At 44.5% G+C, this 72089-nt stretch overlaps 3 protein-coding genes and 1 non-coding gene across 9 annotated transcripts; 1 reads left to right on the top strand and 3 right to left on the bottom strand.

The window, feature by feature from the left end:
* Positions 1 to 28515: 28515 nt before the first annotated feature.
* LOC123079301 (wax ester synthase/diacylglycerol acyltransferase 11) lies at positions 28516 to 32983 on the top strand. The gene is made up of 7 exons (XM_044502044.1): positions 28516 to 28823; positions 28968 to 29561; positions 30952 to 31018; positions 31108 to 31184; positions 31527 to 31742; positions 31942 to 32079; positions 32637 to 32983. The coding sequence occupies exons 1-7, from the start codon at positions 28590 to 28592 to the stop codon at positions 32802 to 32804; spliced, it is 1494 nt and encodes a 497-aa protein (XP_044357979.1). The 5' UTR covers positions 28516 to 28589; the 3' UTR covers positions 32805 to 32983.
* LOC123079300 (protein PLASTID TRANSCRIPTIONALLY ACTIVE 12, chloroplastic) lies at positions 31705 to 39057 on the bottom strand. Of its 6 annotated transcripts, none has more exons than XR_006437918.1 (13): positions 38754 to 39057; positions 38580 to 38644; positions 37821 to 38486; positions 37077 to 37189; positions 36336 to 36598; positions 34631 to 34752; positions 34320 to 34397; positions 34164 to 34220; positions 33937 to 34002; positions 33587 to 33685; positions 33209 to 33343; positions 32710 to 32890; positions 31705 to 32102 (listed from the first exon to the last, which is right to left on the bottom strand). XR_006437918.1 is itself a non-coding variant. In XM_044502040.1 (12 exons), the coding sequence occupies exons 1-11, from the start codon at positions 38785 to 38787 to the stop codon at positions 33248 to 33250; spliced, it is 1659 nt and encodes a 552-aa protein (XP_044357975.1). In that variant the 5' UTR covers positions 38788 to 39057; the 3' UTR covers positions 31705 to 32890; positions 33209 to 33247. The 6 variants fall into 6 exon arrangements, 4 of the variants coding, with proteins under 4 accessions (XP_044357975.1, XP_044357976.1, XP_044357977.1 ...); XR_006437917.1 differs by having other exon boundaries at positions 32710 to 32800; XM_044502040.1 differs by having other exon boundaries at positions 31705 to 32890.
* A 5446-nt stretch (positions 39058 to 44503) lies between these two features.
* On the bottom strand, positions 44504 to 44591 carry TRNAM-CAU (transfer RNA methionine (anticodon CAU)). Its single transcript is given in 2 exon segments — positions 44504 to 44539; positions 44554 to 44591. It is a non-coding gene; the product is annotated as a tRNA-Met (tRNA).
* Positions 44592 to 44686: 95 nt separating this feature from the next.
* LOC123079299 (subtilisin-like protease SBT2.2) lies at positions 44687 to 51511 on the bottom strand. The gene is made up of 10 exons (XM_044502039.1): positions 50980 to 51511; positions 49925 to 50078; positions 49201 to 49598; positions 48432 to 48527; positions 48284 to 48356; positions 47541 to 47823; positions 47122 to 47453; positions 46452 to 46722; positions 45722 to 46003; positions 44687 to 45413 (listed from the first exon to the last, which is right to left on the bottom strand). Exons 1-10 carry the CDS (start codon positions 51222 to 51224, stop codon positions 45010 to 45012), a joined length of 2538 nt encoding a protein of 845 aa, XP_044357974.1. The 5' UTR covers positions 51225 to 51511; the 3' UTR covers positions 44687 to 45009.
* Between the last annotated feature and the right edge of the window lie 20578 nt (positions 51512 to 72089).

Raw genomic sequence — 72089 nt, 5'->3', positions numbered from 1 at the left:
CGTCACCGAGTTCCACTTCCAAAAATCTCAGATGACTGCCCAGAGGTTGAGTACACCGGTATTCTACATGAGTTCAAATACAATCATGGTGACTGTCGTCTACGGAAGATAGCAATTTGTCGAGTTCCCAATAGCTGTCGAGTTCCCAACCGCTATTGGGATTACTCGAACTATGAAGTTGTTGCTATCTTCGACAACTGTGTTGCCTTCCTTACTTCCACGCCTCGATGGACATTGCTCAAAAATCAATTTCTGTACACGGATGAGTACTGTGATGCAATTCAATACGAGGGTCTTGTGTTTGCTGCCACCACTCGTGGCACTGTTTTTGCATGGAATCATCATGCTTTCGGTACGTTTGTCTTCCACCGTAATTATAATTGTTTCATCCACATGCATGCGGGTTAGCTAGTTTTCGTTTACTAATTAAGTAACCTTCTTGTGTTTCCAAGGTCCTGTGAACATTCCACCACCTATACTTGAAAAAATTTATAACCAAGGGGGAGATGACGATGCTGATGATCACGAGCATGAGGACGAGCTGGACCCATATACTCAGTGGCGCCTGGCAACTTATTCTGATGGATCACCTCTTCTTGTCTGTATACAGGGCACTGCTGATCTTACTAAGGAAGTAGGTGTTGTCTCGCATGGTCGCACTCTCCGGACCTATTCCAACATCCATTGCAGGGTATTCGGGATGGATACTAGTGTGCTAGCGCCAACACCTTCTCCCTGGTTCAGTATTGAAAGTCTTGGAGGAAACTCCCTCTTCCTTGGACAAAACTATCCAATGATGGTGGAAGGTGATCCAGATGCTGTTAACACAATGTTACTACCATTTATGAGAAGAAATTGTATCTATACCTCGGACATTGCTATGCTTCCCTACCGTCCCAATATGGGTCCTGACATAGGCCGCTTCAGCCTGGATGATCAGTCCTGCGTTGGTCTCGAGATTGACACTAGCTGGCCCTTCCCAGAGAATCACTTCTGGTTCAAAGCAAGCGTTTCCAACACCGACGAGTAGTTGAGCTGAAGTTCATTTCATCACTTTGTTATTTGTTGTGTGAGAAAAACTTTACTAGAATGTTTTGTTGGAAATGATTTATAATCCAACGTGTATCATCGTTGTCATTGTGGGCTGATGACTTGTTGTATGTAATCAATGGTACATTTGCATATGCGTCCATCAACTCACGCCTGCTAGTGGTGTCCATATGAACAGTGCTAGTGATTTTAGTTGCAAAAATTAGATAGTGCTAGTGATTTTTAGCTGCATATTTTGACAAATCGCAGTGTTATAAGGTTGACAAATGGCAATGTTACTAGATAAACAAATGTCAATCTTTCCGGTTTGACAAATGGCAACATACCCAAAATGACAGATATGCAAATCTTACCCAATTGTTTGTACGTAGTTGCACACGAGTCATGCAAAACAACCGATTGCGTTGAAGGGATGCAGAAATCCTGCTCGGCACATTTTCCCTTGGCTTCCTGGGGAAGCTGTCGGTTTGCATCCGGGTGTTCTAACTAAAACATTTGCGATGAGTGTTTTATATTTAAAAACCATTGACGTTTTTTTCAAAAGAAAATCGTTTGATAAGTCTGTACATTAAGAGAGAAAACGCAAGTTTGTTCAAACCATATCTTTCATTCAGTCACACTGCGAATTTGTATTCATATGATCGAGAATTCGAGGTACAGTATTAAACCCCAAAAAAACTATTTCCGGCAGCGGCGGAGGCGGCGTGCCGCGCCGTCGTTGTCGTTGTCGTCCTCCGGGACGCCATTGTTGAAGTCTTCAAGGCAGCACAAAATGTTCTTCACTTGTAAATCAAACATCATGTCATCGCGCGATCGACGGGCGGGGCGTGGGAGGACGGCAACTGGTGCCGCTAAGAGGTAGCGGTCGACGGCAGCGTCCCATGCCGCTGAGGGGGGCGCGCGCACGGGCACGGACACGGGCCCGGCGGGTGCAGCCAAATGCACGGGGGCCGGCGCCACGGTGGGTGGAGGGGCGCGAACAGGCATGGGAACGGGCGCTGGTGCTGGCATATACACGAGCTTGCGGGGGTCCGCGGAGACCTCGCTGACGCCCGCGGCTTCCAACTCTGCGATATTGCTCGGCGACCAGCCCGTCAATGCTACGGGGATGGTCGCTGGCGCGGGCGAGGGGATGGGAGCTGGGACGGGAGCGGGGACAGCAACCGGCGCGGCCAGCTCGTTCTGGGCCATGTCCATGAGGCCCCATTCCTCCTTATTTTCTATCTCCTCCGGCTCGGAGTCGACTTCACCAAACTTGAAGACTAGTGGCAGATGATCGTTCTGCACCATGGCGTTGGTTGAGGTCTGCGGGAGGGAGGGGAATGGGAGGCGAATAGTAAGGCCGCCCGTATTAAACAGCGGCTCCGGCGCCATTAATGGAGAGGAAGGCGGGCAGCCATGGAAGTCAAAGGGCTCGCTTCCCAGTGAGCATGCGCAGCGTACAGCTCGCACGCTTCCCGGTGAGCCTGCGCATTGGAGGACAGCTTGCACGCCTCTCGGTCAGCCTACACACCGTACTACGCTCGCACGCCTCCCGTTCAGTCAAGGTCAAGCAGTTGCCCGCACGGCACCTCCTACGGCCATTAAAACCAAGACACGTGGCGTCACGTGAATGGTTAAAAGAACGCACACGGTTTGAATTCTACAAACGTTTGAGATATTAAAGTGGCAGCTATTTTTATATGCACTGGAGCATGTGCATGTAGTTCAAATTTGAGTTATGCACATAAAATGCCTAGAAAACTCAGTTAATGCATAAAATGTCCAAACGAACCCCGAAAAATCCCAAAAATTGACACAACACTCCTGTTGTTCTATGTTGACACGAGAATTTTTTTGAAAGCAATAAGAGGCAATGGATATCGTTTTGTCCCCAAAGGTGGGACGTACGTTCCCTACCGAAACCATCAGGCTTGTTGTGAGAAGCTCTGGTTTGTGAGAAGCATATACCCAAACCTGCCCCAAATGGGACAATTTTTTTACCATGACATGTTTATGCCACTCCACGATAGCATGCCAAGTTTCATGAATTTCAGACGAGTTTTGGATTTACTAGAATTTAAAAACCAGGCATCTCAATGTTTTGCCGGCAATCAACGGTGCCCTGGTGTTTGAAATTCATTCCCATTTCTTGCATGGGACCTAAGCATGCACCCAAGGACACAGATTTGATTTTTCAACCAATTTATATGCACTGAAGCATGTGCATGTAGTTCAAATTTGAATTATGCACATAAATGCATTGAAAACTCAGTTAATGCATAAAAATGTCCAAACGAACCCCGAAAAATCCCAAAAATTGACACAACACCCTTGTTGTTCTCTGTTGACACGAGAAAAAATTTGAAAGCAATAAGAGGCAATGGATATCGTTTCGTCCCCAAAGGTGGGATGTTCCCTATCGAAACCATCATGCTTGTTGTGAGAAGCTCTAGTTTGTGAGAAGCTTATACCCGAACCTGCCCCAAATGGGACAAATTTTTACCACGGCACGTTGATGCCGCTCCATGATAGCATGCGAAGTTTCATGAATTTCAGACGAGTTTTGGATTTAATAGAATTAAAAAACCAGGCATCTCAACGTTTTGCCAGCAATCAACAGTGCCCTGGTGTTTGAATTTCATTCCAATCTCTTGCATGGGACCTAGAAATTCACCCTAGGACACACATGTGATTTTTCAACCAACTTTGGTGCATTGGAGCATGTGCTTGTAGTTCAAATTTGAAATATGCACATAAAATGCCTACAAAACCCAGATAATGTATAAAAAAGGCCAAACGAACCCCGAAAAATTCCAAGATTAAACACAACACTCCTGTTGTTCTATGTTGACACTAGAAATTTTTTGAAAGCAATAAGAGGCAACGGATATCATCCCGTCCCCAAAGGTGGTACGTTCCCTATCGAAACCATCATGCTTGTTGTGAGAAGCTCTGGTTTGTGACAAGCTTATAACCAAACCTGCCCCAAATGGGACAAAATTTTCACCACGGCATGTTGATGCCGCTCCATGATAGCATGCCAAGTTTCATGAATTTCAAACGAGTTTTGGATTTGCCAGAATTTAAAAACCAGGTATCTCAATGTTTTGCCAGCAATCAACACTGCCCTGGTGTTTGAAATTCATTCCCGTCTCTTGCATGGGACCTAAGCATGCACCCAAGGACATGTGACGCCCCCGATTCAATCGTACACTAATCATACACGCAAATGTGTACGATCAAGATCAGGGACTCACGGGAAGATATCACAACACAACTCTAGACACAAAATAAAAAATAATACAAGCTTTATATTACAAGCCAGGGGCCTCGAGGGCTCGAATACATAGCTCCATACACAAGAGTCAGTGGAAGCAACAATATCTGAGTATGGACATAAGTTAGACAAGTCTGCCTTAAGAAGGCTAGCACAAAAGCAGCAATGATCGAAAAGGCAAGGCCTCCTGCCTCGGAGCCTCCTAACTACTCCTAGTCGTTGTCGGCCTCCACGTAGTAGTAAGCACCCTCGTGGTAGTAGCAGTCGTCGTCCAAGGTGGTGCCTGGCTCCTGGGCTCCACCATCTGGTTGCAACATCCGAAAAGAAAGGAAAAGGGGGGAAAGAGGGAGCAAAGCAACCGTGAGTACTAATCTGAAGAACTCAGCAAGCAAGGATCTACACTACATATGTGATACGGCTCCAACGTATCTATAATTTTTTTATTGTTCTATGCTATTATATTATCAACCTTGGATGTTTTATATGTATTTATATGCTATTTTATATGTTTTTTGGGACTAACCTATTAACCTAGAGCCCAGTGCCAGTTTCTGTTTTTTCCTTGTTTTTAAGTATCGCAGAAAAGGAAAATCAAACGGAGTCCAATTGACCTAAAATTTGACGGAGATCATTTTTGGACCAGAAGAAGCCCACGGAGTACCGGAGGTGGGCCAGAAGAGTCCCGAGGCAACCACAAGGGTGGGGGCGCGCCCTACCCCCCTGGGCGCGCCCCCTGCCTCGTGGCCGCCTCGGTGACCCCCCTGACTTGTTCCCGACTCCAACACCTCTTATATAACCCAAAACTTCCAGAAAGAAACCTAGATCGGGAGTTTCGCCGCCGCAACCCTCTGTAGCCACCAAAAACCAATCTAGACCCGTTCCGGCACCCTGCCGGAGGGGGGAATCCCTCTTCGGTGGCCATCTTCATCATCTCAGCGCTCTCCATGACGAGGAGGGAGTAGTTCACCCTCGGAGCTGAGGGTATGTACCAGTAGCTATGTGTTTGATCTCTTTCTCGTGTTCTTGAGGTGGTACAATCTTGATGTATCGCGAGCTTTGCTATTATAGTTGGATCTTATGATGTTTCTCCCCCTCTACTCTCTTGTAATGGATTGAGTTTTCCCTTTGAAGTTATCTTATCAGATTGAGTCTTTAAGGATTTGAGAACACTTGATGTATGTCTTACATGTGCTTATCTGTGGTGACAATGGGATATCACGTGATCTACTTGATGTATGTTTTGGTGATCAACTTGCGGGTTCCATAACATTGTGAACTTATGCATAGGGGTTGGCACACGTTTTCGTCTTGACTCTCCGGTAGAAACTTTGGGGCACTCTTTGAAGTTCTTTGTGTTGGTTGAATAGATGAATCTGAGATTGTGTGATGCATATCGTATAATCATACCCACGGATACTCGAGGTGACATTGGAGTATCAAGGTGACATTAGGGTTTTGGTTGATTTGTGTCTTAAGGTGTTATTCTAGTACAAACTCTATGATAGATCGAACGGAAATAATAGCTTCATGTTATTTTACTACGGACTCTTGAATAGATCGATCAGAAAGGATAACTTTGAGGTGGTTTCGTACCCTACAATAATCTCTTCGTTTGTTCTCCGCTATTAGTGACTTTGGAGTGACTCTTTGTTGCATGTTGAGGGATTGTTATATGATCTAATGTGCTATTATTGTTGAGAGAACTTGCACTAGTGAAAGTATGAACCCTAGGCCTTGTTTCCTAGCATTGCAATACCGTTTACGCTCACTTTTACCACTTGCTACCTTGCTGTTTTATATTTTCAGATTACAAAAACCTATATCTACCATCCATATTGCACTTGTATCACCATCTCTTTGCCGAACTAGTGCACCTATACAATTTACCATTGTATTGGGTGTGTTGGGGACACAAGAGACTCTTTGTTATTTGGTTGCAGGGTTGCTTGAGAGAGACCATCTTCATCCTACACCTCCCACGGATTGATAAACCTTAGGTCATCCACTTGAGGGAAATTTGCTACTGTCTTACAAACCTCTGCACTTGGAGGCCCAATAACGTCTACAAGAAGAAGGTTGTGTAGTAGACATCAATATGCAACATTATCGAAGGGAGGCTGTATATGTGGACTGGGCTGCAGAAATGCTAGAATAGAGAGAAGGTCTAGTCCTATCGAAGACTAGCATCTTCAGCATCTTGCAGCATTTAGAAGAGATAAGAGCAGCATATCATAATATTAGTAAGTATGTTGTAACATCGCCCAGAGATCACTTCCTCGACTCCCTGCGAGAAAACAATCCCGGAGCCATCATTTCCATTACATGCCTCAGCATCAAGTTCTAGTTGTATCGATCGGGATACAATTCCGATTGTCCGTTACCATAGGACAGGCTATCGATAGATGTTTTCTTCCCTGCAGGGGTGCACCAACTTACCCACCACGCTCGATTAACTCCGGCCGGACACACTTTCCTGGGTCATGCCCGGCCTCGGCCAAACGATACGCCGCAACCCGACCTAGGCTTAATAGAAAGGTCAGCATGCCGGACTAAACCTATGCCCCCAGGGGTCTTGGGCCATCGCCCCGGGAACTCCTGGACGTTGCGTGGGCGGCCGGTGAGCAAACCTAGCTACCTCCTTAAAAAGGCAGGTGCTTACCAGTCCAACCCAGCGCGCGCCGCTCAGTCGCATGACGTCTATTAAGCTTCGGCTGATGCATACGACGCAGAGAGCCCATACTATGCCCACGTGATGGTTAGTGCTATCAGGCCAGAGGCCTTCTCGGATCAAATATCCAAACCGTTAGTGTGTTGGTAGTGCGGTCACGAGCAGAGACTCACGAAAGATGTGACCCCGTCGCCCCATCTCGAGGACTTGCGGCAAGGGCTAAGAATGCCCAGCCATGCCTCGTATTCGACTCTCGGGTACCCTCCAGGTCAACCCGTCTCCACATCACTCGCGGGTACCCCTCAGGGTCGACCCGCCTTTCCAAGTAACAGTTGTAAAGTCCAAGTATCCATGTGTCCAAGCACCAGGGGGAAAACCCGAGGAATCACCCTCGGTGACTTCCACTCGATGTAATCATCGAGGTGAACGTAAGAGGAACCACCCTCGAGGTTCACACTTGAGGGGTTGCATGAAAGAGTCGTATCGGGAGTGGTCAAGGAGGAATCACCCTTGATGACCACGACCGGATAGCTACACTATAGAGATCTCATCAGGAGTGATGTATGAGGTATCACCCTCGGCACTCGATGGTAACTCTACAGAGTCAAGCAGCAAAAGGGGCGTGATGTGATGTGAGGTGTCGGGCTCTGGTCGTCGATCACGTTGCTCGAGTCATCGATGATGAAGCAGGGGCAACAAGGACAAGGTGGGGATCACTGATGGATCACTAACCAACCTATACTAAGCAATTTAGGATAAGCAGGTAAGGTAACAATAAGTAGGTTACAAAAGCAGGCTATGCATCATAATAGGAGAAAACAATAACAGTAGCAAAATCTAATGCAAGCATGAGAGAATGGAATGGGCGATATCGGGATGATCAAAGGGGGGCTTGCCTGGAAGCTCTGCTGAAAAGGGAGAAGTGTCGTCAATGATGTAGTCGATCACAGGGGCATCATCGGTCTCGGGGTCTACCGGAGAGAAGAGGGGGAAGAAACAGTAAATACAGAGCAAACAGAGGTACCACTAAGCATGACATGACGAAAAGCAGAACTAGGGTCGACCTAACGTAGTACTGCACGATATAGGTGAAGGGGGAATTCAACCGGGAATGTTTTCCCGGTTCCAGACCTGTGTCAAACACATGACCGGAGGGGGAATGCTCCATGTTCAGATAGTTAGAGGCATCTGGCAGGTAAACGGACCGTGTATCCGGATTTGTCTCGTTTTTCTTAGCAACTTTCATATAGAAAACATTTTCAACGGAGTTACGGTCATTTTTCTATGATTTTTCGAAGTTTTAATAATATTCTAAAATTAAATATTAATTCGAAATTAATTGGAAAAAAGCTATGGGTACACAAAAGTGTACCCAGCATTATGTACATGTGGCTTACAGGTGGGTCTAGAGGGCTTAATAAGCAGTGAGTCAACAGTTGACCAGTCAACTATTGACTAGCCAACTGTGTCCACGGACCCACATGTCATAGGCTCGGTTATTTAACAAATTTAAAATCCAGTTTAATTAGTTAGTGGGGTCAGACTATCATCGCCACAGTGGGTTAGTTGAATGTTTCATCGGTTAATTAATCTAGTAGGGCCCATAGGTCAGAGGGGGGTTATCACTAATTGGGGGTTATCCCCTAAGCTAACCAAAGGGTTGGCTGGGCACGCACGGGCACAAGGCGTCGGCGGCCAGGCAGCGGCCGGCGCGGCCACGGCGGTGGCCCGAACTGCGGCGAACAGGGTCGCGGGATGGAGCGGAGCCGGTGGGGTTAGGCGCGGCGACAGCGGCAGGGTTGCACGGGCGGCGGCGTGGGCGGAGCAAAGCCGCGGCGCTGGGCTGAGCAGAGCAGCACGGGGGAACGGGGCGAGAGCGGCGACGGCGCGGCCACTTGTGGGCAGGCGCGCGTGCATGGGAGAGCGCGCGTGGGCAGGGCCAACGGCCGGAGGGGATGCGGCGGCGGGCATGATAACCCTCAAGTATAGGGGATCGCAACAGTTTTCGAGGGTAGAGTATTCAACCCAAATTTATTGATTCAACACAAGGGGAGCCAAAGAATATTCTCAAGTATTAGCAACTGAGTTGTCAATTCAGCCACACCTGGATAACTTAATATCTGCAGCAAAGTATTTAGTAGCAAAGTAGTATGATAGTAGTGGTAACGGTAACAGAAGTAACGGTAGCAAAAGTAATATTTTTGGTGTTTTGTAGTGATTGTAACAGTAGCAACGGAAAAGTAAATAAGCGAAGAACAGTATGTGAAAAGCTCGTAGGCATTGGATCGGTGATGGAGAATTATGCCGGATGCGGTTCATCATGTAACAATCATAACATAGGGTGACACAGAACTAGCTCCAATTCATCAATGTAATGTAGGCATGTATTCCGAATATAGTCATACGTGCTTATGGAAAAGAACTTGCATGACATCTTTTGTCCTACCCTCCCTTGGCAGCGGGGTCCTAATGGAAACTAAGGGATATTAAGGCCTCCTTTTAATAGAGTACCGGAACAAAGCATTAACACATAGTGAATACATGAACTCCTCAAACTAAGGTCATCACCGGGAGTGGTCCCGATTATTGTCACTTCGGGGTTGCCGGATCATAACACATAGTAGGTGACTATAGACTTGCAAGATAGGATCAAGAACTCACATATATTCATGAAAACATAATAGGTTCAGATCTGAAATCATGGCACTCGGGCCCTAGTGACAAGCATTAAGCATAGCAAAGTCATAGCAACATCAATCTCAGAACTTAGTGGATACTAGGGATCAAACCCTAACAAAACTAACTCGATTACATGATAGATCTCATCCAACCCATCACCGTCCAGCAAGCCTACGGTGGAATTACTCACGCACGGCGGTGAGCATCATGAAATTGGTGATGGAGGATGGTTGATGATGACGACGGCGACGAATCCCCCTCTCCGGAGCCCCGAACGGACTCCAGATCAGCCCTCCCGAGAGGTTTTAGGGCTTGGCGGCGGCTCCGTATCGTAAAACGCGATGAATCCTTCTCTCTGATTTTTTTTCTCCCCGAAAGTGAATATATGGAGTTGGAGTTGAGGTCGGTGGAGCGTCAGGGGGCCCACGAGGCAGGGGGCGCGCCCTCCACCCTCGTGGACAGGGTGTGGGCCCCCTGACGTGGATTTTTCTTCCAGTATTTTTCTTCTTTTTCAAATAGATGTTCCGTGGAGTTTCAGGTCATTCCGAGAACTTTTGTTTCTGCACATAAATAACACCATGGAAAGTCTGCTGAAAACAGCGTCAGTCCGGGTTAGTTCCATTCAAATCATGCAAGTTAGAGTCCAAAACAAGGGCAAAAGTGTTTGGAAAAGTAGATACGGCAGAGACGTATCAACTCCCCCGAGCTTAAACCTTTGCTTGTCCTCAAGCAATTCAGTTGATAAACTAAAAGTGATAAAGAAAAACTTTTACAAACTCTGTTTGCTCTTGTTGTTGTAAATATGTAAAGCCGGCATTCAAGTTTTCAGCAAAGATTATGACTAACCACATTCACAATAACTCTTAGGTCTTATGTTTACTCATGTCAATGGCATAATCTACTAGCGAGCGATAATAATCAAAACAATCATGATATGATATAACAAGATGGTATCTCGCTAGCCCTTTCTGAGACCGCAAAACAAAAATGCAGAGCACCTTTAAAGATCAAGGACTGACTAGACATTGTAATTCATGGTAAAAGAGATCCAGTCATAGTCATACCCAATATAAATTAATAATAATGAATGCAAATGATAGCGGTGCTCTCCAGCTGGTGCTTTTTAATAAGAGGGTGATGACTCAACATGAAAGTAAATAGATAGGCCCTTCCCAGAGGGAAGCAGGGATTTGTAGAGGTGCCAGAGCTCGATTTTAAAGCAGAGATAAATAATATTTTGAGCGGCATACTTTAATTTTCAACATAACAACCAAGAGATCGCGATATCTTCCATGCTACACACATTATAGGCGGTTCCCAAACAGAATGGTAAAGTTTATACTCCCCCTCCACCAACAAGCATCAATCCATGGCTTGCTCGAAACAACGAGTGCCTCCAACTAGCAACAGTCCCAGGGGGAGTTTTGTTTGCAATTATTTTGATTTAGTTTGCATAAAGCATGGGACTGGGCATCCCGGTGACCAGCCATTTTCTCGTGAGTGAGGAGCGGAGTCCACTCCTCTTGAGAATAACCCGCCTAGCATGGAAGATACGGACAGCCCTAGTTGATACATGAGCTATTCGAGCATACAAAATAGAATTTCATTTGAAGGTTTAGAGTTTGGCACATACAAATTTACTTGGAACGGCAGGTAGATACCGCATATAGGAAGGTATGGTGGACTCATATGGAATAACTTTGGGGTTTAAGGGATTGGATGCACAAGCAGTATTCCCGCTTAGTACAAGTGAAGGCTAGCAAAAGACTGGGAAGCGACCAACTAGAGAGCGACAACAGTCATGAACATGCATTAAAATTAATAGACATTGAGTACGAGCATGAGTACGATATAATCCACCATGAACAAAATATCGTGAAGGCTATGTTGATTTGTTTCAACTACATGTGTGAACATGTGCCAAGTCGAGTCACTTAAATCATTCAAAGGAGGATACCACCCCACTATACCACATCACAACCATTTTAATAGCATGTTGGCACGCAAGGTAAACCATTATAACTCATAGCTAATCAAGCATGGCATAAGCAACTATGATCTCTAATTGTCATTGCAAACATGTTTATTCATAATAGGCTGAATCAGGAACGATGAACTAATCATATTTACAAAAATAAGAGAGGTCGAGTTCATACCAGCTTCTCACATCTCAGCCAGTCCATCATATATCGTCATTATTGCCTTTCACTTGCACGACCGAACGATGTGAAAATAATAAGAGTGCACGTGCATTGGACTAAGCTGGAATCTGCAAGCATTCAATAAACAGGAGAAGACAAGGCAATATGGACTCTCGGTTAAATCGACAATAATGCATATAAGAGCCACTTCAACAATTTAATCATGATCTTCTCCTATCGACCCCCAAAGAAAATAAAATAAAACTATTTACACGGGAAAGCTCCCAACAAGCAAAAGAAGAACGGGAAATCTTTTTGGGTTTTCCTTTTTAATTATTACTACTACAGCAAGAAAAATAAACTAACTAAAAGCTACACCAATTTTTTTGTTTTTTCTTAAGGTTTATCGAACACACAAGAAGAAAGCAAGAAAAAGAAAATAAACTAGCATGGATATTACAGTGAAAAAGTATGAGCACCGACATCTAGCAATGAGTGTGTGTGAACATGAATGTAATGTCAGTGGGAAATACGTACTCCCCCAAGCTTAGGCTTTTGGCCTAAGTTGGTTTATTGCCACGGATGGCCTGGCGGATATCCATAGTTGTAGCCGGGGTCGTACTGAGATGCAGCGGCTATCGCCTCCTGAGCTGCAGCATGGCGGCGAGCTGCCTCCGCACTCCTCTCGTACTCATCTGCCTCCTCTCTGGTAATAACATATCTTCCTTTTGCCTGATAATCAAAGAAGGCAGGAGCAGGGAGAGTAATACGGACAGCACGACGTCTGTCAAAGATTAAGCGATACCGGAGAGGTGATTCATTCCTCTCGACAAACTGGTGGTGAACCATAGAATTAAAGTATAAATAAGTAGGAGGCAACTCAATATCATCCTCACGTATGTCCACACCAAGAAAATCAGCTAAGCGGGTTGCATAAATTCCTCCAAAGAAATCTCCATTAAATCTAGTATTATGCAACCTGTGTGCAACAATGGCTCCCAAGTTATAAGATTTGTCTCCTAACACAGCACTCCTAAGAATACTGAGATCAGGGACAAACATGTGAACATGCTTCATCTTTACCATTTATGCACCGTACCTATGAAGAGAGCAAAATAATGTATAGCAGGAAAATGAATGCTCCCTATGGTAGCTTGTGCTATGTCTCTAGATTCCCCCACAGTTATACTAGCAAGAAAATTTCTAAATTCAGATTTGCGGGGTTCACTGGCACTACCCCATTGTGGATGTTTGCAAGCAGTGGTAAAATCCTCTAAGTCCATAGTATAAGATTTTTCATAGAGATCAAACAGGACAGTTGGAGAATTACGTGAAGATGAAAATTCAAACCTCCTCACAAATGAACTAGTGAGATAGTGGTATTGGCGGCACTTCTCTGCCTCGAAGCTCACAAGATCAGCGTTACACAAATATGCGTTAAATTCTTCCTTAATTCCCGCTCGATCCATAAAGTTATCTGAAGGCCATTCACAAGGCCGCACTGGAGCGTCCCTTGGTGGCTCATCCTCAGCATCACGCATTGCAAGCCTGGGTCCTTGCTTCCTTGAAGAACCACCTTGGAACATTTTCCTAAGCATATTTCTTCCTCTGAAAAATTTCTGAAATTTTTAGTAACTTCAAAATAAAAGTGAACCAAGCTCAACAAGATTGATAGCAACTACTCCTACAAGTGCCTAGAGCCTATATCAAGCATTAGAACTACTTGGAACCATATAAATTTGACATGCAAGCTCAAGAACATGGTCACCTAGGCAGCACAAATTTGCAATGAATAAAGCACTAGAACAAAAACTAATTGGACCAATGGAGGAGTCACATACCAAGGAACAATCTCCCCAAGCAGTTTTGTGAGAGGTGCTTTGAGCAAGGAGATCGAAAATCGCAGCAAAATGAGCTAGAACTCGTGCTTGAGCTGGATAGTGATTTTTTGGGAGGAAGAAGAAGTGTGTGGGTGCAGGAATAAGTGGAGGGGAGCCACCATGGGCCCACGAGGCAGGGGCGCGCCCAAGGGGTAGGGCGCGCCCTCCACCCTCGTGGCCAGGTGCTTGCCCCTCTGTTGTGTTCTCAGTGCTAGATATTCTCAAATATTCCAGAAAAAAATCATATTCCATTTTCAGGGCATTTGGAGAACTTTTATTTTCGGGGTATTTTTATATTGTACGGATAAATCAGAAAACAGACAGAAAAATACTATTTTTACTTTATTTCAACTAAATAACAGAAAATAAAAGGAGGGTACATAAGGTTGTGCCTTCTAGTTTCATCCATCTCATGCTCATCGAAAGGAATCCACTAACAAGGTTGATCAAGTCTTGTTAACAAACTCATTCCGAATAACATGGAACCAGAGAAATTTCGAATGATACTATGTTACCTCAATGGGGATATGCACATCCCCAATAATAAGAATATCATATTTCTTCTTGACAGTAGGAAGAGGAAATTCGAAACCTCCAAAAATAATTGATGGAATTTTTCCAATAGAATTGATACTATGAACTTGAGGTTGTTTCCTCGGAAAGTGTACCGTATGCTCATTACCATTAACATGAAAAGTGACATTGCCTTTGTTGCAATCAATAACAGCCCCTACAGTATTCAAAAAAGGTCTTCCAAGAATAATAGACATACTATCGTCCTCGGGAATATCAAGAGTAACAAAGTCCGTTAAAATAGTAACGTTTGCAACCACAACAGGCACATCCTCACAAATACCGACAGGTATAGCAGTTGATTTATCAGCCATTTGCAAAGATATTTCAGTAGGTGTCAACTTATTCAAGTCAAGTCTACGATATAAAGAGAGAGGCATAACACTAACACCGGCTCCAAGATCACATAAAGCAGTTTTAACATAGTTTCTTTTAATGGAGCATGGTATAGTGGGTACTCCTGGATCTCCAAGTTTCTTAGGTATTCCACCCTTAAAAGTATAATTAGCAAGCATGGTGGAAATTTCAGCTTCTGGTATCTTTCTTTTATTAGTGACAATTTCTTTCATATACTTAGCATAAGGATTCATTTTGAGCATATCAGTTAATCGCATACGCAAAAAGATAGGTCTAATCATTTCAGCAAAGCGCTCAAAATCCTCATCATCCTTTTTCTTGGATGGTTTGGGAGGAAAAGGCATGGGTTTCTGAACCCATGGTTCTCTTTCTTTACCATGTTTCCTAGCAACAAAATCTCTCTTATCATAACGTTGATTCCTTGATTGTGGGTTATCAAGATCAACAGCAGGTTCAATTTCTATATCATTATCATTGCTAGGTTGAGCATCAACATGAACATCATCATTAACATTATCACTAGTTTCATGTTCATTACCAGATTGTGTTTCAGCATCAGAAATAGAAATATCATTTGGATTCTCAGGTGGTTCAGGAATAGGTTTACTAGAAGCATGCAAAATCCTATCATTTTTCTTTTTCTTCTTTTTAGAAGGACTAGGTGCATCAATATTATTTCTCTGAGAGTCTTGTTCGATTCTCTTAGGGTGGCCTTCAGGATACAAAGGTTCCTGAGTCATCTTACCAGTTCTAGTAGCCACTCTAACAGCAAAATCATTATTCTTACTATTCAATTCATTGAGCAAATCATTTTGAGCCTTAAGTACTTGTTCTACTTGAGTGGTAACCATAGAAGCATGTTTACTAATGAGTTTAAGTTCACCTTTAACTCTAGACATATAATCACCCAAGTGTTCAAGCGTATCGGAATTGTATTTCAATTGTCTACCAACATAAGCATTGCAGTTTTCTTGTTTGACAATAAAATTATCAAACTCTTCTAAGCATTGTCTAGCAGACTTATAGTGAGGAATATCACCTTCATCAAATCTATAGAGAGAATTTACCTTTACTACCTGTGTCGGGTTATCAAGACCATGAGTTTCTTCAATGGGTAATGGATTAAGATCATATGTTTCTTCAACAGGCGGTAAATTAAGACCATGTATTTCTTCAATAGGAGGTAAATTCTTAACATCTTCAGCTTTAATACCTTTTTCTTTCATAGATTTCTTTGCCTCTTGCATATCTTCAGGACTAAGAAATAGAACACCTCTTTTCTTCAGAGTTGGTTTAGGAATAGGCTCAGGAACTGGCTCAGGAAGTGTCCAATTGTTTTCATTTGTCAACATATTATTCAATAGAATTTTAGCTTCATCCGGTGTTGTTTCCCTGAAAATAGAACCAGCACAACTATCCAGGTAATCTCTGGAAGCATCGGTTAGTCCATTATAAAAGATATCAAGTATTTGATTTTTCTTAAGAGGATGATCAGGCAAAGCATTAAGTAATTGGAGAAGCCTCCCCCAAGCTTGTGGGAGACTCTCTTCTTCAATTTGCACAAAATTATATATTTCCCTTAAAGCAGCTTGTTTCTTATGAGCAGGGAAATATTTAGCAGAGAAGTAATAAATCATATCCTGGGGACTACGCACATAACCAGGACCAAGAGAATTAAACCATATCTTAGCATCACCCTTTAATGAGAATGGAAATATTTTAAGGATATAAAGGTAGCGGGTTCTCTCATCATTAGTGAACAGGGTGGCTATATCATTTAATTTAACAAGATGTGACACAATAGTTCCAGATTCATAGCCATAAAAAGGATCAGATTCAACCAAACTAATTATATCAGGATCAACAGAGAATTCATAATCCTTATCAGCAACACAGATAGGTGAAGTAGCAAAAGCAGGGTCAGGTTTCATTCTAGCATTAAGAGATTGCTGCTTCCATTTAGCTAATAATTTCTTAACATCATATCTATCTTTGCAGGCAAAAATTTCGTTAGCAATTGCTTCATCCATAACATAGCCCTCAGGCACAAAAGGTAATTCATACTTATTAGGGGAAGAGTCTTCATCATCACTTTCATAAATATTATCAATAATTTCATTCTCTCTAGCCCTAGCAAGTTGTTCATCAAGAAATTCACCAAGTGGCACAGTAGTATCAAGCATAGAAGTAGTTTCATCATAAGTATCATGCATAGCAGAAGTGGCATCATCAATAACATGCGACATATCAGAACGAATAGCAAAAGTAGGTTTAGGTGTTGCAAGCTTACTCAAAACAGAAGGTGAATCAAGTGCAGAGCTAGATGGCAGTTCCTTACCTCCCCTCGTAGTTGAGGGATAAATTGTTGTCTTAGCGTCTTTCAAGTTCTTCATAGTGACCATCATATATAAATCCCAAGTGACTCAAAGAATAGAGCTATGCTCCCCGGCAACAGCGCTAGAAAATAGTCTTGATAACCCACAAGTATAGGGGATCGCAACAGTTTTCGAGGGTAGAGTATTCAACCCAAATTTATTGATTCAACACAAGGGGAGCCAAAGAATATTCTCAAGTATTAGCAACTGAGTTGTCAATTCAGCCACACCTGGATAACTTAATATCTGCAGCAAAGTATTTAGTAGCAAAGTAGTATGATAGTAGTGGTAACGGTAACAGAAGTAACGGTAGCAAAAGTAATATTTTTGGTGTTTTGTAGTGATTGTAACAGTAGCAACGGAAAAGTAAATAAGCGAAGAACAGTATGTGAAAAGCTCGTAGGCATTGGATCGGTGATGGAGAATTATGCCGGATGCGGTTCATCATGTAACAATCATAACATAGGGTGACACAGAACTAGCTCCAATTCATCAATGTAATGTAGGCATGTATTCCGAATATAGTCATACGTGCTTATGGAAAAGAACTTGCATGACATCTTTTGTCCTACCCTCCCGTGGCAGCGGGGTCCTAATGGAAACTAAGGGATATTAAGGCCTCCTTTTAATAGAGTACCGGAACAAAGCATTAACACATAGTGAATACATGAACTCCTCAAACTACGGTCATCACCGGGAGTGGTCCCGATTATTGTCACTTCGGGGTTGCCGGATCATAACACATAGTAGGTGACTATAGACTTGCAAGATAGGATCAAGAACTCACATATATTCATGAAAACATAATAGGTTCAGATCTGAAATCATGGCACTCGGGCCCTAGTGACAAGCATTAAGCATAGCAAAGTCATAGCAACATCAATCTCAGAACATAGTGGATACTAGGGATCAAACCCTAACAAAACTAACTCGATTACATGATAGATCTCATCCAACCCATCACCGTCCAGCAAGCCTACGATGGAATTACTCACGCACGGCGGTGAGCATCATGAAATTGGTGATGGAGGATGGTTGATGATGACGACGGCGACGAATCCCCCTCTCCGGAGCCCCGAAAGGACTCCAGATCAGCCCTCCCGAGAGGTTTTAGGGCTTGGCGGCGGCTCCGTATCGTAAAACGCGATGAATCCTTCTCTCTGATTTTTTTCTCCCCGAAAGTGAATATATGGAGTTGGAGTTGCGGTCGGTGGAGCGTCAGGGGGCCCAGAGGCAGGGGGCGCGCCCTCCACCCTCGTGGACAGGGTGTGGGCCCCCTGACGTGGATTTTTCTTCCAGTATTTTTCTTATTTTCCAAATAGATGTTCCGTGGAGTTTCAGGTCATTCCGAGAACTTTTGTTTCTGCACATAAATAACACCATGGAAAGTCTGCTGAAAACAGCGTCAGTCCGGGTTAGTTCCATTCAAATCATGCAAGTTCGAGTCCAAAACAAGGGCAAAAGTGTTTGGAAAAGTAGATACGACGGAGACGTATCAGGGCGGAGGTGGAACGCGGCCGTGAGTGGCGGGGCGCGGCTGGGGCGACGGGAGGAGCGGGCGGAGCGCGGCAGCTGCCGGTGAGGCACGGCTCGGGAGCGGCGACTACAGGCAGCGGCGGCGGCTAAAGCATTAGCGACAGCTTGCAGCGGCAGCGCCTCAGGCGGGCAGCAGCAGCATGGAGCAGAGAGCAGCGGCTTGCGAACAGCAACAGCAAAAGGCGAACAGCAGCAGCGCAACAAAGCAGAACAGCAACTTCACGCATGTACGCGTACGCGCGAGTTCGGGCATGGCGGTGACGGCGCCCTACGATGTTCAAATTGAAGGGGGAAAAGGAGGATCCGAGGGAGGAGCTCACAGCAGAGCCATAGGGAGCGGCAGCGAGCTCGGGGAGGGCGCGAAGTAGCCGGAATCGGCGACGAACGCCGGCGATCCGAAGGTTGAAGACGAGCGCGTTCTGGTCGGAGGAGAGGCGCTCGACTCGACCCCGATGGCGTAGGCGGTGTGGACGACGATGAGGAAGCCAGTGAGCACGTCGGGAGGCGAACGGGGCTCGGTGGTCGCGAGCTTCACGGTGGTGAGGCCATGGCGGCGTCGGGAGGAAGTGGCAGAGAGGGAGAGGGGCGAGGAGAGGAGATCTGGAGCAAGCCTAGAGGGAAGCGGAGAGGGCGAGGGTGGGGGAGTGAGTGGAGTGGGGAGGATCGAGGCGTCGAGGTGCTGGCGGCCTTATCCTCCTCCCGGCATCGCCGGTGAGGCGGTCGGGCGGGAACGGCGCCTGTAGCGGCCCGAATCAGAGGAACAGGGATGAGGGGGATGACCAGGGAGGGGGAGGGGGCCGTCCAGCTGGCCGAGGTGGGCTAAAGCCCGGTAGGGCAGGGGGGCTCTCTCATTTAACCTTTTTCATTCTTCTGCTCTTTTATTTTTACAGAAAATGTTTTTGCAATATTTGAGCTGCCAAAAAGGATTATGTAAAATGTGGGACTTGGCCACATAATTACATTGCAATAGTTCGCACTGCCACAAAAAGATCGTGAGGCTTTTGAAAAAGTTTGCCACTTTTATAAATTGAAAAGGCATTTAATCTATTGTTTTAGCCACTGCTTTAATTGGTTTAGGCCATTTAAACACCTTGCAAAAATGTTGGTTCACCACCAATATTAACAAATGATTATTTGCCACATGATGAACATTTTAGATTTCATGTCTGACAAATATGAATTTTTACTTTAGATTGGATTTGAATTTGAATGGTGATTTGGATCAAGTGAAGATTAGCAACAGTAACATGATGACATGGCACCATTAACGGGAGATTACTGTAGCATGACACTGGGGTGTTACAGGATATCGTTTCGTCCCCAAAGGTGGGACGTTCGTTCCCTACCAAAACCATCAGGCTTGTTGTGAGAAGTTCGGGTTTGTGAGAAGCATATACCCAAACCTTCCCCAAATGGGACAATTTTTTTACCACGACATGTTTATGCCGCTCCATGATAGCATGCCAAGTTTCATGAATTTCAGACGAGTTTTGGATTTACTAGAATTTAAAAACCAGGCATCTCAATGTTTTGCCGGCAATCAACGATGCCCTTGTGTTTGAAATTCATTCCCATTTCTTGCATGGGACCTAAGCATGCACCCAAGGACACAGATTTGATTTTTCAACCAATTTATATGCACTGGAGCATGTGCATGTAGTTCAAATTTGAATTATGCACATAAATGCATTGAAAACTCAGTTAATGCATAAAAATGTCCAAACGAACCCCAAAAATCCAAAAAATTGACACAATACTCCTATTGTTCTATGTTGACACGAGAAAATTTTGAAAGCAATAAGAGGCAATGGATATCGTTTCGTCCCCAAAGGTGGGACGTTCCCTATCTATCGAAACCATCATGCTTGTTGTGAGAAGCTCTAATTTGTGAGAAGCTTATACCCGAACCTGCCCCAAATGGGACAATTTTTTTACCACGGCATGTTGATGCCGCTCCATGATAGCATGCCAAGTTTCATGAATTTTAGACGAGTTTTGGATTTACTAGAATTAAAAGACCAGGCATCTCAACGTTTTGCCGGCAATCAACAGTGCCCTGGTGTTTGAATTTCATTCCAATCTCTTGCATGGGACCTAGAAATTCAACCAAGGACACACATGTGATTCTTCAACCAACTTTAGTGCATTGGAGCATGTGCTTGTAGTTCAAATTTGAATTATGCACATAAAATGCCTACAAAACCCAGTTAATGTATAAAAAAGGCCAAACAAACCCCGAAAAATTCCAAGATTGAACACAACACTCCTGTTGTTCTATGTTGACACTAGAAATTTTTTGAAAGCAATAAGAGGCAACGATATCGTCCCGTCCCCAAAGGTGGTACGTTCCCTATCGAAACCATCATGCTTGTTGTGAGAAGCTCTGGTTTGTGAGAAGCTTATACCCAAACCTGCCCCAAATGGGACAAAATTTCACCACGGCATGTTGATGCGCTCCATGATAGCATGCCAAGTTTCATGAATTTCAGACGAGTTTTGGATTTACTAGAATTTAAAAACCAGGTATCTCAACGTTTTGCCGGCAATCAACAGTGCCCTGGTGTTTGAAATTCATTCCCATCTCTTGCATGGGACCTAGAAATTCACCCAAGGACACACATGTGATTTTTCAACCAACTTTGGTGCATTGGAGCATGTGCTTGTAGTTCAAATTTGAATTATGCACATAAAATGCCTAGAAAACCCAGTTAATGTATAAAAAAGGCCAAACGAACCCCGAAAAATTCATTCCCATTTCTTGCATGGGACCTAAGCATGCACTGAAGGACACAGATTTGATTTTTCAACCAATTTGTATGCACCGGAGCATGTGCATGTAGTTTAATTTTGAATTGTGCACGTGAAATGGCTAGAAAACCAGTTTAATGTATAAAATGTCCAAACGAACCCTGAATAATTCCAATTCTTTTACGACACACATATAGTTGCATGTTCACTGCAGATAAATGGTCTAGCAATTCAAACCGCGTCCATTGCCGCTGTGACCCCACTTTGTAATTCAAATCAAGTAGATCCCACACAGTTTATTATCACCAACCGTGTGAGATGCAACACAAAATATCTTGGAGCATCGTCGGTGTATAGTACGCCTATGGCTTACGCGAGAACGTGTGTCGGCTACAGTCCACAGCCGGCATTTCAAGCACACTAGCTCACTCCCCAAAAACTCCCGCCTCTGCATCCATCGCAATCTCGAAAATATCTACCGCATGGAAGGTATTAATGTTTGATAGCACACGATTAGTATGTGCGGACCCTGTGCGATGTCTGTTACTCACGCTCTGCGTCAGTCCCTTGATTCAAATTTTCAGTAGCCCCAGCATTTTACTCCCGCCTTTGCATCCCTCGCAATCTCAAAAATATCTGCTCGCCCTTGATCCAAATTTTCAGTAGCCCCGCCTTGTTACTCCCTCCTAGTAAAATTTTCAGTTGCCGCAGTATTTCCTCAAACACAACCTTGCCCCCCCCTCCTCCACACACACCCCAAAACCTCCGCTCACACAGACACACACAACCCTCGAAACCATTGGTAGGTTTCCGCCATCGTCGGTGCCTCCATCCTCAACCTCTGCCCGTGTGCCGGGGAGCTCGAGGAGCCAATGGCCAAAAAGAGGTTTATCGCGGCCTTTTCGCCCGACGCCGGTGAGGTGGCCGCCGAGGTGTCCCCGTCGTCCTTCGCGGGCCCGATCCACCATCGCCGGTCCCCCGATCCGCCCGCCGCCGCGCCCCTACGCCGGTTCGAGGACTTCCCCGTCCTCCCTCGGACCCGGCAGCCGACGAAGTCCTACCTCGGGGTCCGGCAGCGGCGGTGGGGGACGTGGGTCGCCGAGATTACAGATCGAGAGACCCACACCCGCCGGTGGCTCGGTAGCTTCCACACGGCCGAGCTCGCGGCCATGGAGTACGACCACTGGCAAGTCCGCTACCACGGCGCGGCGGCTAGGCTCAATTTCCCCTTCGGCACACGTCCGATCCACCTCGTTCCGCCGGAGCCGGGGTGGTGAGCTCGGCTATGGCGCGGGAGGACCGCGAGGCGTGGGAGCGCCTCGAGGCCGAGGCCGCCGACGAGGCCTACATGCAAGAGCTCCGCCGGCAGCACCCGGAGCTCGTGGAGGCGGAGCGGGCGATCTTTGCCGGCGCGGAGGGCGGCGAGGTTATCATGCTCTCCTCCGATGACGAGGTCGAAGGCGGCGAGGACGGCGGCATGAAGGGCGGCGAGGTTATCGCGCTCTCCTCTGATGTCGAGGTCGAAGGCGGCGGCGACGACGGCGTGGAGGGCGTCGAGGTGGGCCCCGAGGACGAGGAGATCGACGTCGACGAGTGGAGGAGTGCCTTCCCCCAACGACCCGGACGACGGTACTGGCCCGGACCCGGCTCGCGGCACACCGTACATGACGAGGAAGGATTGGCTCGACCTCTACTTCGACCGAAAGTAGTTTAGCTTAGTTTAAATTTATATTTTATGTTCGGTTATGCAAAACTATCTATGTTTATGTTTGAATGCATGCTACTTTCGGTTGAACCTGGTTTGAACTTGATCAAATTGAAGTTTGCAACCTTAAGTTTAGGGGATCGACTAGAAAAGGCCAAAAATTGCTGGAGTATATATATATCCACTAAGGGTTTTAGTCCTTTAACTTTCTAAGGATCGCCTAGAGATGTCCTTATGACTTGTTTATTTCAGTTCTTCACAATGTGATGCTCTATATGTGCAACTATTTGCCGTGCAGTTCAATTTCATCAATAACAGTTTCAACAATACCACTATGAATTACGATATTTGGTTGTTGTTAAGGATATTGCAGTTAACATGCCTTTTCGTTTTTCAATTGTTGTTTAGCAACATGCATTGTACTGAATGACTAAATATGCAATCCCAGGCTACATAGCAACAAGGAAGAGTGTTACCTTAATGTTCTGATGATGTCTAGATATACATGTAATAAAATCTTATATAATGGGATGGATGGAGTGTTGTACTACATCATTTTTCAATTGTTGTTTAGCTTCTAATATTAACTTGGTGCTTTTAGGTACATATATCATTGCCAAAGATCCACACTTCGACCCTTTCTGCGTATGGGGCAATGAGATATTCATGAACCAGCATCAAGTGAGGAAACTGATAAAGATTGTTATTAAAATGGGTCAAAAGATGTCAATCGAACTATTTGTTTACACTTTATGCAAGACAACAGTGAACTGCAGGATGGTAAGTAAGAACCCTGTAGCCTTCTTTTTACTGCCCGTAATGAGTTGTGTTAGATGACAATATCTGAATCTTTTTTCTTTTGCAGTGGATCCTGAAGCAGTTTACTCAAGATTACCTCTCAAACTACATGATTGGCGGCCGGCCATCACAAGGGGTTGGACTAGAGTCCTGCATGCCTTCTGCATCCAGGAGAGCACAATAGGGCCATTCCGCTTCACCTTGTTCAGCAACTGGAATGTCTGTCGCCTCTTTCTTTACCATCTGTAATAGTACAAGTATAGAACCCTGGTACATCATTCTTTATTTGGTGCTTATGTAATTCTTAAACATATGTACCTGTGAATCGAATAATGCATTGGTTGTTTGAACCTGATGGATATGAATAAAGCTATAGCCTACTTTCAAGTTTAAATTAGGTACAATTTTAAATAGCAGCAATTAAATTAGGGCGAAATTACGTTGTGCAGGTCATTACGGCACACACGGTTGGTAAAACACAAACGTTTGCGATATACACCATAATCCGAGACGGTTCACAGAGAGGAAACGTGTGCAAGCATGCACACAGTTGCCGTTCGCAAAGCGTGTGTGATGTCAGACACTATCACATACGATGCCGGAAAACTAAATGTGTGTGATTGTCTACCTATCGTACACGGTTTATATCATGAACTGTTTGTGATGTGTCAGGCATCGTAAATCTCCCGTGCCTGGAATCTGCGTAGAATCTGCCTGGAAAGCTCCCGTGCCTAGAATCTACCTGGTTTTAGGTAAAACCATAAAACTCCGACTGCGATGGCAATGCGAGCACAGACGCGTAGCAAGGATGAAGCTTTTGGAATATTCGAGATATTGAAAACGGTTATATAGGGACAATTGTATGCATCAAGGCTCCCTATCCCCGACGGTTTCTGGGTCGTGTGGGAAGGACCCCCCTATCGCCCACACTCACTTGGTGATGGTTCCAAATGCCGTCGCGGAAAGGGGTTAAAAACTGTTTGTTTAGGACCGACGCGCACTAGTGTTACACAACAGGAAGATTAACAGTAGCATTGATGAAAATATAATTACAATGATAAGAACAGAACAAATCAACCTAAATTAAAATGCACAATAGCTCACAATATAAATACTATCACAGTACAAGTTATAAATTTGCATCTACACCAAACTAAACTTGCACACATTTTACAACAGCAAGATACATTCTTATCTACATGAAAGATTTCAACCTATATGAATTACAGAGTACCTAACTCAATTTGCAAATAGAAACTATAATAGCTTGCCTCAGAAAAAACTATAATAGCTTTGATTCATCAATATCAATTCATAAAAAAACTTTCATACTCATAATACTAAAGTTGCACACATTTCACAGAAGCAAAGATTCATATTAATCTTGGTGATATTAATCTTAGTGAATTACAGAAATATAACACTAAATTCACAATTATAAAAATACTATCATGGGTTCATCAAAAAATCAACTATAGATCCTAGTACCTAAAATTTAAATACTGCAAATTAAAAAAGTTGCACAGTCATGATACTGAATCTTGCACACATTACACAACAGGAAGATTTACAGTAGCATTAATGATAATATAATTACAATGATGAGAACAAAACAAATCAACCTAAATTAAAATGCACAGTAGCTCATAATATAAATACTATCACGGTACAGTTATAAATTTGCATCTACACCAAACTAAACTTGCACACCTTTTACAAACAGCAAGATACATTCTTATCTACATGAAAAAAGATTTCAACCTATATGAATTACAGAGTACCTAACTCAGTTCGCAATAGAAACTATAATAGCTTGAATTCATCAATATCAATTCACAAAAAAAACTTGCATACTCATAATACTAGAGTTGCACACATTTCACAAAAGCAAAGATTCATATTAATCTTAGTGATATCAAGTATAATCCTAGTACCTAAAAGCTAATTCCTAAAATTCAAATACTGAAATTAATAAGTTGCACATTCATGATACTAAAACTTGCACGCATTACACAACAGCACGATTTATATATTAGCATTGATGATAATATATTTATAGTGATATGAAGAAAAGGAAACATCCTATTTAAAAAATGCACAATACCACTTGCATTCACAACCTATATGAACTTCACAATACCTTATAGTACAATTAAAATTTTGCATGTACATCAAACTAAACTTGTGCATAATTCACAATAGCAAGATACATTTCATACCTACAAAAAGGATGACAGAGTACCTAACTCAATTCACAACTGAAACTATAATAGCAATTAATGAATAAAATTTTAAACTAGACTAACATCAATATCAATTGGAACCTAGTACCTAAAACAAAATTCCTAAACTTGCATTTTCATTATACTAAAGTTGCACACATTACACAACAGGAAAAGATTTATAGTGGCTCAATGATAATATATGTATATTGAACAATAATAACTGCACCAAAAAACAATAAAATTTGCATACTCGTGATACTAAACTTGCACACATTTCACAACAGCCAAAAAAATCATATTGAGCCTAGAAGTTACTGGGACCAGATATATTGATATGGACAAAAGGTATGCAAGCTAAATTAATTACAAGAATATAAGACTCAATTCACTATTATAATTACACTCTCAAGGATTCATCAAATATCAACTATAAACCTAGTTCCTAAAACATAAACTTACACACATTACACAACAGCAACATTTATATAACCATTTATGACAACATATTTACAACAGTATCAACAAAAAGAAACCAACCTATATGAAAATGCACAATACCATACTGCGTTCACAACCTATATGAACTTCACAATACCTCGCAGTACAAATTAAAAATTTGCATCTACATCAAACAAAACTTGCATGCATTTTACAACAGCAAGATATATTCATATCTACAAAGAGTATTGTAACCTACATGAGTTAAAAGGAATTCAAAGATTGTTATTAAAAATGAATCTAGATTAAAATACAGAGTACTCCACTGTATAAGACATGAAAACATGCACATAGCCATACATGCATCAGTTGATCATCGCATACACATAAATTAATCAAAAGAAAAGCAATGCCTCAGTAAACACATACACACAAACTGATATCTACATCACAAATAACAACAGATATACACAAAAAGATTGCATCTTTAAAAGACATACAAGACATATTGAATTACCCACTTCAAACCTTAATAATCCTGAACCTAAAACCAATCCCTAAAACCAAATCACTGCACACCTACAAAGCCTACACATACTGCATGCATTACAACCAAAACAAAATAAAAGATTCAACAATTGACATACAATACCTGAAAACGTTGAGATGCACCAAGGGAAACCGTCAGCAACCAAAAACCTACAAAGAAACAGAGACAAGCAAAGAGGAAAGCTGATTAGTAAGCAGATCTAGCAATAAAACAACAAATCAAACGCACATCTACAAGCAGATGAAGCACAAGGACCGGATCTAGCAAGAAACTATAAGAACCCTAACTCCACGGATGAAAAGAAAACGATTAGCAAAAATATGAACTAAGGTAGAGAAGCTCAAGAGGACAAAAAAATACCTCGATGCCAGATAAGATGCACCAAAAGCAAATCCTGAAGCAACCACGAACCCCAGATTGGAAACTCCTGTAAACACCACAAATAACCACAAAAGAAACACCAGGATGAGCAGATCTAGCAAAGAGAACAAGAAGCACAACCTGATGAACGCTCGGAGGGGATCTAGAAAACTCAGAAGCACGAACACTAGCTCGGGACGGGAAGAGCAGAAGACCGAGACTAAGGGAGAGAGGGGGGTGACTGACAAAGAGAGGGGAGAGGATAAGACGAGAAGCACGGCGACAGTCCGCGTTCCCCGATAACGGGTCGGGCTCCTTAACGGGCGCCCCGCGTCGCGCGAGACAGACCGCGCCCCGATAGCAAGATCAACTGACCCAAACCACGGGTCAGTCGACGCTAGCTGGCCCAATGAGTTACAGAACGCACTCCAACAACAAAAAAAGCACGCATCTCAGAGCACGATCCAACGGCCCAGGAATCGACTGACGCAAAACAAAAAAACATCAGCTGACTGAAAGGTAGCTATTTTGTATAATTTGTCCTTAAGCATAATCCCACTTAAAGTGAACGTCATCAAGCAAGATTAGCATGCTTGCCCAATAAATGGCGTCAAGACTGCACCCTGTATTCACACAATAATAAATGTTGTTGGTGACTCGTGATAGGTTGAAAGACGTTGACCGCGCACGGAATGCCAGTAACCATCCGTACAGTTGACCACAAACTCCAGCTAACCGCATATGGATATGAGAGAGACGTGCACGTAGATAGTAGCTGAATTCACAGTCTTGCAAGCTGAGCACTAGTTTGAGCGAGCTAGAGAGTATCATTTACTCCCTCCGTTGAAAAACGTTTTTATATTATGGGACGAAGGGACTACTGTTTTGATTGTACCGCAACAAAGCGATCAAATTTGACGAAGCTACTACTACCTAAGTCAGTGTCATCTTCCCTATCCCTTTCCGGTGTACAATCGTCGTTAATACCATATCTTTCATGGTGTAAACATGCCGGTACCATGGCATAACGATCGTCAACGGATCATCAATGATCCAGCAGTCTCTCCTCTGGGCCGGAGTAGCGCGCATTAACACTTTCAGTTGGCAGTTAGCAGAAGAGACGTGAAGCACGGACCAGGATATGGTTCTTCTTCAATTTAAAATCGGAGCTGACCTATCCAATCCTATTATTATAGCACACACGGCGCACCCCTCGAGTGACTGGACGAAGAATCAAGCAGCAAAAAATGGAGGCCACCACCCTGCGGAAGCGGCCGCTCTCGGTCAAGACGGCCGCCGGACGCGAAGGGCGGACGGCGGCCGAAGCAGAGCTGGGGGAGCCGGTCAGCCCCTCCGCGAGGCTGGTGGAGGACTTCTACATCATCGTCCTCATGGGCGCCTCCACGCCCCTCAACCTCCCCGCCCTCCGCGCCGGCATCGAGGCCCAGCTCGCACGCTACCCACACTTCCGCAGCATCCAGGTACGTAGCGTACGTTCCATCGCAGCATCACCATGCATGCATGCCTCCACGCGCCAGCATCCAGAGTCGTTTTTTCTACTATAAATGAGTCGCCGTTCGATATGGTCGCCGGTCGGTGGACCGCCGTCGCGTGCGTACGTGCAGGTGACGGACAGGGACGGCGAGCTGCGGTGGTTGCCGACGACGGTGAACGTGGACAACCACCTCATCCGCCCGACGCTGGACCCGGCCGCCGTGGCGGCCAACCCGGACAAGGCCGTAGAGGACTACGTGGCGTCGCTGTCCACGCTGCCCATGGACCGGTCCCAGCCGCTGTGGGAGTTCCACCTCTTCGACTTCCCGACCTCCGAGGCGACCTCCACCGCCGCGATCCGCGTGCACCACTCCCTCGGGGACGGCATGTCGCTGCTCACGCTCCTCATGGCCTGCACGCGCAGCGCCGCCGACCCGACCAGGCTGCCGGCCATGCCGCCGCTACCGACGCGCACGGGCGCCATCTACCAGCGCCCGCGCCCTTCGGCGGGCGTCCTGGCGTTCCTCGCGTGGGTCTGGTCGTTCGTCGTGCTCGCCTGGCACACCGTGGTGGACGTCGTCGGCTTCTTCGCGACCATACTGTTCTTGAAGGATCCGCACACGCTGTTCAAGCGGGTGAACCACGCGGAGACGCAGCGCAAGCGCATCGTGCACCGGAGGCTTAGCCTCGACGACGTCAAGTTCGTCAAGAACGCCATGAAATGCGTAAGAGCCTCTTTTTGTTTCATTTTCCTTGAGATGCTCTTTGCAATATTGTGAGTGGAATGTTGAATTGGAATGTTTAGTATTCTTAACATGCATGGCCTTAGACTTCACCACTCTTATCTAAAAGAGATAAATGCACTGGGAGTCTTAAAACTTGCACGTGACGTTCAGTTTGGTGCACAAACTTATAAAATACGTGATTCTTATCATCGAATTTGCGCGGACATGCAAATACGGTCACATATCCCATACACAGCGTATCCCGTCCTTGGCTGCCCACTGTAAGCACTGTGAGCGACAGATGAACAACTAATGGGTCCCATCTATCAGTATAGAGCAAAATTTAACATGCGAAAGTGTGTTGCTAGGTCTCGAACCGACGCCCAAGGTTAGCACAAAGGCGCCAGCCAAGCCCCTCCAACCAAAGCCTTTCATCTCTCACAGTTTCTCTCTTCCTCCATGAAAAGAGAAACTGTGAAAGATCGAGAGATGAAAATGAGGTTTCCTATACTGAAAGGATACATAGGATAACTGTGCTTTACTGTACTATAACAAAGGAGCAGCCGATGTGTAGCAGAAATGGGCTCCAGTTTGTGCGGCCTATTTTGCATCTGTTCTTTTTTTTACAATTTAATAGATACGTAGTATGTAAATTATAATCTCAGTAATAAAATAAATTTCAAATATTGTTCATGTATTATTTTAAAATAATACTTACAGATCATAAAAAAATATTGTATTATTATAAGAGTAAAATACACAGGAGGTCCTAAAAGTATTCCAAGTGTGTCATATGTAGATCCGAAAAGTTTAAAATCGTTCATCGCGGGTCCTAAATGTGTGTAAGTCGTTCATCGCGGGTCCTAAAAGTATTTCAAGTGTGTCAAGTATTCCAAGTGTGTCAACTAGATCCTAAAATTAGTTGAAAGATCACAAATAAGCATTTTGCTTTCCACTTGTTAAGTTCAGTTTGATGCGAGACAAAGCAGCATTGCTTTGTTTTCTCTTCCTGTTATTTATCTATATTCTTTTCTTTCTTTTTGGACATCGATAACTGCCACACGTGTGGCATGTAGTAACACCGCCCACACATTTTTTACACTAAAGTCGCCATCCGAAAAAAAAAACAAATCTCAAAAAAACTGAAACTTGCCATCCAAACAGAAAGTTGTCATGCTTCACAACTAAAGTTGCCATCCTCTTGTAACTAAAGTTGCCATAAAAAACGTGTGGGCGGAATTGCTTCGTGCCACACGTGTGGGTGTTATCATTTGGGTTCTTTTTTTGCAAATGTGTTATTTATCTGTTCAATGCGTGGTTGACCTGTTGCTTGCAAGGAGCAGAACTAGCATAAAAAGGAGTACTACATTTTTGTCCTTGTTTGCTGCAGACAGTTAACGATGTGTTGATTGGAGTCACATACGCTGCCCTGTCGCGCTATCACTTCCGAAAGTCAGGTAGTACAAGCTGATTTCTTGTTGATTCCTGCCAGAATAGCGACGGCCCTACTAACCGTGCCGTTGCTTGTCCCATCCATTTTTATCAGGTGAAACCGACACTCATAAAGAGATACGGGTACGCTCGATGCTTCTCGTCAACTTAAGGCCGACCACAAGCCTACACGTAAGACAATATAATCTCGGTAACATACCTTTTGAGCATTATCCATGGTCGACATTTCGTTAACAATTACACAGTTAATGCAGTTTGAAAGTGCTTTCACATACCAATTCGGTGGAGTAACAAAATTAATGTAAATGGCATCAATTTTCCATCATGGAGTTTATTTTTCTGGCAAACATTTGGTGAAAAATGGATCTTGAAAATTAAAGGCACTGGGGTCATAGGGATCGCCAAAGATCCAATACACATGAATTGTGTATTTCTTTTGTTCGAACAAAATGAATTCAGTATTTCCGTAATAAAGCTGAAGGATAGGATGGTTTCTTTGCTACCCGTGAACAGGCATGCGTTGATATGATAAAGTCGGGCAAAGAAAGCCACGTGGAATGGGGAAATGAACTTGGGTTCATCATCCTTCCGTTCTTCATCGGCATGCACAGCGACCCACTCGACTACGTTCGCAAGGGGAAGAAGGTTGTGGACAGGAAGAAGAGCTCACTGGAGGTGGTATTCACACATGTCGCCGCAGAAGTGATCTTCAAAGTGTTTGGACTGAAGGTAACATTTTGGTCCTTTATATCACAGTGCTAAGTGCTAAACATTTAGCTATCCAAGAGAAATGCTGGGCGGCTAATTCTCACAGTACAAGACCAGTGCCTCTTAACTATCCTGTTTTCTAAAGGGGCCGCTGTACTCATATTTTTGAGCCATTTTGAGTTCTTGTTTCTAACGGCGTTGCCACATCTGACGCGAACAGGCAGCTTCGGCTATCTTCCATCGTATGATCTCCCATACCACTATATCATTCGCCAACATGACTGGCCCGGTTGAACAGGTCGAGTTTTGTGGGCATCCAATCGTCTTCATCGCCCCTAGCGGCTATGGACCGCCAGAAGTAAGTCCTCCAAAAATATGACTCTGCACTACACTTAAATAAATTAATGGACATGTTAGTGCCCTGTGTGCACCAGGGTTAAATAAATTAGTTAACATGTCAGTGCCCTACATCATCATATCTCGTCAAGTATTTCCTTGATTAGATGAGCATCGCTGTCACAAGTTGATTACTAAAACAACGTAAATTTTCTACACGGAAAAAAAAAACATACCATGAACCCCCGAATAAAAGGTAACTATGCCCAGGCATAGGTAGGGGTGTTCAAACGCGGGTTTGGTAATCCGTTGAACACCAGTACAGGCAAGTAGCGAGGCCGTGAGGGTATTGGGGTCCATACTTCAAAACAGTTACAAGCGAGCGGTTAAGGCCGTACATAATGGTTTTACACGGTTGGCCAACCCGCACTTGAACAACCCTGGGTATAGAACTTCCATACCCAGGTATTTATAAGTGTGTGCTGAATTAGTGATGAATAATCAATTTAGCAGGTCGAAGTGTTTTATGGCATAGAGTTTGTGTTAATTCGTAATTAATTGTTTGGTTTGCTTGTGTAGGCCCTAACCGTGAATTATCAAAGCTATGTCAACACCATCATGATAAATCTAGCACTGGATGAGGGACACTTTCCTGACTATGATGAACTTTTGGATGACTTTGTTGAATCCCTTGAGCATATTAAGGATGCAGCTTCACGCCTTGGAATGCATCATAGGAAGGCCTAAAGCTATTTGCATCAGTGCAATATATTCATGATTTCGCTACTGTGCCATTCAATATTACTGATGGACTATGCTCCCTTGGTCCAGAACTGTAAGGTGCATAATTAATGAGTATACACGAATAATATTATTGTAGTCTTGCAAAATTCATTTCTGCTATATATCTTTTCACATTCAACACACATATTACTATCAAAAATTATAGTCAAAACTGTGCATTCGAGACTGAAAAGTCACATGTCTTGCATTTCCAACAAAGGGAGTATGTTTGTAGCAACTAAACCTAGAAACTCAACCAGCACACATCGAGTGAGTATGGCTCAGGATTTCCTAGAGTGAACACTATAGTTAATTTTATCAAATTCTAAGAAAGTTGAATAAAAAAGGTAGGTTGACTATTGACTCACCTTGTGTCATGCGACAACAGAGACTAAACACCCACAATATTACTCATCTTCTTCAAAGTCCATAAGGAAATCAGTAAGGTTCTCGGACTCATTAATAGCGTCTTTAAGTGACATCTGGTCTTTCTTTAACTTTTCCTGGAAAGACAAAAAAGAAGCATTATCTGGAATAGAAGTTGCCACAGTTGTGTACGGCGTACTCTGAACACGTATCACCATATAATGATATAAATAGTAAAAAGACTCAAAATTTCCATTAATTTACACACAAAAAGAAACTAAAACACACAATTAGGTAAAGACATCCAATATGACCAACAAGAATTTCATTGCTTCAGTGTTACTACGTGCCAAAAGACATAATCAATAATAAAAATGTACCTTTGGTTTTTCGTCCTGCCCAGTAGTCTTTAGAACACTCCAGTTTTGACTCACTTTCCCTTCAACTTCCGCAGCCTCATCCCCGCCATCTTCCTCATCCTATAGATAAAGTAGACGATTTCAAGAAATTATCAACTTTGAATAGGAGAAGTATTGATAAGACATCTCATCCCACTTATTCGGTGCCCCCGTGTTACAAAAAAACTCAACATTCAGCTCCCCAGAAGCATATAGCAAACTGGCTATTTTTCTATTGTTGGGGTTGCACATAATAAAAGCACCCATCCAATATTACAACTGCAACTGTACAGTATCTATGTTCCAACCAGTAAAATAGTTCAGTAATATACCTCTAGTGACTCGGGCAGTGTGACAGCTTTGTCAACCTCCTCATCATCATCACTATCTTCATTGAACTTTCGAAAAGTAGAGAATATCATTGTCAAATGATAACCATTTTTAATGTACAAGATATTTAACATATTAGCATAGTTCACATAATTATTTTGTTTTCCTGTAAGACATGCACTGAGGCATTTTGATGGAAAAAAAACAAGCACTTCGAATGGACACTCACAGAATGCTCTCCAATATCAACAGCAGTAGACATGGGATCTTTGACTTCAGGAATGTACTGTCAGCATGGCAGAACATGGATAAGTTAAAGAGAAATTGCAAGACCTATGATATGCAATCAGTTATAGCCGAATCAGTGGTGCAGTTTAAGGTGTACCGTAATGTCTTGATTGATGTCTTCTTCCTCTTCCATCAAACGTGCATCCAGTTCTTCCTTCGTGATCATTATCCCATGCTGAAAGGAGAAAGTGCAATACATAAACTTATGATACAATTACTCCTATTAGCGACACATGTCACACGATTAACATTTTTAGTGCTGTGTGATGTGTTATATAGTACTAAAGACCCTTAGAAAGTTCATTCATATTTATGGTGTTATGGATCTCCAAAACAACTAAAAACCATGAATCTACTAAACCTTAGTTGGCAGTGTAAAATGCTTTATGTGGGACTGCTGCCCCGTACCTCCATCAAATAAGGTACTACTTCAGGGGTAGGCTCATGAAATTCCGGACTCCTGTAGTCAATCACTTCATCAGGATCCTGAACATAGTTCACAGTTGGGTAAACAGGATCACCACCCCAAACTGCATATTTGAATGTCACAGGATTAAGTCCAAGTTGTTATATACCCAAATACAGTTGCATAAGTTTAAACAAGTCAGACAATTAACTTTATTTTATTCCAAGAGTAACAAGGTAGCTTCCCTCATAGGATTACACATTATGCAGAGCTCGAATGCACCGATACTTCAGGAAACTAGCGAATCGGTATCGGATACCGTATCCGATACCGATACTCCTCCGATACGCCCCCGATACGTATCCAAGGAGTATCCATTAATAAACGGTTTAAAACAATTCAGATACTTGAAGGATACTTTTTCAGTTTGTTTTGGATACGGCCCAGCCCATCTAAGAGACCACTCAGCCCAGCTTAGAGGCAGACAGCAACCCTAGTACCCCAATGCCCCCTTCCTTTCCCTCCCAGTTTTCTTTCCTCCCTCCCGAGCTCACACCAGGCGGCGGCTGGTGGCTGCGTACCTAGCAGCTACTCACCCAGGGTGGGCGGCAGCGGCGTCTAGCCAGCGACGAGCTGCTACTCCTCACCAACGCCTCTTCTCCTTTTTCCTGCCCAGCCAAGCTCATCCTCTCTTCTTTCTCCTCTGATCTGTGAAGATCTCATTTTTCTCATCTCCTCCAGATGGCTCCTCCTGCTGAACCTCCTACTGTACCTACAAATCTAAGGGCACCATTGTGGAGCCATGTTCAAATCATAGAGAAATCACCTGGAGGGGGCAACACTAAATGGAAATGTGACTACTGTGGTCATGAAGCTTTGAGTAGCTACTCTAGAGTTTCTGCTCATTTGCTAAAGAAGACAGGGAACCATGGAATCCATGCATGTAAAAAGGCCACGGTTGACATTCTGAATCCCTTTTTTAAAAAAAGTAGTAAAACGTATCCGTATTGGCACTTTTTCAAAATGACGAATTTACGTATCCGTATTGGCCCGATACTGATACCCGTATCCGTATCGGTGCATTCGAGATGCAGAGCATATACTGATACTTCAGATGTAACAAAATAACAATTGTTCAAAAATATTTAAACACAGAAGTGAATGATGAAACTGAAGAGAAATAATAAGTCACATTGTGTTCAACTCCAATGAGTCCTTTTCCTAGATCAACCCGGTAAGTAGGCAGGAGATAACAATGGTTTCTGCCTTTTGCATTAAGTTCCAGAAATGCATGTCTGAAGCAGTGAATAGAACTATATAAAATTACCAAGCAGCTTCTTCATTGAATACATTCTAAGGCACATGGCACCAGCTCTTGAAACTTAGCTCAAATTAAATTATGTAGGAAAAAATGTAGATCACCCCTAAGGTTTGGGGCCAAGTCAGCACAACTCCCTGAGCTTTAAAACCGTCTAAGCAACCCCTCAGTGTAGTAAATACTGTTTAAATACAACCCCGCGGATGTTGTTGAACAATATTGGGTACTTTAAAGCTCGGGGGGTTGCGTTGACTTGGCCCCAAACCTCTAGACTTTGCAGGATTATTAGAAAAGCTAATGTAAGATGAACTGCACATAACTATTCAGCAAAAGCAGCTTCTGGATGTCAGCAAGATGAATCAATCAAAATTAGGGCCAAAAAAAAATACTCTGTTTAATCTGGTCTTCACGCATCCTCATTGCCAAAGGATCTCGTTGTATACGAACATCAGTGCCCATCATGATACGATATTCCCCAGCAGTTTGGTGTTGAAACATTGTTATAAGTTGAGTATTCGCATCTTCACCAGTCTCCTCAAAGTGCTTCTGAATGGCTTCCCATGAAGTGTCCTTTTGTTTATATGCTTCTACCCATTCTGAATAGTATGCTATTGGTCCTATTTCTTCTAGTCTCCTCTGTTCTGCTTCTAACCTGTGTTTATTGCATACAAATATAAGAGCCACTGCTAAACAAGATAGTAATTTAGTCCTTACAAGTTACAAGCATACACTGACAATGCCAAGCTGAAAAAACAGTTGTCGAGAAGTATTTTGTAATGCACACCATAGATAGATTTATAACTAGAACAGTACAAGCTTTGGTCAAACGGAAAAACTATGCCAGTGACGCATAAACCTGTGGTTATTGGACCTATATAATGTTCCACCACATATTTGTTACGATGCAACACAAACAGATTGAAATGGAAGATGTGTTTAAATTAATGTTTCAGAATATGGCGGGGAAATGTGCTATACAATGCTAACGGTATTTCAAGTATTGAGAAAGAACAAAAATAAAGATTCAACATAAAAAGAAAGGTGTGCACAACTGCACATGTGCAATGAAAGGATCTCATAAAGCTGCAGCATATATTTATAAGCAAAATTTATTGTGGTATTTAGTCAACCTTTCCTCTTTGTGTAAATGTCTTCTTGTCTTGGCAAGAGCAGCTTCTGTTCTTGTAGGGTGATCCCCAAATATTTTAATCTGCCCAGTTTCAGCCATTGCCTTTGCAAAGACCTAAAAAGAACAAAACAAGCATTACAATACGGATCAAAATTGAAGCATATCATGGAGCTGGATGTGTCATAAAAACTAATTTGAACCAGGCAAAATAAAAATAAAAAACTGAATCAGGCACATAACACTAACTCGTAAACTGTACAACGAGATAATGCTTGCATGCCACAGTGAAAGCAATGCACGCACATTACCAGTAGCGGAGTTATAAGGGATGTGAGGGTCTCAGGGTCATTTGATATTTTAACACTCCTACCCATGCGCAAAATATTGGCTTTGTCATTGTCTACACTTAAAGGTCTACACCACTCTGTTCACATTTACATTACACTCTAGAAGATGCATTGGGAAAGCATGACAAGCTAGCTTGAACCTGACAATGATTCACACATACAGAATGACAGAAGGACACAGAGGCATCGTTATGCCCTAGTGCAACTAGTGCATGTGCTACCTGGACTAGGCACAAAAAAACTAGGATAGTAAATCCACATAATTGCGGTGCGGTAGAAAATGTGAATCTCGACTGTGTAATTATATTCTACTAACTGGCCATGTTGACAACCGGTAGACAGCCACAATAAAAACTATCACAAGCCATCATTATAAGTGCAGGCAATTGAGAACTAACCGTGTCAACATCTGGGCGCCTCCTCTGCCATCTTGACCACATTTCTGCCTCGGACTTCCTCCTCCAATTCCACCAGAGCTCCTCGCTCGATTTCGGTTCCTCTGCCAACATCGCCTTTGCTGGGTCAACAAATGGGTGTGGCCGCCCCATCATCTTGTCCATCTCATACTCGCTCAAACTCTCCTCCTTGGGCGCCTCGTAAATAACATATTCATCCAGCGAATCATTTGTTTCCTCCAATGTATCATCTAGTGGAACCTCAGTGGCCACAATGAACTCGCCGTCATCTCCACCGGTGTCCGCACCGCCCGCCGCTGATGCTGACGCTACCTGCCCCTTGTACCCTTTCCTCCTACTCCCGGGTTTCTTGCCAAGAGACGGAGTCCCGGCCGACTCCCCGACCGGCGCAGGTGCACGGGCAGCACGGACACGGGCTGCAGTGCCCTCCGGCCAGTACTCCTGCCCAGGTATGCTTGCCCGGGCGCCTGACGCCGGCTCGAGCTGACCAGACGTGGAGTCGAAGTAACTGGAGTACGGCGGCGCTTCAATCTTCGACGGATCAAAATGGATAGACTCATCCTTGACGCACCTGATCGTGCATCTCCGCGTTCTGGTCGGCGCGACTGACCCTGCGTTTCTCCGGTGACGCAAACTAGCAAACACCTTCTGCGCAAGCATCGAAGAACCTAAATTTTAGCCCAGCGAGCAACAGCGCGGCATTTACTTTCAACAATTTGAAGCGTCAAGGCAGGCAATTACCGAGGACTTGCAGAAGCTCGGAACCGGCACGGCGGTGGAGGCAGCCGGCGGCGGCGACGACATGCCTGCAGAGTGCTCGACGGAAAGCGGGGGTTAGCGGGGAGGTCAAATTCTCGGGTCCGCGCGCGGGGCAGGACGGGGGTTTGAAGCTTGAAATGAGGAACATGACGGTACCTGGAAAGAGCCACGGGTGGGAGCAAGACGCCATGGTTCTTCGCCCGACGTGGCGGTCGGTGGTGACCGCGGGGCTCGAAATCGAGGAGGGTGAAGAAGCTGGAGGAGGGGAGTTCAAGAAGTGGAGAGGGGGTTAGAGTTATCCGGATTTAGGTGCTGGGGAAATGGAACTGGGAGTGGGTAGAGCTAGCCGTGTGTTCCATGGTTGGGCTGGCTGGCACCGAGGTTTTTCGTTGAGGATAACGGAGCAAGAAGAAAGGGGTTTCCGGGTATCTTTGAAACCAGGGGTTTTTCGGGGGATTTTTTAGGTGCTACAAAATGTCCCGCTCTCTCTTTTGTTTCTTCCTTTTTTTTTAGAAATGTCCCGCTCTGTCTTTGTCAATTGGGCGCATTCGGTTAAGTCGACAAATAAGATCTTATTTTTCTAAAAAGCAAAGGTCATGTATTAAAATTGATTTACCCTTACAAAGTCATTCTTGTAGAAACATAAAATTACACATAGGTTTTTGAAAAAATTGACACCGCCTTCCTACTGCACTCATCGATGGCAAGCCGTGAGCGGAACTCGATACCGCCTATGAACCACCAAAACACCATCGGAGTCAGGCAAACATTGTTGACGTGGCGGTCGAAAGTCGTCGATCGAAGCTAGAAGACTCCAGCGACGATGATCTGAAGCACATCGTCGTCCCAGAGAAAAGAAGACGACTACCCAAAATCCAAGGGACATAACCTCAGAAACTCACCGATGGCGACAAAGCTGCCGAACATTCTCGATTGGAGGAGTCAGGGACCAAAACACGAAGTTATGACTCCGGTTCGGTCTCGGTAAATAACAAACTTCGGTACGGTTTCAATAAATATCTAGTCCTTCCGACTTCAAAAGGAAGGACTATAAATATTATGTCAAATCAAATGGTGCAATATTTAACCAACTTTGTAAGGAAAACTGCCCATCTACAATATTAGATATGGAAATATATTCATCTGTGTATGTAACGATATTAACTGGGTGTCGTAGTTTTTTATATTTTTCCTAAAAATTTAGTCAGACTTTGCACAATTTGATTTCAAAGAAAATTTATAAACCTTCTTTTCAGAGCCGGAGGGAGTACTAACCAAATTTGACGCAATTTTGTGATCATAGTTTTTTGTAAACTCATGGAAAACATCTCTAGTACTTTTGTATGCATAGCAATGTGACAATATCTCTATACAGAACATGCAATACTTTTAAATTTCCTTCCCAGACCGTTATTGCTACCTGCACACAGTGAGAACTATGTTGTTGACATATCCAACAAAGTGAAAAATCAAGATGTGTCAATTTTTAATCCAGTTTATTGATTAGCATGCAAAGGTCAAGAAACTAGCAACAACTAATTACCCGTTGCTCTCTCCAATCTTAAAAACAAGGCCCTAAACTGTGTTCATCTTTTCTCACAAAGCAAGCTTCATGGTCAATTAGACCAATCACAAGCCAAGCTGAGTGGCTGAACATCTATATGATTGGTAGGTTTGGAAACGCGTTGGTATGCGTGAAAGGGAGTACAAAAGGAACAAACACAAAGAAAGACATAAGCAACTAGGTAAATCGCAAGTGCTTGAAGGTTTATTTCCCGAAGTTCAAGTCCTTGGCGGACTTTACGTCTTCGTAGGAGAGGGTGAGCACTCAGCGCCGCCTTGAGCTAAGTTCACTACTCACCCAATTACTGATAGTGGATCTTGAGGTGATCCCAGACCTACACAAACTTTGCGCAACGACTAACTATTTAGAAGATGTCAAGTCTCCAAGAGTATGAGTAACACTTGTAGGCTCAAAGATGCTCTTGCTTGATGCTCAACCAAATCTCAACAACCCCCCCCCCCCCTCCCCCCTTCCCTTCTTGCTTTTCCTCTAAGACTAGAAGGGTTGGGTGCGCTTTGTTGCGTCGTTGGTGTTGTTGAGATTCTTAAAAAAAATACTTATTTTGTTTTAAAATATAAGGTGTATTACTTTTTTGAAAATCCAACATCTTTAAGTTTGATCAAATTTATGAAGAAATATATATCAAAATCGTAATATCAAATTGGTGTTATTAGATTCATCATGAAATGAATTTCCATCATTTTTTGGTTTAATATTGTGGATGTTGATATTTTTGGCTCTAAACTTGGTCAAAGTTAAAGAAATTTGACTTTCCAAGAACTAATACTAATACCCCTTGTTTTTTGGAACTGATGAAATATTTAGTTTGGCGGATGGGGGAGACGATGGAGTTTTTTTATGTTTATTTATAATGCGGTTATTTGGTGGGCCTTTCATGATGCGATTCTATGTTATGTGCTAATTAACTCATGCTTTTGTGGGTAAATTTCTGCGTCGGTGGCTACATGTATTATATTGATGTTATAGTGTCATCACATGGTGGCGCTTCTTTTTTTAGGTGGTAAGAGGGTTAGCCGGTTGGTGTTGATTGATTTCAAAAATCATTGGCCCGATCAAAATTGTAAACCAAATTCAAAATTAAATATCTCAATCAAATAAAAGAGCTTCAAAACTAGGAAATATGGTGAATTAAAATAATTAAATGGGAGAGCTCTTTGATAAATGATTGACCCGGTCAAAATTGGGTGACCAAGTTTTAAACTAAAGACCTCAATTAGTTGTGAGGACTTAAAAATTAGGAAGCATAGTGTATAATATGAAAAATTGAATGAGAGCTTTGAGAAATTGTTGACTTGGTTAAAATTGGGTGACCCAATTCCAATTGGACACCTCAACTGATTGTGATGCCTTTTACCTAGGGAGCTTAGTGATATAGTAGATAGATGTGTGCTCAAGAACTTCAGGAAGTGGGAACACGGAATACAAGAGCATCTCTGTATAAAGCCGACCCGCAAAATGCGTTTACAGTTCGCGGAAAACCGGATTTGCGGGGTCTGCTTGGCCGCCGCCCACGTCGGCCCGCAAATCAGTAATTTGCATTTCAATTTCAGACATGAAAACACATTTCTTTGCTTTTTTATTTTCTTTAACGGCATTTCATACACAATAATCCACCAAATCTTTGCTAGAACATCAAGACCAAATAAAACAAGAATCACAATTATGCATTTTAGAAGATATCCAACTTTCATAACTGCTCCCATTAGTTGGACCAATATCTTCTCCATGCCTTCATTGTTAATCTACGGATTGTTGATCTTGCATTCTATATTCTTCTTCTTTGTTTCTAAAGAAGTAGACGTTGTTTCCCCTCTAGTTTCTTCTCTAATTGCACATGCAGCTGCATCTGTATCCTCAATTCTACTAAGGAGTGCATGAACATCTATCAAGTTTCTTTCTATCAATAAATCAATGTATTCTCCTTCCCAAAACCAAAATGAGTATCCATCTTCCTACACACATGACGATGTCCATAAGCTATCGAAATTGAACCGAATAGGGTGACAAAGCCGAATGGAAACAACAACATACCCCGTCGTTTTCGCATTTGAAGAATACCCATCCGGGGTGCTTGGGCGTGCTAGAAGTTAGCTGCGGCACTGTCCGCGTGCAGTTGTCGCACTGTATGAGCGGCATCGGCGAGCCGCTGCGCGAGCTCCGAGCCCGGCGGCTGGCCTGCCTAATCCTTGTCAGCAAACCGACGACGACGGCTACAGGACGAACCAGTACGTGCATGCGGCGTTGGGGCTTTGCCGGGGCTGCGCGGGGTGCTCCCCGACCAATCCATGGCTTGGCACAGCCACCGGTGGACGGAAACGCCAAATCCGGCCGCCGCGACGAACAGCCGCCGATCTGCTCGTTTCTGGCCCACCTACGCAGGAGGAAGTGACGGAGGGCAAGCTCGGGCGTGTGGTGGCCCTCCGGCGTGATCCCGCCAGCTAGTTTGGCTGGAATCGTAGGCGGCGGCCTGGCGGCGGGGAGTGGGGGAGAGGGGCGCGGTGGGTAGGGAAAAGCGCGGGCTGAAATGTTCGCCCCGCAAACCGCTACCGCTATATACAGAGCGCCGACGGGGCGAGGGGTGGAACCTGCGTTTTCACGGGTTGGGATTGGAATTATGCCGCGCCCCGCAAAAAAATTTACGGGTCGGACGCGTTTGCAGGGTCTGATCGGGCAGCATTTCCCGCTCGACCCGTATTTTGGCGGTTATTTTATGGATCGCGGCTTTATACGGGGTCTGCTAGAGATGCTCTAAGAGTGCACAGTGCACAAGAATGTATTAGACTTGTTTCATATCCGTATTTAGGTAACAATATCAAATGTATCTCTGTCCGGACAAGCAAATTTTCGATGCTGAATCACCAAAAAATACAATTTATTGTTTTAATATCAAGACAAACATCATGTTTACTTTGAGGAAGAAAAAACATAATACTCAAAGCAGATAAAGATGAAAGAACATATGAGTTGCACAAACAACCCATTTTCACTTTTGGATTACTTGTTGTTCCATGATTAATAGCCACGTTTTTGGAACCTGAGGTTTGAAAGTTAGTAAAATACATTTTAAAGTTTTTTTTTCTCTTTGAGCATGGTTTAAAACATAGTAGAATATGTTTCTTAAGTTCTGTAAATTATGGAAAAGATCAAGAAATGTAGGCATTGTGTGGAAACTTACCTTTGTTAATTAATGTTAATAATAAATTACGCCCATTCGTGGTCTGCACATAAATGAATAACTACATTAGCTAAATAACTTTTGTAAAGAAATTCATTTTTGGGATTTATGTAAAGTTGATTGGCCATATCATTTTCTTGGTACTTTTGTGAAAACTAAAATGTGATTTCTGCTAAGCTGGAAAGAATGAGATCAAATGTTCCTGTGTCAAAAAAACATTTCCGTACTAGATATAACAAAATATGTGAACAAACAAAAAATACCTTGATGGACATATTATTTTCTTGGTAATTTTGTAAAACTAAACTGTGATTAAAATGTGATTATGCTAAGCTGGAAGAATGAGATCAAATGTTCCCGTGTCAAAAAAGAAAACATTTTCGTACTAGATATAACAAAATAAGTGAACAAACAAAAAATACCTTGATGGCCGTATTATTTTCTTGGTAATTTTGTAAAACTAAGCTGTGATTTTTGCTAAGCTATAAATAATAGATCAAATGTTCCCATGTAAAAAAAATACCAAAGCATTTTCGTACGAGATATAAAAAAATACAAGTGAACAAAACAAAACAGAAAACCTTGATGGCCATATTATTTTCTTTGTAATTTTTTAAACTAAAATGTGATTTTTGCTAAGCTGGAAATAATGAGATGAAATGTTCCTGTGTTAAGAAAGACGACAACATTGTCCTACCAGATATACAAAATTACAAGTGAACAAAACAAAAAATACCTTGATGGCCATATTTTTTTTCTTGGTAATTTTGTAAAACTAAAATTTTATTTTTGATAAGCTGGAAATAATGAGATGAAATGTTCCTGTGTTAAGAATTACAAAAACATTGTCCTACTAGTTATACAAATTTACAAGTGAACTAACGGAAAAAAATACCTTGATGCCCATATTATTTTCTTGGTAATTTTGTAAAACTAAAATGCGTGGTTTTTTCTAAGCTGGGAGAAATGAGATGAAATGTTCCTGTGTCAGAAAAAATACCAAAGCATTGTCGTACGGGATATAGAAAATTACAATTGCTGAACAAAAAAAATACCAAAGCTCAGTATAGCTCTCATCATCTAAACGATGACTACTTTGACGACCCAAGTTGTCAAAGGAGCGTTTCATCATCACTCTGGATTTTATGGGGTGAGAGAGGCTCGAACTCTCGACCTCAGGATCACTCGCTTTCAGCTATGAGACCTACGCGCTAGCCAACTGCGCCACCACCCCTTTGGTGATAAGTTGTCAAATACTACGTTGTAGTAGACACATAGATATCCGACGATTCAACCCACAACGCAAAGGAACACCGTAGGAAGTCATCAGACAAGAAAAAACTTCTGATACCACAATGACAGCATACAGCGCAGGCAGCGACCGATAAAGGACCTCTGCGAAAAGGATTTCTCATTCGGCAAAAGACGGGCGTCCTCGTACACATTCCCTTTACAGTTATTGTTCACCTAGCCCACTCATCTACTTACATGGACGACATGCTTCAAAATGTACACCAAACAAAACAGCTACGAGTAAGTAAATCCTGGTCATTCTACCTCCAAAGCAGTCAGGTCACCGCTGCGTATACAACCTTGATGGCTTGATCAGTCAGGACACCGTTACAGCGTCAGCTTTTCAGTTATCAGGAACTCTACACAGCCTTGGACATGACCGTGAACGGAATGACCACCCGGTGGCCCCTGTCCCCATAGAACTCGACGTCCCCGAAGCTCGCCGAAGAGTTGGTCATGGTGGCGTTCACGACGAAGGTCACGAGCTGCTTCTGCCCGCTGGGGATGAAGAACTGTGCTGGTGCCGCGGACGCCGCCACCCCGTAGGGGGCGTTGCAGCTGACCGTGTAGTTCTCGTCGCTCGCCACGTTGGTGATTGTTCGCGTTATTGTTCTTGACTGGTTGAGCACGGCTATAGTGATCGACGGCAGGTTTAGGTCTGCTCCGGTCATGGTGGAGGCCCTGCAGCTGCTGCCGGTGTAGTTCGCCACTACTGGAGCAGAGCCATTTATACCACACAGAAAGGAGAGGTAGTCATCGTAATCTGTTGTTTACAAGAAAAACAAAACAATTTGAAAGGAGTTAGTCACATAGTTACTTTTGTCGAGCGCGAAAGTACAATGAGAACCTAGAGGGTTATTTGCACTATATATGCACCCCTTGGCATAGCCATGCTAACAATCTGATAAACTGTTGCTTCGACATACATTGGCCTAATGTCAATCAAAACCCAGCTGCTAGTCTCAAGGAATACACGACAGTTCGCACTTGTTGTGGCAAGCCCAAGCAGTAACATAAACAAGAGATTTTTTTTTAGCAAATAAACAAGAGATGAATGACCATTGAACTTACTGCAATCAAATATGAGCCCAGGGTCCAAAGCAGCAGTGGCATTGGCAAACCCATTCCCCATGTCAAAAGGTGTAGCTGGAGTTTGTGTGGAGTCTGGGTTGCTGTATGTTCGCTGTGACATGATTGGATTCCCCTGCTTGTCACTGAGAGTTGTAGTAGTAGACAGCGCGGAACCTATAGCTGCCGGGCTAAAAGAAGGAAACTTCTGCTTGATTAGAGCAGCAAGGCCAGCAATGTGTGGTGCAGCCATACTTGTACCGGAGAGCATCGCAAAACTTTCACCTGAAGAGGAAAATCAGACAACCATCATGACTTATTCGTAGCAATTAAAATCTGATGTTAGGTCGGATTATAACGTAAGCCTCTTATTAACGGCTTAAATAACCAAACAGAACAATACAAATGTAAGGCTATACTTTTTGTGTATGGCAGTTATGCATGTCAAGGCATGTAATGCTCCCAGCAATGGAAGGAGCAAAGAATCCAATAATTGCGTATCAATTTACAAAAGTACCATTCTCAGTCCTCATATGCTTCACTCATAGTTCATAGCATGGCAACCATTAGGTTTTTCTCTACCAAATACATATTTGAAGAACGTAATACAATGAGGGAAAACATATTTTTTTGGGAATACACACTTCTATTCTATTGGAATGCAATTTATATGTTTAATGCTCTTAAGTAAACTTAAGTAGTAAATGGAATAGAAGGTAAACTGTCAAACTACCGGTAAATTCAGCAGAATCCAATCCACGCGAACTCCAAGCACCCCAAATGGAACTGCCAGGTGCTACCACATTTGGTTTCAAGATATCGGCATTGGCCAATGTATTATCCTCAGGGTCAGGCCCCCTAGCAGAATAAAACATCACTTTTGGTGCCGAACTACCATAATTTGGCTTCAGACCTCCTAGTATTTTTGCAACTGCACCAAACTTGACAACTCTGTCTGACGGCCCATCTCGTACAAGCGAATCGTTGTAATAACTTAGGAATATCTGGCAATATTGAGTCACATGTGTTAAGAGCCACCAGAGTAATTCAGTCAATCAATTATCAACTTTTACAGTAATATATTGCAGTCAACAGCTAAACTTGAAGCCAAAAAAGAACTACGGGGAAGAGAGACTGATTAATCAAGCCCCTCGTACAGAATAGGCAAAAGGTTTGGTTAAAAAAACGATAAAATAGGCAAAAGCTGATTGCACAAACGATTATCATAATCAACTGCAATCGCAAATGGCAGACTCATACAGCAAATCCAAAACTACTGAATACCATAACATAAGCTGTTAAAAAGGACAGAATAACATGACTGATCAAGGTCTAAGAAACAAGAGGACATAAAGAAAAAGATAAGAATAAGAATAATCAGGCTATAGCATTGACTGCCATACCTTAGAGTCATCAGATGATGGTATTATAAGTCCAGGTATATCCATTGGAGTTGGGTTCAGCTGGAAACCAAGGACAAAAGGGTCCAAGTAAAATATAATTCCTGCAGCACTGACATTCTTTGCTGTATCTAAAGCTTGCTTCACAGAAGAGAGGCCAAGTACAAATCTTATGGAATAGCTGCAGACCAGTATCTTCCCCCTTATCAGATCTTTATCTAGGTGGCTTGGATCTTGGCACTCTCCTAGGGACATTTCAATTGGAGTAGTTGTATAATTTTGCAGTGCATGAGGTGCAGCAATCAGATTGTACATGGAATCACCATCTGTTCCAGCTGTGTTTGCAGTTTACAGAAGTTAAAAAGGTCACTATGTGCAGTTGTGCACAGAGCACATAATGAAATAACTTAATAGGAACTTACGAGCAAGGCCAACTCCTGAAATGGTCAAATTGTTGCCAAGTACAACATAGTTGTTGTACTCCCTGTCATGGGCAGAAGCGCCTACAGTAAAAATCCATGGACTGTATGAAGACATGCTCTTAGGGGAAGGACCGGTATTTCCTGCAGCTTGCACAACAAATATGCCATCTTTCACAGCTGACATTAGTGCCATGTCAATTGGATTAAAGAATGTAGCCAATCCAGGAGGCCTCCTATTAGGGGTAATAGATAAACTGATTATGTCGACATTATCTTCAGCTGCCTGCAAATGTGATGCAAGGAGTTGTTGTCAACAGTGCTGTAATATAGCATGCTTAATTTAGAAGTTTAAAATGCTTCTCCTGAGTTCCCGTATCTTTGCCAAGAGTATCACAGCCAAAGTTTTAATAATGCCATGGAAACTTGCAACATAAATATATATTGAACGCCTAGTCGCCTACCAGAATATTAGTCAACACATGGGTACAACTGGTCATCACAGAATTCGAACTTCCATATGCATAGCTATTCAGTAAATTTGAACAGCTTAGAATATTCTCTTATAGTGTCCCTGTCTTGACTAGCTAGTACTATATGTTACAATAATTGATCTCTTGGCATGTCAAGCCCATTAGATAATTATCAACATGCCTTTTCTTCATATCGGGATCACATTCTAAAGTGGGTCATTACTTTTGTGCTTACACCAACAGAAGCTAACCAGCATGCAGAAAGATCGTTACCTGATCTATTGCAGCCACTACATCAGCAGCAAAACCTCCAAAACCTTTGTACAGCGCTTTATAGACAGCGATGCTGAAAATTAATTTTAATTAATATTAGGAAATAAAATGAATCATATTATCCACCTAAACCAGATAGTAGACTTACTGTGCACGAGGAGCCATTCCACTTGCATCCCCAAAGTGATGCCCAGCCACAATAACAGGTATGCCATGATTACCAGCAGCGATGGATGCTGTGTGGCTGTATGCACAAATCTTAGAATCAGAAATAATAAACTCTGAAAGTACATTCATCACGGTAGTTTATTATTCCTTTTTAAGCAACTTCAGCTAGAAGTCAGATAACTTCTACACTACAGGACAGTTCAACTAGTCCATATGGAAAGCCAATGCTTGAATTCAAGTTGAAAGATAGAAACCATGGAAACAAAACAGCAGTAAATAACCGCTTCTCCCGGTACTTCCGCATAAATCTTTTCAACTTAACGGGATCTATCTATTACTAGCATGAGTTCAAGTTGAAACAAACAATGGAAACAAAGCAGCAGAAAATGACAGGTTCTCCTAGTATTTCTGCATAAATCATTTCTTAAAACTTAATGGGATATATCTATAGCTAACATGACTTGTACGGTTGTACCTGAGCACTTACATAGTAGGACCAGCCCACATTCATCACTAAAAAGAAGAGAAAGAGACTAGGCTATGTTCATGCAGTATTTAGTATAACTTCTGAGTACAATTAAAAGAATTGGACAGTCAAACAAAAAAGAATAACTGCAGTTTACTGGAGAAAACAACCATGAAACAAAAAAAAGTTCCTATCTGACTGCACAGCCAGACGCAGTAGTATAGAGCATTCATTGTCTTTGTTTATAGTGACCGTGATAGGTAAATCAGAAAATAATACTTACGTCCCATGGCCATCACTATCAGATGGTGAAGCAAGATCTTGAGAGGCATTGAAGACTCCTCGGGTTATTGCAGATGCTGCAAAATGTCGAGCTCCAACAAGCTTTCTGTTGCAGGACCCAGATGGAAAATCACTTGTAACCTCACAATTACCAGAGTAGTGAGCAGGAACTGGATAATTATCGGTTGTCAAGTCATCTGCAAAGCTAGGGTGATTTGGGTCGATTCCTGTATCAATGAGGCCCACAACAACACCCTGGCCAGCACATTGTGGACCACCATCTTGCACCCAAGCACCTTCTGGCAGGCCAAGGAATTCAGGGGTATAAGTTGTTGCCGTCCTAACAGAGAAATCCAACATTATGTTTGCCACTTCTTTTCTCCTATTTAGCTTCTCTGCCTTTTAATGCAAGCAGAAAACAAGTTAAAACGTGTATAAGAAATAAGTCAATCTGAACAATCTCCTACAGGTTCCAGAAAACAGATAAGAAAAAAGAAATGAGGATAACAGCTAACAAGGTGCAAGAAACAAATTGCAGGAGGTCAACAAAAAAGGAATATTCAGTGATTATCAATGCTTCATAATTACATGAATTTCCTTATTTAACCATATAAAGTTTGCAAAGCATTTCATGCGCTTTTCTTTGACAAGCGATAGACACACTACAAGCTAAACTCATGATAGTGCAGAAATAGCGAAAGGAACAAACATAAACGATTGGATACCTGCTGAGGAGTGAGGACAACAGCAAAACCATTAATCAAGTAGTGGTAACTGTACAACTTTGTATAGTGCTCTCCTCTTAGTGTCTTCTTCAGGAGAGAATTTTGAAGGCGCACTAGGAGTGAGCCATAATTCATATATTTGGGTGAAGCATGCCTGCATTAGCACGGTTAATATTAATACGAGAAACAAAACTAACACATTCACGTTTTTTCCATGAAAATAACTGCTGGACCTTCTCGGATAAAAGGCTAAATCAATAATTAATCGGACAGTATACTAACTTTAGCAGAAACCAATTGAAGAGTGACACTTCATAGTAGCATACACCAAGTAGACAAAATTAGATACTGGCTGTTTCCCAATTCATTCTGGTGTGGAAAATTATGTGGTAGCTCTAGTTTCTGTTTGCGGTGACATAAGTCCCTCCCTACAACACTTGAATTAAGAATTCTTACAATAACAGGGTCTCCTTGATGTGAATTAGGCGTAAATGAAACTTAAGCAAAATCTCATAAAACAAATTGAAAATTCAATTCATTAAAGAAAACTGAGAGCATGATAGACTACAAAGGCATACAAAAATTAAATCTCTAAACAAGTATGGATGTTAAGTTGTCGTTAATACATGTACTTGTTAATAATTAAGTACACACAGTATGGACGATAAGATGACTGCACTGGCCAATTGTCAAAAGAAAAAAAGTCCACAGTTTCCTTAAACAAAGGGTTTCATAAGGCCTAGTAAAAATAATGAATTTCAACAACTAATTACAGTGTAACCAGAGTAGTCGGCTGGAGTGACCTTCCAGTCATCGGAATAATAGCACAATCAAATTTGCCCAAAACTGGCCCAAAATTTAAGTGTTCTTTTTACCACATCAGAAGTGCTAAAACCTCAAACTGGGGAATCCTTTTTTTAGGGGTATAAAGTGCGGAATCTAAGGGGCGCAAATTGCAAGGGGGGGATTAACACTCTATGGAGGAAGCATAACAATCGGGGGGGAATTGAAGGAAACAATGGGGGAAATTTATGCTATATAAGAGCGCCGCCCACCTCGGTTTCCTGAGGATGCTGGTGGCCGGGTTATCCCCTGCGCCGCCGCCGGCGGCGGCGGCAACCCTGCTGCTCCGAAACCTCTCCAGGTCGAGGCGCTTGTGGGACACGGGCGCCTGCTTCATGGTCACAATGTACACCGCGGTGCCCTCCTCGGAGCCGCGGGCGCCGCCCAGCAGCGCCACCGCAAGAAGCGCCGCCCACAGGAGGGGAACAGCCCAGCGCTCCCTCCGAGCCACCCCCATTGCCTCGCTGCCCCGAGACTCCGAAGGGGGACAAGAATCCCCGAGGAAGATTAGCTGCGCCCTTGGTCCATGGCCGGGAGCACAGGACTGAAGCTTCGGGCGAGGGTGGAGCAGCCACTGGCCTTGCACGCGGCGGAATAATGGCGAGGGCGAGCGAGGTGTGCGCTTTTAAGCCGTGCCCGAGTCAAGCGTGGGAAGGGGAGGGGAGGGGAGCAGGCAATAAAGAAGTGACCACTGCAGCAGGAGCAGGAGGGAGCGGCAAAGCCCTCGCCTCGCCTGCTGCTGCTTTGGCGTGGGCGCCTCCACCTTGCTTGCTGGTCTTTTGTTGCTGTGCGCCTCTGCCTCCTGCTCCTGGTCCTGGCCCTGGGTGGTGTATTCCTATGCTTGTGTGAACGGGGTGAGGCCAACCTCAATCGCATAACCCTATGCATGCGTTTGGTTACCTTTTTTTTTCATTTGCATATTTGTTTTGTTTGAGTTGAGTCTGGTTAAGCATATGCAGGCAAAAAACCAACATCTGCATGTTGATCGGTTGCCTGCATATATCCTCTCCTTGTATCGTGACGACGCCTCTATGCACCGTGTTTGGTTGCTCGCATTGTATTGGTCAGATAAGTGCACGTTGTTTGGTTGCATATGAGCATACAGTTGTGCTCACCTTGTATCCTACTTGATGAGCTTATCAATATTACCACACCTTACACACGATCACACCGAGCACACCAACGCCACATCACTGCTATGACGATGAATTGGATGATGATGATGAAGTTCTTCAGCCCTAACGGATGATCCACCTTGCCAACCTCAACCTTGCTGCATGACTGCTCTCGCACATACTTGGAGTAAGCATCTTCTGTCACCTGCCTAGTCTTAAACCCTCTGTGGCTGCTTTCGCTGTACCCTAAAACTTGTTGGTTGCAAGTTTCCCATGAACTGTAAACCCCTGGAACCCTTCCTTCGAACACCGCACGCCACTTGCCCTAGCACCGCAAATGAGCAGTACGTTGAAGCAACAAGCACTAGAACACACAAACAACAAGCAATGAAGCACTCTAGGAACAAGCAATGAAGCACAGAAGCAATGGAGCATAGCAAGTTCAACCTATCACTACTTTGGTATCATCCTACCATCACATCCAAAAGAGGGTGCAATTCTACCTCCACAAGTTCGTGATCACCGCGAGGATCACCGTGAGGGATTAGTATATAACACCTCACCAAAATATACAGACCATAAGATTGTTTTCAAGCCCTAACTACACAAAATATACGTCGCCATCGTCATCGTCGTCCTTGTCGCCATCGCCGTCGAGGATCATGCATGCCGTCACCACCGGCAGAAGCAGCACTAGTAGTAGTGCTTGCCCAGCCAGATCCTCAGCCAGAGCACCCTGTGGGCGTCTCCCATGGCAACAAACATAACACCCTGTGGGCGTCTCCCATGGCAACAAACCCAACACCCTGTGGGCGTCTCCCATGGCAACAAACCCAACACCCTGGGCTTTGTTGTCTAGCAAGTGGCTGAGAGCCACCATGAGAGCCCTGGGCTGAAGCCACCTAGCTCCATGACGGTGCCGTAGAGCTCAGGGTGGACGTCAATCGTCTTGATCTCCTTGATGATGGTGGCCACCTCTTTCACTTCTTGAGTCATGCTCCTGAAGACGCTCAGGTCCTCCTCCATGAAGCATGACCGCTTCCTCTTCCTATCAACCACAAGAATGTGCTCACCATCCTTATTAGAAGCATCAATGTTTATGGTGTCTAACTCCTGGGTGTCTGGATACTCAGGCATCAGCGAGCCCAACGGCTGACCAGAGCCCATGGCATGCTTGCCAGTTGCCAGCCTAAAGGAGAAGATCTGCTACATCTGGTGGTAGTTCTGGATAGATGTGTTGAGGAACTCTGCATCTTTGAGGTGAGCCTAAGAACAAACAGGGCAGAGTGGTTAGTTAGTATGGCAATGGTTAATAGGCTTAAACTGCTGGTTAGTTAGAATGGCATGGTTTGTGAGCTAACTACGATGTGACCTTGGTAGTGTTCTGCCTCCAAAAGGATCGAGCAGGGTTCCTCATTCCATGAAGCACCGCTGAGGTCTCTGAGCTTGGACGCGGTGATCCACCTCGCTCTCCACTTTCTCAGGTGGTTGTACACCTTGGTCGATGTGACCTCCTGTCCACAGAACCCGAACACCTACTTTGCAACAAGGTTCAAGTGCACCTCCTTGAACCCCTTGTCAGTCCTCACCCCACTAGCTATCATCTCACACATCTTGTTAAGCACAAAAGTTGACAGGAATGACTGCCATTTTATGTTGTTCACCCTGCCATCCTTCTTCTCCTTTGCGGCTACCTTTTGAGCAACAACATTGGGCCGAGCCAGCACAAATGGAGAAACCGTAGGCAGCACCTCGAAAACGTCTGAATCAGGAGACATCTGGTCGTTGGGAGGCTGCGAGTCCTCGACGTAGGACGATGGGAATTGGCTCTCGGACAGCACGAGGGCCTGATTAGACTCTTGCGTGGTCATGTCCTACAGATGTAAGCGTCATCAACACCACAACACACTACACGGACAGTAGGAACTACCAGCAAAACATGGATAAATCAAACTGGCAGTAACACATGCACACATGGATGATCTAGTTGAAGACAACACTACCAAATCCATCAACGCATACCACAGTTGATCACAACATAACACATCACTAATCATGGATACATGGATGATCTTGTCCAACACTTGCACACTAGCATACCACACATCTAAGCATACTACCAATACATCCATGACCACTAGCTACCAATGCTTGCCGACATGGAAACAACCCCTAGCATGCTTCAAATCCATCACAACTAACTAGTAGAACGTCACAGTCAAACAGATCGGAAGATCTAACCCTACCACATTGACAGATCTAGCCAGAACTAGTAGAGAGGAGGGGGTGATTGAACTTACAAACGCCACCAGAAGAGCCGCGGAGGAGGTGCCTAGCACGCCGGAGAAGAGGAGTAGTCGATCCACCGCCGCAGTCAACCGGTCGCCGAAGTAGGCGTGTTGCTTACCTTGTCGTCGAAGTGGATCCGCGCCGGAGGGAAAGCTCGAGAGAGGGAAATGGTGGCGAGAATTTTGCCACGGCGGTCACCCTGGCTATATAGGGCGACCGAATCGGCGGGTGGTAACTCAAATTCGTCCCGCTGCTTTTTCGGAGATGCGTCATCGCTCCCGTCATCCCCCTACCCGCAGCTACGCGGCGCGGCGTTCCCCTCCCCTGCATTGCTCGAGCCTGGCTTGCTGGAAACTGCCGATTTGGCCATTCCTAGCGGGCCTGGCTGAGCACTGCTTTAAGATTCGTGTGGGCTAAGATTTAGATGCGGGCCAGGCAACCAAACAAGCCGAAATCTGCCTGACCGGGCCTGGCTGAGCCTAATGCGAGCAACCAAACGCGTCCTAAATGGTCCAACCATGTTTGGTTGGGGCTAAAGGAAACAAATCGCGGCTGTGCCAGAGCAGGACAAACATTGGTTTTTTATCCGTCGTCGACCCATTCCTGACTCAAATTTGGGTCGTGTTTGCGTCAAAATGGATAGTCCGCGGATAGGCGGGACGCATGCCTTTGTCCTTCCATGGCCCGCCCGTCGGGGACACAAACGCTCCCTTTTCTCTCCCCTTCCCCTCCCCTCATAGCCTCCACCACCCATTTTCCAGCCCGGCTACCCCAAGCACGACCACCAGATTTGTGTCTCTCTCGCCCTGCCGCCGGTGCACAACCGGTAGATCTGCCACTGTCGCCGTTGGATTTGGCGCATCTGGTCGCCGGCGACTACGCCTTGCCATGGATAGGCTGGGTACCGGACCGCACAGCTCCGGCAACGCCTCTGCGCCACATGCAAGTATTGACTCCGCCTCTAGCCGCTCGGATCTATCCTGTCAGCGGTTCACCGACAAAGACACGTCCGGCTGTCGCACGGGCTCGGCGCTGGCCCAGCGGCTCGTCAGCTCACCGTTGCCGGTCATAAAGTGTGACGATTGCCCGCACAGGTCGTGCGTCGCGATTCTGCCACGCCGGAACATTCTAGATGAGTGTTCTTCAAGTGCAAAAAGATGGGGTATGTGCTCACAGATTCGACAAATTTTTGGTAGCTCACTTCCTCAAATTTGTGTGTAGGATAGATGCAAGTTTTCGTATTGGGAAGAAGATTACATCGATCTATTGGCAGAACAAAATTTGATAGATGCTCGTGCACTCGTTGCTAGAACAGATGCCAGAGATGAGACTAAATGCGAAGCAACGTCAAATTTTTTGGAACCGGAGAAGAAAGAAGTGTGCAAGCTCGAGAAGCCAATAGAGAGAATCAACAATAAAGACATAGAGAAGATATTAATCCAAAGTGTGAGCAGTTATGAAAGTTGGATACCTTTTAAAGTTTTTAATTATGATTCTTGTTTTGTTTGGTCTTGCTCTCTTGGCAAATAATTGATGAATTATGTACTCCTTCCGTCCGGGTTTATTAGGCCTCTCAGCATCACAATCATGTCCCTTTTTATAAGGCCTCGCTTTGGAAAGGTGCATGCATGTAACAATTTCATTGGTTGCATTGAAAGTCATTGTTGTTGGTGCCATGGCTGGAAAATTAATAAACTTTATGCGTGTTTTTTCATTGGTTGCATGCATGTGAGAGAGTGCATTGGGAGTGAAATTAAAAGAATTAATGTGAGCAAATTACTATGCGTCTTGGTCTAAGAGAAGTTGTCTTTAAGACCTAATAAACCCGGACGGAGGGAGTACTTCAATGTAGGTATCAAAATGTCATTGAATGAAAATGAAATGTGTTTGGCTGGTCAAAAAATGTATACATAGGACCTCCAACCGACCGTGGCTGACCAGATGCGTCTGTCTCGTTGGACGCACGACCAACACAAATAGAAAAAGAGCCAGACGCCGCCCCGTTGTCCGTTCCAAACGGACAAAATCCAAATAAAATGCATGTCTGTTTAAGGTTTGGCATGAGAGGTGATGGCTACAGTGGTACACATGGACACACGGCTCAGCTCAGCATTCCAGGAAGAAGACTTGGGGGAGGGGACACCTCGGTTTTCTACTGCCTCGGTGGCTGAGCTGTGGAGTGATTTCCAGCTGTTCGCCCGCCGGCTTTGTACATTTTCACCACAGAGACAGAGGAAAAGAACTCGCATAAAAGAGGGTGAAAAGAGGCTTCCGGTGGTACTGAAACAAAGAAAGTGCAGCTTGAGCGCTGTCTTGACGGTGCTATATGAAACGTCCGTGTCAGTACAAACATTATATTGGTCCTGCTTGCTGGACCAAGCGCCGCAAATCCACCTCTCATCCACTCCCGTTTCGTACAGTTTTACTAAAAGCTAACACCGGCTTTGCTGCGCCGTTAATCTTATTTCCAAAAGTTATTATGACAATTCATATTCCACACATACCATAAAAGTGCTCGCCCAAAACCCTCATGGCCGCAATTAGGCCGGTCGTAAAACAAACCTTCTGGTTCTGGAAAGGTCTCATTCATGTTTTTTCTTTTTTTTTCTCTATCGGTCTTTTTTTATCTTTTTTCCCTTTATGTTCTTCAATTTTTCTATTTATTTCTATAATTTGTGGATATGTTTCAATTTATAATATTTTTTTGAAATTCGGGAATATACTTTACATTTTTGAACATTTTTTCTAATATGTGAACATTTAAAAATTTGTGAATAGTTTTTAAAGCCATAACATTTTTTTAAATAGTGAACATTTATTACCATTTTAAAAAACATGAATTTTTTAGAAACTCATGAACACTTTTAAAATTCTTGAACCTTTTTCAGAATTCTTGAATATTAGTTTCTTGCTTGTGAACAGTTTTAAACTTTGCGACGTTTCTTAAAATTTGCAAATAGACACATGGCGCTACATGGGTTGTAGACCTGTCGTTTGCTCGCAGTCCTGTTTTATTCTTAAAAAATTGAAAATCCTTACGGCTCATTTGTTGCCTACTCAAAGAATCCATAGCATTTTTTTTCGTTGAATTACGCATAAGCATGTGTATCATACATTCATAAAAAGAGGGGGGGGGAGAGCACCCATCCACGAGTACATTGAAAGGACATGACTAATCTCACAATCGTCGAAAGAAAATTGTCATGCCCTGTCTAAACTTGCCTGCGGCCTGCCACTCTCGGCCTTCTTGAAGAATCTTGGCACGCGAGGGGTGGGAGGTGGAAGAGCGTTTTAACCCTTAATCGAACACAAAAATTTAGGATATCCCTTAATCCCTGGTGTTCAAAGTTTACACTTCGACATACAATCTTTTTTTTCGGGGCGAAAACTTTCAATCTTTTCATATTCAATCATGACAGTATAATGGATAGCAAAAATAATAAAAGTTACATTTAGATCCCTAGGCCACTAGCGACGACTACATGTACTAAAGTAAGCCGAAGATGCACTGCTGGCATCGCCCCTCCCTCGTCGAAGCCGGGCAAACTTTGTTGGAGTAGACAGTCGGAAAGTCGTCGTGCTAAAGCCCAATAGGACAAATGCACCAGAACAACACCCGTCGCTGATGAAGAGTAGCGTAAATGGGGGATTCAATATGAAGACATGTGAACTTAGACGAATAGATCCGAGCAAATCAACCAAAGACAGATACGCCGGAAACACACCTCCACATGCCCACCGATGCTAGACGCATCACCGGAACGGGGACTAGGTGGGGAGAACCTTATTCCATCTTCAGAGAGCCGCCACCGTCTCGTCTTCTAGAGCAGAACACAAATTATAACAAAACTCAAAGAAACGTCTAAAAACAGAGCCCTTCTACCGGGAAGGACCGGGATCCACCATGCCCCTATGGCCCTAAGGCCACCAGAGGTGAGACGGACTGCCGGCGGCTCCGGCGGGAGGCATAGGAACCCTAGGCTTTTTTAAGCTGAGGCGGTTGCGACGCCAATGACATATGACCCTTGCTTTCGGAGTGGTCTGCTGAACAACTCAGCTTATGGTTATCGCATTAATGAAATTCATCACCTGAAAGAACTACGCGAGTTTATTTTGATCAAATTGCCTAAAAAATAGGGTCGCAAACTGTTTAACAAACTACCCCCTCGTCCAAGAATAAGTGTACATCTAGTCCTAAGTCAAAGTTTTAAAACTTTGACCAACTTCATAGAGAAAAGTGATAATATTTATGACACTAAATTAGTATCAATAGATCCGTTTTAAAATGTACTCCCTTCGTCCGGAAATACTTGTCGAAGAAATGGATGTATCTAGACGTATTATAGTTCTAGATACATCCAGTTTTATCTATTTCTGTGACAAGTAATTCCGCACGGAAGGAGTACTTTCATAATATACCAATTTTAAGTCATACATATGTTACTATTCTTTTCTATATAGTTGGTCCAAATTTTAAATTTTTGACTTAGGGCAAAAACTAGATATACACTTATTCGGGGATGAAGGAAGTATGGTAGAACAGCTGTTTGCTTTCGTGAAATTCCCCGTGCATTACTCGGCTATGCTGGATGATTGCAAACCTGCTGCCTGATCAATAAACCCGCTCATTCGACGTAAAAAGGAGTGTGGCATAGGACACTACATTCATGTTTATTTTCTAATCACAAAGGAACCCTAGTTTTCCATCCACAAAAGATCTCAAACAGATGCGGGACGTGGGCATGTGGCATCGGCCCCAAGCTGAAATACACCATCCAAAAACTATGCGCAGCACAAGACCAAGCACTCTACCGAGTACTGTAGCATAAAATTGCGTGCTTCGGTCTTGGCGTGCAGCTCATGAGTTTATCTATCCTCAGCGCGCATCAAAATAATCACTGCCAGCAGCTTTCACGGGCTCAAGGTCCACCTGCCAAGCCTGTCATCACAAATAAAAAATCACCTTTTTTTGTGGAAAAAAGAGCGGAAAAGAAACACTTGTTCACTGTCATTGAGAACCAAGGATGACCGATGGTGACATGACACGAGACACACACGACACTAGGACTCCCTTCGTTTTTTTATTTACATATAAGATTTGGTCAAAGTCAAACTTTGTAAAATTTAACAAGCTTTATAGGAAAAGATATCAACATCCTCACTATGAAATCAATAATATTAGATGCATGATAAAATTAATTTTCATAACATATAACTTTAGCATCGTAGATGTTAATATATTTTTTTATAAAGTTAGTCAAACTTTACAAAGTTTGATTTTGATCAAATCGTATATACAGACAAAAAAACGGAGGAAGTAAATACAATCACATGACTACATGAGCAAGCGAGGGGACTATCTATATTGGCGAGAAATTGGTTGTGGCCTCCTGGTCGGTCCAGCATTGTTGTGGTGCGCACGGGCTACAGGCGGTCAACCAGGTTCCCGGGAAAAGCATGCGATGCGATGCGAGCAACACGCAGTGTCGGCCTCTCGGTGTGCGTGGCCCCGAGCGAAAATTAGACCACTCCATGGTCTTCCTTTGGTTTGGAGGGAGTTGATCATGACAGGTATTTTTTGCTTTTCTGCTGCTGTGACTCCTCCGCCTTTTGCTCGCCCCGGCCACCGCTCGCCCGAGCAGCTACTGGAGCGCCGGTCGATCGGCGCGACCCAAACGGACACCGGTTTTGTCCGTTTTTAGTCTGTTTGGGTCGCCCGTCCGCGCGTTCGTGTTCGCTTTTTCATTTGGATCTGCGAATGCGCTCAACGGTAGCCAGACCCATTTTTAACATGTCCGTCCTGACATTTCCTCAAACACGTTGCAGGTAGGGCAGGGGAGCTCGCAGCGCGCGAGGAGGCCGCCGGGCGAGCTCGAACCCCACGGCAGGGGCGGCACGGCGAGCGCCACAAGCATGGCGCGGCGGGGCGAGGCCAGGCCAGGCGCTGCCGGGGTCGTGCGCGGTGAGGCCTGGCGGGGCGGGGCGGGGCGAGGCCGGGCACTGCCGGGGTCGGACGCGGCGAGGCCTGGCGGGTTGGGGCGAGGCCGAGCGCTGCCGGGGTCGGGCGCGGCGAGACACAGAGGCGCAGGAGGCCGTCGCCGCGGTGCGGTAGCAGGTACTCCCGGTAGCCGTAGCGACCCGTGGTTGCACGAGAGGCCGGACGGGGGCCGGAGATGAGCTCGAGGTCGCCCGCGGCGACGGCGAACTGGGCTGGCTGGGGGAAGTGGAGGCGGAGGAGGAGGTGGTGGTGGGGCGAGCAGGGTACGGGTAGGGAACGGGGTACGGGTAGGGAGTAGAGCGACGAGGATGTCGTGGTGGTGGTGGTCGTGCGGGCCTCCGCCACCGGCCCACCGGCTCGCCGCGCCGCCGCGTTCCTCCGCCACCGGCCGGCTGCCCGCTGCGCTCCTCCGTCGCCATGGCCTGCACCACCGGCCGGCCGCCCGCCGCAGCCACCGCGTTTCTCTCGCGCCGCCCGCCGCAATCCCGTTGTGGCCTGCACCTCAAGTCCTCATATGGCAGGAAGTGCGGGTCGCTGCCCGGTGGGTCCAGGCCGGACACGAGAGGGAAGGAGCGGACGAGAGGAGCGCCCAGTTTTGTCCGCCACGGACCCATTCGTGGCCCTTTTTTACGTCCAGTTTGGGTCGGAACGGACACAGAACGGACAGCAGGCGGACGTTGTGTCCGTTTGGGTCGTCCCGTTGGGCCAATTTTTGTGTCCGGCTAACCCAAACAGACGAAATGGGTCGCCCCATTGGAGTTGCTCTGATGTGACTAGTTGTGTTGCTCGTCTTGGCACGCCGATTTGCCTGTTTGTGACGACGAGGGCGGCCGTGAGGGCGCCGCGCGCAGACAGAAAGGAAACGAGAAGAAGAAGAAAAAAAATGGAATCATTGCTTCTCTGCCCGGCCCAATCGGCAACCACGTCCGGAAATCGGTCGTTCAGGGCGTGAATCACTCAAAGGTTGTTTGTAATTGCACTCCTACTCGTGGCCCCGACATTTGTCTTTGTTTTAGTATACTACTCACGCTCCTCGCCATGAGTGCCCCATCGCCAAAGATTCCTCCTCCGGTCGTGGTCGTTTTGTAGCACCTGCAAGCAGTCGCCGCATGCAGCTCGCTTTTTCGTTGTTTTCTCTTCCACGGTCTGTTCCGTGGGTCCTTCTCTCATGCATTCACGCTCGGCTCAGCTGAAGCGAAGCAGTGTAGCATGACATTCACTGCTAATGCAAGTCTCTTTTGTTTCTTCTAGGGGAACAGTGCCAGCATGCGTTGGCCGGTGCGTGCGTGACGTTACAGGCAACCGTTGGCCGGTGCGGGTCCGCGCAGGTAGGAGTACCTCTAGATTAATAAGGCCAATTTCGACGGAGTAGCAGCAGCAAGAGCAACTCCAACAGGATGATCCAAACGGACACCGGTTTTGTCCGCTTTTTGTCCGTCTGGGTCGCCCGTCCGCCTGTTCGTATCTGTTTTTTATTTGGGTCTGCGAGTGCGCCCAACGGTAGCCAGAGCCATTTTTGACATGTCCGTCCTGACATTTTCTCAAACATGTAGTGGGCAGGGGAGCTCGCAGCGCGCGGGGAGGCCGATGGGCGAGCTCGAACCCCACGGCGGGGGCGGCACGGCGAGCGCGAGGGCACGGCGGGGCGAGGCCAGGCCAGGCGCTGCCGGGCGTGGCGGGGCCTGGCCTGGCGCAGGCACGGCCGGGCGCGCGACAAGGAGGGGCGGGGCGGCGCGCGCAGGGAGCGGGCACGGCCGGGGGAAGCGAGGACCGCGGCCGGGCGAGGCGGAGCACGGCCAGGAGCTCGACAAGGCCGGCCGCTGCAGGACGGGCGTGGGGAAGGCGAGGCGCGGGGGGGAGGGGGGGCGGAGGCGGCGCGGGCGAGGCGAGGCCGGGACGAGCACGGGGCAGGGCAAGCGGCGACGCGGGGAGGCGAGTGCGGGAGGAGGCAAGGCCGGCGTCGTCTCTGTGCAGTCGCGGCGGCGTCGGCTTGCAGCAGGTAGCTAGTACGCGCGGCAGACAGCTCGGCCGGCGGCTAGCTAGCTAGCACGGGTGTGGCTACGACGAGTAGGCGCCGATGGACGGCGACGCGTGTGCCCTGGCGAGGAGGCGTGGTGGACGGCGACATGGATGCTATGCGGTGGGCGGCGGCGAGCCGGAGCGTACGGGAGAGAGATGGGATATTTATTTGGCTGTCAGTGGGCCAGCGGCGGACGCAGACGGACAGGAAAGAGAGCTTGGGGCGTCTGTTTTGTGTCCGTCTTGGATCCAAATGAGACTTAAATTTGGAATGAAAATTGATCCGCACGGACACAAAACGGACGCAAAATGAAAATGAATCTTTGTATTGGGCCATTGTTTTTGTCCACACAGACCCAAACATACATGTACAGACGAAATGGGTCGGCCTTTGAAGTTGCTCTAACTTCCCGAAGAAGAGGGAGATTCACCCTTGTCTGCTCGGGAACACGGGAAAATAATAGTAGGGATCACCATCTTGCCAGCGTAAACAAATTTCACTAGACACCGCCACGCCGATGTGCCCGCCCGGGCCCGGCAATGCCTAGGCTGTGAACGCTCGGGTCCACGGTGTCGCCGGCCATCACACTGCATCAGATCCGTGTGTGCATGCAGTTCATAGGCAGGCAGGCAGGCAGGCAAGTAACCAAGTAAAGTAGTAGCACAAATCACAACGTACGCATGCGTGTAGGGGGGCTACTGTAGTACTCTACGTGACACGGACTTATGCCTGGCCTGGTCTCTGCCCGCCGGCCAAGATCCGTGAACCAGTGCCGGGCAAGTTTCCGGTGACCCGGATCAGATTCCGGCAGCAGATTTGTAGCGACCCGAGCGCGTGCGGTGCGCCCGTGGCTAGAGGACCTCTTGGCCGACCGGCGTCTCCGGTCCAACATATTCCGTGGTCCGTAAGGCGTCCTCACGGCGGCGCCGGCACGGCACGGCACGGGACTTGTCTGAACGTTATGAGGACAAAATTGACAAATTTGACCTACGAACGAAATCAAATCACAGAATGAACTGCCCGTGAAACTATTTCACGCGGCTGACCTTTTTGTGTGACGCCCGACACGAAGGCGCCATACTACACTGTGCAACGCCTGACAGATAGGCGCTGCACGCCTGGCCAGTGTCGCACCTGTCTGATCTGAAAATTACTAAGTCAGTGTGCAGCGCCTGAGAGTTAGGCGCCACACTGTAGTAGTGTAGCGCCTAGCTTCTAGGCGTTGCACTAGTGATTGCTTCATTTTGTAGTGCAACCACTAGTGCAGTGCCTGAGAGCTAGGCGCCACACTATACAGCGCAGCGCCTAACTCTTAGGCTCTGCACAATGGCTTAGCAATTTTTAGGCAGTCTGGGGTGCAACGCTGGCCAGACGTGTAGCGCCTATCTGTGAGGCGTTGCACAATGTAGTGTGGCGCCTTCGTGTCGGGCGTCACACAAAAAAGTCAGCCGCATGAAATAGTTCCACAGACAGTTTATTATGTGATTTGATTTCGTTTACAGGTTAAATTTGTCAAATTTGCCCGTTCTGAGACCCGATGGCCGACCTGATCGCCTGCTGACACCCGATCACGGGCCGTGGACCATGCGCCGTCTTCTTCCATCTTCATCCTGCCTAGTGCTAGCTAGTGGTCCTCTCCTCTCCTCTCCTCTCCTCGGTGTGTACCTTCAACAACTGCTCTCTGACAGAGTCGCACTGAAAGCTCGGTTATCACTTGAGCTCAAGTTATTCCTGCCTACCGTGGACCCGTTGGGGGTGACACCGAGTACGTGCCAAGCCAGCCTGCCGCGACCATTCACGGATCAAGCCCGACTGATGCGGCGTCACCGTACACGGTGCAACCAAAGCAACCACTTACCGTCCGTTCAACATTTATCGGCTCCTTGACATTGTGCGCCGTACATGTACATCAGCGTACCGTGAAGAATGCAGATCGCGCCCTAAGCTCCAAGCCCAAGGCACGGATCAACTCAGCAGCAGCGACACAGATAGAGAAATGACAGCCGCCTCACATCTTTCTCTTTTTTACCCCAACCATTCTGGTTCCGGGGACAAGAACAATATGTGATGATTCACTCATGAGCCAGACCGCCGTGTCTTGCGGCCATTTAACCACACCACACGAGCTGCTTTAGCCTTTTAGGTAAAGCCGACCTGCCACGAGCCCACAACCACGAACGCAATGACACTGTGCAGTACTACTGCTGCTGCTGCTTTTCTACAGCTCTGCTTTTTTTTGGCCTGCGCGCGCAGTGGAACGGAATTGCCTGGTACTGGTAGAGTGGTAGTGGTAGGATACCACGTCCATGTGCCGATGTGTGCGTGTCGTGTCTGAAAACACACCCAGGTTGATACTATGTACGCACTGGAGTCCGCAGTCGGCAATGCCGAATACAGAGAACATTCTTTTTTCTTTTTCTTTTTTTGAAACGAGGCAAAAAACTTGCCATTTTCATTGATTAAGAAGAAGAGAATGGCCCGGTTAATTGATGAAAAACCGGGCTAAAACCGATACAACACAACCCACATGACATGGGCACCACCAGCCAACCTGGCCACCGACATGGAACAGAATCCACGACGGCACATGCCGACAGATGGCCACACTCGCAAGCAACCGACAGCTCCGATTTCAACGACGAGAAACAAAAGGGAAATATGCAGGACTTGCACCGACCGTGCCCTCCGCAAACGACCGCCGAGTGTCTGCCATCGTCACCACCCGGACTCGCTCCAACGCAGCTCCGACTTCAAAGCAATCAAGCAACCACAGAAGAGCACCTCGGACACGCCGGAAATAACCGACTACCGAAGACCACTCCGCGACCCAAGCTCCTCTCGACGCCATCATCGTTGCCAAACAGAAACCAGCGCGCTGCCTCAGCAAACCACGCGGCGAAGATGCCGCCATCGACGGTGAAGATGCCATCATCCACCAGTCTCTCAGTCGTAGCCGGCTCCGAGACGATGTCACCGAGGAGGAGAAAGACGCTATGACGCCTCCATCACTCGATCCAGCGGATATGAGGTTTCCCTCCGGAGCCAAAGCCATGGGTTGAAGGAGGAGCACCTCCACAACGACGCTTCCAAGAAAGATCGCGGCACCGCAGGCGCCGCCGTTGTCGGCTCCGGTGAAGACCGGAGCAAGGATTTCTCCCGGAGATGTGCCGACCACCTGCCACCACCGACCGCCGCCCACTAACCACCACCTCTGCGGAGACCGACCTCACTCTGTCCACGGGATCCCACGATCCATAGCGGCCAGACACGCACCACCCCTGGCCGAAGCCGCCACCACCGAACCCGGGGCCGCCGCCCCGGCAACACCGTCAGCCACCATCTTGGACTAGCTCCATCCACGAGTCCCCACAGCCGGAAACTCAGTCAGGAGACGAGCTGCAGCGACGATGCCCTCAACAGGGTCACGACGCCCGTGGACGCCGCCATCGTCACCCCGATCGCAGTCAGGCATGGTTTTCACCAGCAGCCGCACCCCCACGACCGAAAACCGGCTGGCATACTACGGCCACTGCTTCGCCCGCGTGAACACTGCAGTCATCGTCACCCACCACCGTCCCGGGGCCGCCGCCCCGAGATCCAGCCTCCACCACCCGTCGAGCGACGCCCGACTGAGCACCAAGTCCAGCCGAGCCGAGCACGCCCAGCCACGGCCAGCCACCTGAAGGAAATATGCCCTAGAGGCAATAATAAAGTTATTATTTATTTCCTTATATCATGATAAATGTTTATTATTCATGCTAGAATTGTATTAACCGGAAACATAATACTTGTGTGAATACATGACAAACAGAGTGTCACTAGTATGCCTCTACTTGACTAGCTCGTTGATCAAAGATGGTTATGTTTCCTAGCCATTGACATGAGTTGTCATTTGATTAACGGGATCACATCATTAGGAGAATGATGTGATTGACTTGACCCATTCCGTTAGCTTAGCACTCGATCGTTTAGTATGTTGCTATTGCTTTCTTCATGACTTATACATGTTCCTATCACTATGAGATTATGCAACTCCCGTTTACCGGAAAAACACTTTGTGTGCTACCAAACGTCACAACGTAACTGGGTGATTATAAAGGTGCTCTACAGGTGTCTCCAAAGATACTTGTTGGGTTGGCGTATGATAATCCCCAAGTGCAGGGAATCATCGTAGCAATTTCCAAAGGTGGAAGCGATAAGTATGGAGTGTCGAACCCACAAGGAGCTAAAGGTAAAATCAATATTCTCTCAAGCCCTATCTGCCACTGATACGACTCTACGTGCACCGAACGTTTGCTTCCAACTAGAAACGAGAAATAAAACTACGTTGTGGGTATGAAGAGGATAACTTTGCATGGTATCGGAGAGCTAAAATATAAAAGTAGGTGTTGTTATCATAAAGTTAGAATATATTACTAAATATTATAAATAGCGAGTGTGGAATAATGGTGGATCGGTGTGCGGAATTGTCCTAGGCAATTGTTAACAAGACCGGTGATCACTATTGCAGTTTCATATGAGGGAGAGGCATAAGCTAACATACTTTCTCTACTTGGATCATATGCACTTATGATTGGAACTCTAGCAAGCATCCGCAACTACTAAAGATCATTAAGGTAAAACCCAACCATAGCATTAAAGCATCAAGTCCTCTTTATTCCCATACGCAACAATCCCTCTTACTCGGGTTTGCGTTTCAGTCACTCACCAACCCACTATAAGCGAATCATGAACGTATTGCAACACCCTACAGCGGGAATCCCTCACGCTTGCGTGACAGGAAGGGCACCATAGGACAACACCAAAGTAAAACATACAACTCATACCAATCTAGATCATCAATCAACCCAAAGACAAAAGATATCTACTAAAAACATCATAGGATGGAAACACATCATTGGATCATAATATGTGGCATAAAGCACCATGTTCAAGTAGGGATTACAGCAGGGTGCGGGAGAGTGGACCGCGTAAAAGAGATGAGGATGGTGATGATGATGGTGATGTTGATGAAGACGATCACCGTGGCGATGATTCCCCTCCCGATGGCACTCCGGCGCCACCGGAAGAGAGGAGGAGAGGTTCTCCCCCTTGTGCTTCCTCCTCCATGGCCTCCACCTTCTGGTCCTTGGCCTTCATGGTGATGATGACCCCTCCGGGATACTCCTCCATGGCCACCGATGATGATGGTTCTCATGGCTACAGAGGCTTGCGGCGGCGGAACTTCCGATCTAGGTTTCTTTCTGGAAGTTTGGGTATATATAGAAGAGTTTTGCGTTGATTTCACGTCAGGGGGGTCTCCGAGCTGTCCACGAGGCAGGGGGGTGGGCGCGCCCCCCACCCTCGTGGGCAGCCCGGGACTCTTCTGGTACTCCGTGGGCTTCTTCTGGTCCAAAAATGATCTCCGTCAAGTGTCACGTCAATTGGACTCCGTTTGGTTTTCCTTTTCTCCGATACTCTAAAACAAGGAAAAAACAGAAACTGGCACTGGGCTCTAGGTTAATAGGTTAGTACCAAAAATCATATAAAATATCATATAAATGCATATAAAATATCCTAGAAGGATAATATAATAGCATGAATACTTCATAAATTATAGATACGTTGGAGACGTATCAGCATCCCCAAGCTTAATTCCTGCTCGTCCTCGAGTAGGTAAATGATAAAAGAAATAATTTATGAAGTGTGAATGCTAGCAAGTGCTTAAGTTTGATCAATGATAATTCTAATCACTTTTTCTATCATCATTATATGTCATAACAATAGCTCATCTCATAAAACTTTTCATGATCAAGTAACAAGCAATTCACGTGTTAAAGTATAGATCGTAAACTTTCTTGAAAACTAACAAACAATATTCTCAGTCATCAAACAATTGCAATTCATCTTATTTTCAGGAAGAGTCTATGTCAGAGCTTTGATTTAGCAAACTCCACATACTCAACTATCATTTAGTCTTTCACAATTGCTAACACTCACGCGATATTTATGGGTTCAAAGTTTTAATCAGACACAGAGAAAGATAGGGGCTTATAGATTCGCCTCCCAACCTTTTACCTCAAGGGTAATGTCAACAATAATAGTTCATGATGCCTTACATCCAATTGGATATATATATATATCAGAATCTTTCCAACACAAGGTGCTTGCCAAAGGATAAAATGTAAAAAGGAAAGGTGAAAATCACCATGACTCTTGCATAAGGGTAAGAGATAAAAGTAAAAGATAGGCCCTTCGCAGAGGGAAGCAAAGGTTGCCATGCGCTTTCAGGGTTGGATGCACAAAATCTTAATGCGAAAGAACGTCACTTTATATTGCCACTTGTGATATGGAATTTTATTATGCAGTCCGTCCCTTTTATTTCTTCCACATCACAAGATCGTATAAAGCTTATTTCCTCCACACTAGTCAATCATACATATTTAGAGGGCAATTTTTATTGCTTGCACCGATGACAACTTACTTGAAGGATCTTACTCAATCCATAGGTAGGTATGGTGGACTCTCATGGCAAAACTTGGTTTAAGGATATTTGGAAGCACAAGTAGTATCTCTACTTAGTGCAAAGAATTTGGCTAGCATGAGGGGGAAAGGCAAGCTCAACGTGTTGGGCGATCCATGACAATATAATTTATTTCAGATATAAGAAAACATAACCCATTACGTTGTCTTCCTTGTCCAACATCAACCTTTTAGCATGTCATATTTTAATGAGTGCTCACAATTACAAAATATGTCCAAGATAGTATATTTATATGTGAAATCCCTCTCCCTTCAATATTCTTTCATGAATTGTTCAAGTGACCAATTCTACGTTTGCTAACTTTCAATAAGTTTACTACCTATACTTATTATGTGTGAAGTCATTACTCCCCATGTTATAAGTATATGAAACATATATAAATTCAGATTTATGACATTCAATTTATTCAACCATTTACTCATAGGATATACATGAAGCACATGAGTTAATGACAAACTACTCCAAAAGATATGAGTGAAGAACACCGAGTAGTCAAATAATTAACTAGCCATGGGAGGATTCTTTTTTATTTAATATTTCAGATCCAATGATTTTATTCAAACAACAAGTAAAATTGAAAATACGCTCCAAGCAAAACACATATCATGTGACGAATAAAAATATAGCTCCGAGTAAGGTATACCGATAGTTTTGAAGACGAAGGAGTGGATGCCTTCCGGGGCATCCCCAAGCTTAGGTACTTGAGTCTTCCTTGAATATTGCCTTGGGGTGCCTTGGGCATCCCCAAGATTAGGGTCTTTCCACTCCTTATTCTCCTCATATCGGTATCTCACCCAAAACTTGAAAACTTCAATCACACAAAACTTAACCAAACTTCGTGAGATAGGTTAGTATGATAAAGAGCAAACCATTCACTCTGGTACTGTCAAACACAAGGTTCATAATTGTTCTCACACAATGCCTACTGTAGCATATCATTTCTACAATTTATATTGAGGAATATAAGTCATAGAAATCAGAAAACAAGCAAACTATGCAATGAAAACAGAATCTGTCAGAAACAGAACAATCTGTAATGATCTGAACATAAACCATACTTCTGCTACTCCAAAAATTATGAAATAAATTGGTGGACGTGAGGAATTTGTCTATTAATCTTCTGCAAAAACAATAAACTCAAAAGCACTCTTCTGTAAAAAATGACATCTATTCTCATGAGCGCAAAGTTTCTGTTTTTTACAGCAAGATCACATTAACTTTCTCCCAAGTCTTCCCAAAGGTCTTACTTGGCACTTTATTGAAACAAAAGCTATAAAACATGATTACTACAGTAGATTAATCATGTAGATACACAAAAACAGTAAGGGTAAATATTGGGTTGTCTCCCAACAAGCGCTTTTCTTTAATGCCTTTTAGCTAGGCATGATGATTTCAATGATGCTCACATAAAAGATAAGAATTGAAACATAAAGAGAGCATCATGAAGAATATGACTATCACAATTGATTCTAACCAACTTCCTATGCCTAGGGATTTTGTGAGCACACAACTTATGGGAACAAGAATCAATTAGCATAGGAAGGCAAAACAAGTATAACTTAAAACTTTAAGCACATAGAGAGGAAACTTGATATTATTGCAACTCCTACAAGCATGTATTCCTCCCTCATAATAATTTTCAGTAGCATCATGGATAGCAACTTTGTTCTCATAATCAATTGGAACCTCTTCCGAAATAGTGGAATCATTACTAGATAAAGTTGACACTCTTCCAAATCCACTTTCATAAATATCTCACTAAGATTCAACATCCTCCAAAATAGTGGGATCACTAATTCCTAAAGTTGACACTCTTCCAAACCCACTTTAAATGATAGTATTATTCATACTCCAAAAGATATAAGTGAAGTTCATGGAGCATTCTACAACTAACCAATATCCAAGCTCAAAATGTATAAGTGAAGCACATGAAGCATTCTATAAAACCATACTCAAAAGATTTAAGTGAAGCACAAAGAGCAATTCGATAAGATCATACTTAAAAGATTTAAGTGAAGCACATGAAGTATTCTATAAATTGATGAAGGGACATCTCATACTAGCATGGTTCTTAAAGAAAAAGAAAAACACAAAGGACACAAATCATGTGAACAAAACAAAAACCGAGGTATACCGATAATTGTTAAAGAAGAAAGATGGGATGCCAACCGGGGCATCCCCAAGCTTAGATGCTTGAGTATCCTTTGAAATATTTACTTGGGGTGCCTTGGGCATCCCCAAGCTTGAACTCTTGCTTCTCTTTATTCTTCTCACATCGGTAACTCCTCGTTCTTCGAACACTTCATCCACAAAAACTTAACAAAAACTTTGTGAGATCCGTTAGTATAACAAAGCAAATCACTACTATAAGTACTGTTGCAAACCAATTCATATTTTGTTTTTGCATTATAGCTACTGTAATATAACTTTTCAATGGCTTAATCCACTAATAGAGACCGATAGTTTCATCAAAACAAGCAAGCAATGCATCAAAAACAGAATCTGTCTTAAACAGGACAGTCTGTAGTAATCTGGAAGTTTAGCAAACTTATGTAACTCCTAAAATTATGAACTAAATTTGACAATTTGTACATAAGTAATGTGCAAAAAGTTTCAGACCCATTTGACTTTCCAGTAAAAAATGTAAATTCACGCACTACAGCCAAAGTTTCTGTTTTTGTTCTGCACATAGTAAACAAGCAATCTAATCATCCTAAAACCAAAGCTTGGCACATTATTTTTATAATACAATGGATATATACAAGGGTATAATTATTTACAGATAAACTTCCATGAAAAATTCGACATTGTTTCCGTGAGCATGAACACAAGTGCTCAAGGTCGACCCTCACTTCTTCAATGCATAACTTTCCAATCACTTCTCTTTTTGAAAAACTTTTTAAGCATGAGAGGCAAGTAATTTTTTTTGTATTTTCATTATTTTAAATTATTTGTATGTTTCACCCACAACTAAACAGAAACAAAAAGGAAAAACAAAATCTACTTAGTGAAGAAAGCAAACAAGCACACACGAGAATATCAACCCCACGCTATTGCTCCCCGGCAACGGCGCCAGAAAAGAGCTTGATAATCCCCAAGTGCAAGGAATCATCGTAGCAATTTCCAAAGGTGGAAGTGATAAGTATGGAGTGTCGAACCCACAAGGAGCTAAAGGTAAGATCAATATTCTCTCAAGCCGTATCTGCCACTGATACGACTCTATGTGCACCGAACGTTTGCTTCCAACTAGAAACGAGAAATAAAACTACGTTGTGGGTATGAAGAGGATAACTTTGCATGGTATCGGAGAGCTAAAATATAAAAGTAGGTGCTGTTATCATAAAGTTAGAATATATTACTAAATATTATAAATAGCG

This window comes from Triticum aestivum, chromosome 3D, assembly GCF_018294505.1.
Source record: "Triticum aestivum cultivar Chinese Spring chromosome 3D, IWGSC CS RefSeq v2.1, whole genome shotgun sequence".
NCBI lineage: Eukaryota > Viridiplantae > Streptophyta > Magnoliopsida > Poales > Poaceae > Triticum > Triticum aestivum.
Note: the sequence above shows the minus strand (reverse complement) of the source record. Positions and strands in the feature narration are given on the sequence as shown.

Coding starts and splice junctions, on each gene's coding strand:
- LOC123079301 (XM_044502044.1), top strand. CDS start 28,590: ATGGAGGCCACCACCCTGCGGAAGCGGCCGCTCTCGGTCAAGACGGCC. Junction 31,185..31,526: donor GGCCGACCACAAGCCTACAC/GTAAGACAATAT, acceptor ACCCGTGAACAG/GCATGCGTTGATATGATAAA. Junction 31,743..31,941: donor TCAAAGTGTTTGGACTGAAG/GTAACATTTTGG, acceptor TGACGCGAACAG/GCAGCTTCGGCTATCTTCCA.
- LOC123079299 (XM_044502039.1), bottom strand. CDS start 51,224: ATGGGGGTGGCTCGGAGGGAGCGCTGGGCTGTTCCCCTCCTGTGGGCG. Junction 50,079..50,979: donor AGCATCCTCAGGAAACCGAG/GTGGGCGGCGCT, acceptor GTGCTAATGCAG/GCATGCTTCACCCAAATATA. Junction 46,723..47,121: donor CATCATCTGATGACTCTAAG/GTATGGCAGTCA, acceptor CAATATTGCCAG/ATATTCCTAAGTTATTACAA.
- LOC123079300 (XM_044502040.1), bottom strand. CDS start 38,787: ATGGCGTCTTGCTCCCACCCGTGGCTCTTTCCAG. Junction 38,487..38,579: donor CGAGCTTCTGCAAGTCCTCG/GTAATTGCCTGC, acceptor ATGCTTGCGCAG/AAGGTGTTTGCTAGTTTGCG. Junction 37,190..37,820: donor GGCGCCCAGATGTTGACACG/GTTAGTTCTCAA, acceptor TGTTCTTTTTAG/GTCTTTGCAAAGGCAATGGC.